The 72,089-nt window shown below is 32.8% G+C and overlaps 2 protein-coding genes and 1 pseudogene across 6 annotated transcripts; 1 reads left to right on the top strand and 2 right to left on the bottom strand.

Moving 5' to 3' along the window:
- Positions 1-16,944: 16,944 nt before the first annotated feature.
- Positions 16,945-26,416, bottom strand: LOC129888827 (beta-phellandrene synthase (neryl-diphosphate-cyclizing), chloroplastic-like). Of its 5 annotated transcripts, none has more exons than XM_055963860.1 (14): positions 26,298-26,416; positions 25,960-26,021; positions 24,469-24,757; positions 23,403-23,583; positions 22,535-22,749; positions 21,814-21,934; positions 21,634-21,731; positions 21,205-21,416; positions 20,809-20,918; positions 20,039-20,137; positions 19,500-19,715; positions 18,885-19,026; positions 18,100-18,348; positions 16,945-17,456 (listed from the first exon to the last, which is right to left on the bottom strand). In XM_055963860.1, exons 1-14 carry the CDS (start codon positions 26,344-26,346, stop codon positions 17,148-17,150), a joined length of 2,352 nt encoding a protein of 783 aa, XP_055819835.1. In that variant the 5' UTR covers positions 26,347-26,416; the 3' UTR covers positions 16,945-17,147. The 5 variants fall into 5 exon arrangements, with proteins under 5 accessions (XP_055819835.1, XP_055819836.1, XP_055819832.1 ...); XM_055963861.1 differs by having other exon boundaries at positions 25,960-26,018; XM_055963857.1 differs by having other exon boundaries at positions 26,147-26,387.
- Positions 26,417-35,154: 8,738 nt separating this feature from the next.
- Positions 35,155-44,443, top strand: LOC129890338 (premnaspirodiene oxygenase-like). Its single transcript, XM_055965902.1, has 3 exons — positions 35,155-36,053; positions 36,220-36,332; positions 43,851-44,443. Exons 1-3 carry the CDS (start codon positions 35,163-35,165, stop codon positions 44,374-44,376), a joined length of 1,530 nt encoding a protein of 509 aa, XP_055821877.1. The 5' UTR covers positions 35,155-35,162; the 3' UTR covers positions 44,377-44,443.
- Positions 44,444-47,682: 3,239 nt separating this feature from the next.
- On the bottom strand, positions 47,683-61,701 carry LOC129888826 (beta-phellandrene synthase (neryl-diphosphate-cyclizing), chloroplastic-like; annotated as a pseudogene).
- Between the last annotated feature and the right edge of the window lie 10,388 nt (positions 61,702-72,089).

Genomic DNA, 72,089 nt, shown 5'->3' with positions numbered 1-72,089 from the left:
CTCAAATCGTTACAAGAAGATACAATATATTTGGAACTAGTTACGCATAAAGAAGCACTTATCGCCTCTAGAACTCTTCATTTTGTTTTTGGGTGCAGTTCCAGAAGACAACATCAGAACTTTTGGATCCAATAAGAAAACCTAAAGATGAGCTTCAACTAGATTTAAATTTTAATAAAAAAAATACTAAAATCATATTTCACTAAATTGTCTTAGATATTTTGTAATTTTAAAGAATTATTAATTATAGGCAAAATGGTCCTAGCTAGCCCCCTAATCTGTGGATTTTTAAAAGAGAATCTGCCTTATTAAATATATATCCATATTATATATATTAATTTTACCTACTTTTAAATAATTAAGAGTTTTCTATCATATATTGATCAAGCATCACACCTTTTAATAATTTAGATCACATTTTTAAGGAGTGATTAAAGGCTTAAAATGTTATATTGAGATAACCTATTTTACTGGCAATATCATAAATTAAACTTTTTAAATAGAGTTATCTATAAATATTCGTTGAGTGACTTTCTAGTGTAATTTAATTTTTTTTATATTAACAATGTATATGACCTAAATGTTTTCCTTTTTTGAAAAAGCAATTATAGTCCTTTCACAATTTCAACAACTTTTGGATTTTTCTTTTTTGGAACTAATATTCTGTTTTGGATTTTTCTTTTTTGCCAATGGAGTTGGCCGTACGCGGCTCATCTAAAAGTGAGTCGTACCAAACCCATTGTTGGGTCGCGCTCATTTTTAGAGGAGTCGGATTGAGGGATGGATTTACGGTGAAAATATAGTGTTTATTAATTTGGTGATCGTAGCGAATATATTTCTCGTTAAGGAAGTGATGCATATGCGTAGTCTAACAAATTAAAGGGTGTAGATATATTTTTTTGTTTAACAAGTGATGCATATATATTTGTGTTGTTTGACAAATAATGCATATTTATCCTTTTCGATAATAAATTAACTAAAAAATAAATTAAAAATTAATTTTAAATTCTAAAAATGCCACTTGACTTAATTTTTTTTTAAACCCTCTTGATTCGACCTCACTAAAAAACCTTCAATACCGTGTCCTTAAGTCTAAGTCTTCATGATTTTTTTCATTTGGGTCAGGAGGGATAAAAAATGGGTGAGGTAATTTTTTAAAGTTATGGCATTTTTTAAGATTTAAAAATAAGTTTTAGGATTATTTTTTTAATTCATCAGTAAATATATGCCTGTTAACAAAAAAGATAAATTTGCATTTGTAATCATTTAACAACAACAACCCAGTGAAATCCCACAACATGGGGTCTGGGGAGGGTAGAATGTACGCAGACCTTACTACTACCAAGGTAGGACGGCTGTTTCCTGGAGACCCTCGGCTTAGTAAAAGCATAAATGCATAAAAAAATGTTAGATAAGAATAGAAAATTAAAAGCTTTATGAGAAAAACAACAAACAAATAACGAATAGATAATAAATAAATACAAATAAATAAATAAATACAAATAACAAATAACGATTAAATAAATAATGAAGGCGTCACAGGTAAAAAATTGAGTAATCAAAGCATAGAAACCAATAAATAATAACAGAAATAACAGAAATCAGAAGTCAAAGCGCAAGAGATCGTAATGCACTACTACGCCTATGAATAGAGAAAAATAACGAGACTATGAACTAGCCTTCTACCCTAATGTGGGTCCTCCACACCCTCCTATCTAAGGTCATGTCCTCCGTTAGCTGTAACTGTGTCATGTCCTGTCTAATCACCTCTCCCCAATATTTCTTCGGCCTACCCCTGCCTCTTCTATAACCATCCACGGCCAGCCTCTCACACCTCCGCACTGGGGCATCTGTGTCTCTCCTCTTCACATGTCCATACCATCTCAATCGCATTTCCCGCATCTTGTCTTCCACCGAGGCAACTCCTACCTTGTCCCGAATAGCCTCATTTCTAATCCTGTCGCTCCTGGTGTGCCCACACATCCATCTCAACATTCTCATCTCAGCAACTTTTATCTTTTGAATGTGAGAAGTCTTAACTGTCCAACACTCCGCCCCATACAACATAGCCGGTCTAACCACCACTTTGTAGAACTTGCCCTTAAGTTTTGGTGGCACATTCTTGTCACATAGCACTCCGGAAGCGAGCCTCCATTTCATCCACCCTACTCCAATACGATGTGTGACATCATCGTCAATCTCCCCGCAGTCTTGCATGATAGACCCAAGATACTTGCAACTACTCCTCTTTTGGATGGCCTGAGCACCAAGCCTAACTTCAACGCCAACCTCCTGAGGTGTCTCACTGAACTTGCACTCTAAGTACTCTGTCTTTGTCCTACTCAACTTAAACCCTTTAGACTCCAAGGTATGTCTCCAATCCTCCAGCTTAGCGTTAACTCCGCGGCGAGTCTCATCGATCAGGACTATATCATCCGCGAAAAGCATACACCATGGCACCGCACCTTGAATTTGTAGCGTCAATCCATCTATCACCAAGGCAAATAAAAAAGGACTAAGAGCTGATCCTTGATGCAACCCCATCACCACTGGGAAGTGCTGTGAGTCCCCTCCTACTGTCCTTACCCTGGTTTTGGCTCCCTCGTACATGTCCTTGATCACCCTAATGTATGTCATAGGTACACCTTTAGCCTCTAAACATGTCCATAGTATTTCTCTTGGGACTTTGTCATAAGCCTTTTCTAGGTCGATGAATACCATATGCAAGTCCCTCTTCCTCTCCCTATGCTGCTCCACGAGTCTGTTCATAAGATGGATGGCTTCTGTAGTTGAGCGTCCCGGCATAAATCCAAACTGGTTCTCTGAAATAGACACGTCTCTCCTCACCCTCATCTCTACCACTCTTTCCCATAGTTTCATAGTATGGCTTAGTAGCTTAATACCTCTATAGTTGTTGCAACTCTGGATATCCCCTTTGTTTTTGTAGAGAGGGATCATTATGCTCGACCTCCATTCTTCGGGCATCGTTGCCGTTTTAAAGATGACATTAAATAACCTAGTCAACCACTCCAAACCTACCGAGCTCGTGCTCTTCCAAAATTCCCCAGGAATCTCGTCAGGTCCGGTTACTCTTCCCCAGCGCATCCTACGAACGACACTCTTAACCTCCTCGACCTTAATACTCCTGCAATACCCAAAATCGCAATGCCTCCCTGTAATCATTTACAATTTATTAAATATAAATTTATAGAATGGTTCAATTTACATTAAATTTAAGATATATTAGTCCAAATAAATATTTTGGATTAATAAAATTGGTCAATTATTTAAGCCCAATAAGTGTGGATTTAATTAAAAACCTAAATCCATTGATTTGGGCTATAAAGATGACTCCACTTTGTTAAACCCAGTATCATCTCATCCTAGAGGCCCATTTTCATGCCACATGACAAAGTTATGTGGCAATCTAAGTCAAATTAAATAAGCTACTAGAATTATGCCATGTGCCAAAGTTAGGTGGCAATCCAAGTCAAATTAAATAAGTCACTAAAATCATGCCACATGTCAAAGTTAGGTGGCAATCCAAGTCAAATTAGATAAGCCACTAAAATCATGTCACCTGTCAAAGTTATGTGGCAATCTAAGTTAAACTAATGATGCCACTAGAACAATGCCACGTGTCTATGTGACATGTTCTGACCAATCAAATTAGAACTCTTCAACAAAGAAATCTGATTGGTCAGTTCAAACCAACCAATCAAATCACACCCTCATACCACTCCCCACAACTATAAATAGGGGTCCTCATTATTCTGAAAGGGGGGTTGGTTGGAAGAATAAGAAGCAAGAAGAGAGCGCATGGATCAAAGATCGCAAATTCTCTACAAAGCTACAAAGTTCAAGCAATCAAATTCAAGTTCAAATTCAAGAACGAAGAAAAATATCAAGAAGATCAAGATCAAGTTACTTGTTCATCTTTACTGTTCGTCATAACCATACAAGTGTTCGTGACGAATAATTCAAATCCAAATTCGAAGACGAAGATTCAAGATCAAGCTATTCAAGCCCTTCTTGACTCTAAATCAAATTCAAATTCAAGTTCAATGTGTTTCATATTATTTGAAGAATCAGAGGATTATCATAGAGATTGTAACTCTCACTACATTTTGAAATCAAATATTACACTTTGTTACTCCAATTTTCCGGTCTTGATTATTTATTTTTCTTGGCTCGAAAATTTATTGTTTATAAATTTTGGCATGCCCAGTGGGACCATCTCTACCTCTCATCTCTTCACATCGATCATCAAACTTCAAGAACACTTAAATGGCATCTAAGAAGTTTGACTCCAGGACTATTATTGCTAAGGCTACTGATTCCAAGTTTTCCTCTGAGGTGGAGCACATACTGGATGCTACTATGGGAAGTTTGGGACCCATCACTAGGAACTGAGCAAACTTGCTAGGACAACAAGCACTTCAAGTGCCGTCTGCATCAGTTCCTATTTTTGATCTTCCCTCTTCAAAGGGGGCAAGATTTTTTCCGAATGAATTGGAAGAAGGAGAGAATATAGCTGATATTGTTGAAAAGACGTTGGCTCAACTTAGTCCTTTTAACACGAAGAATTGCACTATTCAAGATAAAGATAATGTCTTGATCACTAGATCTGCCTCAGTCACTCCACGTAACTTGTTTCAGACAGATTTCAGTTTGAGGGAAAATCCATGCTTTGCTCCATCATCCATAACGGCCATCCAAGCGATGATGACTAACACCTCAACTATTGAAGAACAACTGGCGAGTTTGACAAAGGCAATTGAAGGTCTAACAAAATATATCCAAGATCAGGATAATCGAATTGTCAAGTTGACGGACAGAGTTGAGAATGTCGTGGAGGGGGACTCAAGTCATGCACCTGGAAAACGTCCGATGATACAAGAAAAGGGAGATTCAATTACAAAGCAAATAAATATGGGTGATGAGCTGCAAGTATCTGCTGAAGGAGGAATTTCTATTCATCAACTGAAGGACTTCATTATGGGAACTATCAAAGATAAGTATGACGTATCTTCAAAGTCATCATTCACGTATACAAATCCATACACTTCAAGAATCGATGTTTTGAAGGTGCCTGCAGGTTATCAACCTCCAAATTTCAACAATTTGATGGAAAGGGAAATCCAAAGCAACACATTGTCCATTTTTTTGAAACTTGCAATAACGCTGGAACATATGGAGATTATCTGGTCAAGAAATTTGTGCGCTCCTTACAAGTAAATGCCTTTGACTAGTATACGGATCTCGAGGTACGCTCTATTGATAGTTGGGAACAACTTGAGCATGAATTTCTTAATCGTTTCTATAGCACAAGGCGTACTGTGAGCATGGTTGAACAAACGGGTATATGCTCGGGAGCATAATTCACCTAAGAATTGGCCTAGTTTGATCCCTTCTAGAATGAGGTGAGAAAAAAACTTGTAGTTTTATGTGGAGATGTCCTAACATCAAGAACTCATACCATAGTTCACACTAGGGAGCGAGATGAAGAAAGTGTAGGATCATCAAATCACATCACAATTTGTGATGAAGAAAGTACTCCACTATATGCAAAAAATGATGATGGGTTTGTTGATATTCATGCACGCCATCATATATCTTTTAATGATGGTGATCCTCAAGAAGATGAGGATGCTGAAGATGCGCCACCTGAACTTGAGGAAGGGATAAAGAATACTGTTGATGCATTGAAGGAAGTAAATCTTGGGGTGGATGATGATATAAGGCCTACATATGTGAGTGCTTCGCTGGATGACGATGAAGAGAAGAAATATATTGAACTGCTTATGGAATTAGGGATGTATTTGCTTGGAGTTACAAATAGATGCCAGGGTTAGACCCTAAAGTTGCAGTTCATCGTCTTGCTATAAAATGAGGCACTCGTCCTGTTAAACAAGCGCAACGTCGCTTTAGACCTGAATTGGTTCCTTTGATCGAAACTGAAGTTAGCAAGCTCATTGAAGTAGGTTTCATTCTTGAAGACAAATATCCTATATGGATTTCAAGCATTGTACCTGTAAGAAAGAAGAATGGCCAAATACGAGTTTGTGTTGACTTTAGAGATCTTAATAATGCATGCCCTAAGGATAAATTTCCTCTTCCAATCCCTGAGCTTATGATTGATGCTATAACTGGATACGAGGCAATGTCCTTCATGGATGGTTCATCTAGATACAATCAAATTCGTATGGCACCAAGGGATGAAGAACTTACTGCATTTCGCTCTCCTAAAGGTATATATTGCTACAAAGTAATGCCTTTTGGTTTAAAAAATGCTGGAGCCACTTATGAACGAGCCATGCAGAATATTTTTGATGACATGCTTCATAAAAATGTTGAGTGTTATATCGATGACTTAGTAGTGAAATCAACGAAGAGTGATGACCACTTGAAAGATTTGAGAATGGTGTTTGAACGACTTCGAAGATACCAACTCAAAATGAATCCTTTAAAATGTGCCTTTGGAGTTACTTCGGGAAAGTTTCTTGGTTTTATTGTTCGACATCAAGGAATCGAGATTGATCAAGATAAGATAGATTTTATTTTGAAGATGCCTGAGCCAAAAAATATTCATGAGATGAAAAGCTTACAAGGAAAATTAGCATATCTTAGGAGGTTTATCTCAAATCTGTCTGGGAGATATCAACCATTTAGTCACCTTATGAAGAAAGACGTTCCTTTTGAATGGGACCAAGCTTGTACCAATGCTTTTGAGAACATAAAGTCTTATATGATGAAACCTTCAGTACTTGTAGCTCCTATACCTGGAAAACCATTGATTTTATACATTGCAGCACAAGAAAGGTCAGTAGGAGCACTTCTCGCACAAGAAAATGATGAAGGGAAAGAAAATACCATATATTACTTGAGTAGGATGATGACACAAAATGAGATCAAGTATTCACCTATTGAGAAGTTATGTCTGGCACTCGTATTCTCAATTCAGAAGATGAAGCATTACTTCCAGGCTCATATTGTACAACTTGTCTCTAAAGCGAATCCTATCAAGTTTGTCATGTCCAATCCTGTCTTAAGTGATAGGCTAGCAAAGTGGTACTTCCAGTTTCAACAATTTGAAATTGTGTATATATCTCAAAAGGCAGTAAAAAGACAAGTGCTAGCAGATTTCTTGGCCAATCATCCAATTCCGAATGATTGGGAGTTATCTGATAAATTACCTGATGAAGACGTAATGCTAGTAGAAATTCAGCCACCTTGGAAGATATATTTTTATGGTGCTGCACATCGTGAAGGAGCCGGTGCTGGAGTGGTATTTGTCACTTCCCATGGAGAAGTTTTGCCATACTCCTTCACTCTAACACAAAACTGCTCCAATAATGTTGCTGAATATCAAGCACTCTTACTTGGGCTTGAGATGTCCATTGATATGAAACAATTGCAACTATAAGTTTTGGGGGATTCCAAGTTGGTGATCAATCAAGTCTTAGGTAATTATGAAGTAAAGAAGCCTGAGTTAATCCCATATTGCAATTACGCTCAAAAGATGATAGGGTGGCTTGGAGAGGTGACTATTCAACATGTCCCAAGGAAGGAAAATAAAAAGGCTGATGCATTTGCAGCTTTAGCTTCTACATTAGTATCTCCTGATGAAATGCAAGTTGTGGTATGCCAAAGATGGATAACTCCACCTCTAAATGAGCATGAAGAAGAATTTCGACAAGTTATCGCCACTTTGGAAGCTGAAATTGACGATTGGCGACAACCAATAATAGATTATTTGTGTTATGGAATATTGCCATAAAACCTTCGAAGAAGAATAGAAATCCGACGATGAGCCACTCGTTTTCTTTATTATAAAAATACACTTTACAGGCGGTCGTTCGATGGAGTTCTCTTATGATGTTTGGAGGCAGATGAATCTACTCAAGCTATGCAAGAAGCGCATTCTGAAGTATGTGGAGCGCATCAGTCTGGACCAAAACTTAATTTTCACATAAATAGGATGGGATATTACTGGCAAACCATGGTGAAAGATTGCTTGGATTACGTCCGAAGATGTAAAGCTTGCCAATTCCATGTGAATTTTATACATCAACCCCCAGAAGTATTGCACCCAACTATTGCCTCATGGCCATTTGAAGTTTGGGGTTTGGATGTTGTTGGACCATTGCCTAAGTCCTCTGGTGGACATTTGTACATCCTGGCTGCAACTGACTACTTCTCAAAATGGGCAGAAGTTGTTTCTCTTAGAGAAGTAAAGAAAGAGAATGTTGCCAACTTCATTCGAGTTAATATTATCTACCATTTTGGTATTCCTCGATACATATTGATAGATAATGGCAAGCCATTTGATAATAAGTTAATAACGAAGATATGTGATCTTTTTGGCTTTAAGCAACGCAATTCCTCTATGTATTATGCGGCTTCTAATGGTCTCGCTGAAGCATTTAACAAGACACTCTGCAACTTGTTGAAAAAAGTTGTTTCCAAGTCTAAGAGAGATTAGCATGAAAGAATGGAAGAGGCTCTTTGGGCATATAGGACTACGTATCGCACGCCAACACAAGCGACTCCCTACTCTCTTGTTTATGGAGTTAAAGCAGTTCTTCCACTTGAACGTCAAATTCCGTCATTGCGCCTTGTCATTCAAGAAGGGCTCACTGATGAAGAAAATGCTCGGTTGCGCCTTGAAGAATTAGAGGCTCTTGATAAAAAAAGACTAGAGGCCCAACAAAGTTTGCAATGTTATCAAGCTCGTCTAGCTCGATCTTTTAATAAGAAGGTTCATCTTAGATGCTTCCAAGTGGGTGATCAAGTTCTTGTTGTAAGAAGGCCCATTATTACTTCTCGTCGGTCTGGAAGCAAGTTCTCCGCTAAATGGGATGGACCATATGTGGTACAAGAAGTATACTCAAGTGGCGCTTACAAACTGGTTGACTCAGAAGGATTGCGCATTGGCTTTATTAACGGAAAATTCATAAAGAGATACTATTCTTGAAGAAAAGAAACACATTCCTTAAGGTACGAGTATAAACTGCATGTTACTCCTGGCCCGCAAGAGTATAAACTGTGCATGGCACCCCATAAAAAATGTCTGCTAGGTTGAAAATCTCGAAAGAGGCGGCCTAGGCAAAGTTAAGACCAAAAAACAAAAAGAAAAAAAATAATCATTATTTCAGAACTACGTTATGACTTGATACTCTTCACTGAGGTACGTAGGCGCTTGGAATTACATTCTGAGTTCAGTCGTATGAGTATCCAAAGAACCCATAGTCTTTCGTGACCCTCTCCACCATAGTCCGTGAGTTACATCCTAATTTTAGTCTCATAAGTTCAAAAGAAATGGGGCACACTATTATTGGAGCATCACAGTGTTCTTGTATATTGTCATATATGACGTGTGAATTAAAGAGGGCCAATCAAGACAGAATTTGAATTGACTTCAAAGAAATATTTATACAAATCCATAAAGCTATTAGCTGTGATTATTGCACATGTTGTAGTTTGTTTTTTTGGGATTCTCTACACTAAGATACGAATATTTTCTTTTAATAAGATCATGCGAATGTGAATCTATTAGCTTTTCTGTATGTGAAATTCATTTTTGAAGTTTGCCTAGAACTATCCTGCAGGACTTGAACTATAAATTTTGGATATTTTAAGAAGTTTGGTTTCTGATAAATTAAGCCTCTCCTAGATTTGGTGCTCTCATACAATGATATATCTCTCGTACTATCGAAATACACAAGGTGATAAACAACGATGTTTAGGGGAAAGTCCACGTTTAATGTGAATTACATCAACGCATCAATATGAGCATATAACTCTTGAAGCTGAAGCGTAAAAGAAATACTTAAAGAAATGGGCAATATAATGCAATCAAAAGGATTTATGAAAGAGTGACAACTAATAAAAAAATGATAAAATATAGTTCACAATAAGCTAGCCTAAACGCAGCTTATAATTAGTTAAGTCTTGAAGAGAAATCTCTAAAACTCTCTTCTTCTCTTCCACATCATTTGAGGCATTCGCAGTAGCTAGAGAAACATCAGCACATTTGTTGTACTCTTGTTTAGCTACTGAGACTTTTGATTCGACATCTTCAACTACTTTCATGGCAGCATCTCGAAGGGCTTTTAACTCATTCACCTTCTTCCTCGCCTCCTTAAGAGATTGGCAGATGTCAGACAATTCTTCGGATTTCTCATTCTTTTCAATCAAGACAAGATCAAGGCGTCTCTTGGCATTTATATATGGCTCGGATTCTTCAATTTTCAAGGCTTTATCAGCTAGGGATGATCGTGCTTGGTCATAGGAGGTGGCAAGTACAAAGAGAGATCCCAATAAGTTCTTCAAAGGAGAAATATCCACCCCCATTTCATCTAAATCCTTAAGAATTACTCGGACCTCGTCCTCAAGAGAAGAAACACGTTCTGCAGTGAGATCGGCGAGCTTAGAACGAATCTTATTCCAAGCTCCTTCGACAAAATTCATTTGAAGTTCTAAGATGACTTGCTTTCCATCAAAAATGGACACGGACGTAGTCCTTTCATGTGGGACAAAAGTAGCCTCTCACCCTAATTTGGGTGACGAAATTGATTTTCTTGAAGTTGTCCCCTCTACAGATTCATTACTATCTTGTGGCTTGCTTTGACAAGAAGTCTCCAACATGCTAACATCGTTTGCCTGGAAAACAAAATATCATAGTTAGTAGAATCGTGTGGTATCATGGAATAAAAAAATAAATAATAATAATAAAAAAATCATTACCTCTTTAATAGCTGCCAAAGTCTCTGAAGAACTAGCATTGTTGTCGGAAATCTCTATCGGATGTGAACTACCATCGTTTGGCGTGTCACAAGGTAGTTTCAACTACTTCCAACAATGATCACTACGGGTGCTACTACTTTCATCTTGAGATGGCCGCTTGTGAGATGTCCGTTGAATTTGAGCTGAATATTTTTCTTTTTCAACTTTCTCAAGGGAAGATCCCTTGATCTGTTCTGAAACAACAACTTTAGACTTTAAAATAGTAGTTTGACTCATCATTAAGACCTCCTTGTCTTTCTTTTGAAGAACATTACTATCCAGACCAACAGTACTCACCAAGGACTGTATATAATTTTGAAGAAAATTTCCATGCACATTCTCCCACCAAGACTTGTAATTGAGCGAAAAGAATTTCTTCAAGTTGGACCCACTAGGAGAAAATGTTTCTCTTGCCCTAGATTTTGTCAGCACACAAATTCGTGCAAGTCTTAAGCCCTCGTCTAATGAAGCTTCACAAAAATCTTGATCTAATCGACCAAGAGCATCTTGAAAAAAGCCAAATTGACGACTGAATCTGTGGGGACTATAAGGCTCTACAATAAAGATATTTTCGTCCCTTAAAGTGAGATAGTTTGAGCGAAGGCTCATAAAGAAATTTGATTGAAATTCCTTTTCAGTGTCGTCGTTGCGGTAGTGGTGAGCATTAGGCCTTTTGATCAATGTTGCATCCCACGCAATGGTTCCCCCTCCATGTATACGCTTCATCGCATCCTCTTTATCAAAATACCTGGCAGCACCTTCGCCAGAAAAAGAGGCCATAAGAGGATCAGTCGGTCCACCTGTTAGTGGGTAATGAATTTTGAAGTAGTAGGCCAACCAACCATACACATAATGAATTGGAAAACAAGTTTGAACGAGATCAAGTCGTGAGCATTTTGAAATCGTATTTAGACCTTTGTAAATACTGGCTAAGATGGGAACTGCAAGACTAACTCTTCATCCACATGCTAAATGACAGGCGATTCTGAAGACGCCCGGACGAATAAAGCCATTCTCCTTCGTAGGAAGCACAAATACACACAACTAGCAAGATAAAAAAGCTGCCAAGTATATTTCATTTTTTTTGTGACTCTTGACTTCCATCTTGTGAAATAAAGCTTCTTCAGCAGGAGACCAATTAACAGATTCACCAATTAAGCCATTTGGGTTATGCGATGACTTAAGACGGGCAGACTTCTTTTCTCTTCTCGGTGGGGGTTGTCCATATTTCGTATCTTTCTTACACCAAAACTCTACCCATCTTTCCACAGAAACATTTGGGTCATGATTATGTTTTACTCGGATTCGATGAAAAGCATCAAATAAATGCTCACAAGAGTGAGGAAGGAACCTTTTACCCTTATCAAATATGCCTAAAAGTTCTACAATATTTGGCACGACTTCCTTGTAAAGACTTCCTGCTATGGGTAGACCACCAATCATGTGTAAGTCCCAAAGTGATATAGATAATTCTCCGACTGAAGTAAGCAGTGTATTTGTAACAGGACACCAAGCTTCACAGAAGGCTTGCAAGATGTTAGTGTTACGATCATAAGTAAAAAGTGAACCATACACAGCATCATATATTTTTGCATCCTTCAAAGTCTGGCGATTCCTGCTAAGGATATCTTTAGTCCACTCCCAATAGCCTGGAATATAGTGAAATTCTCCATCAAGTGTAAAAGTGTCATTCCATTGAGTCTCTCTATTAATGATTCATCACCCCAAGCATGGTAAAGAAGTTGTAATATTTTTGGTACGATGATTAGGAGTACAAAGTATCCACGTCTTAGGAGGGCGGTTGTTATATTCAAGAGTCCAATCCTCTAAACCAGGAAGTTCCCCCAAAGATGGCCATGGAGCAGCATATTGGCTAGCTAAGGGTGTACTTACAAGCAGTTTGGTCTCCACCTCACTGTCTTTATGATCTGATATCACAAGGTATCGTAACTCTGAAGAAGGAGAAGTTAAATCTCTAAAGTAAACCATGATTCAATCTGCAAAAAAAATAATAATAAAATAATAATTATATGTTTTGTTATCTCATAAATTAGTAATTCAATAATCATGGTCATGCATCTCGATAATGAACGACTATATTCTTTGAGCAAGACCTATGCCTAATCCAGATGGTGTAAAGTCTTTGCCACAAATCATGTAAAGTCTTTGTCTTAGACGGTGTAAAGTCTTTAGCTCGGACTATGGAACGCCTTTGACTCAGACGGTGTAAAGTCTTTGTCACAAATCATGTAAAGTCTTTGCCTTAGACGGTGTAAAGTCTTTAGCTCGGACTGTGGAATGCCTTTGACTCAGACGGTGTAAAGTCTTTGTCACAAATCATGTAAAGTCTTTACCTTAGATGGTGTAAAGTCTTTAGCTCGGACTATGGAATGCCTTTGACTTAGACGGTGTAAAGTCTTTGCCACAAATCATGTAAAGTCTTTGCCTTAGACGGTGTAAAGACTTTAGCTCAGACTATGGAATGACTTTGACTTAGACGGTGTAAATCCTTTGCCACAAATCATGTAAAGTCTTTGCCTTAGACGGTGTAAAGTCTTTAGCTCGGACTGTGGAATGCCTCTAACTCAGATGGTGTAAATTCTTTGCCACAAATCATGTAAAGTCTTTGCCTTAGACGGTGTAAAGTCTTTAGTTCGGACTATGGAATGCCTCTAACTCAGACGGTGTAAAGTCTTTGCCACAAATTATGTAAAGTCTTTGTCTTAGACGGTATAAAGTCTTTAGCTCGGACTATGGAACGCCTTTGACTCAGACGGTGTAAAGTCTTTGCCACAAATCATATAAAGTCTTTGCCTTAGACGGTGTAAAGTCTTTAGCTCGGACTGTGGAATGCCTCTGACTTAGACGGTGTAAAGTCTTTGTCACAAATCATAGAAAGTTTTTGCCTTAGACGGTGTAAAGTCTTTAGCTCAGACTGTGGAATGCCTTTGACTCAGACGGTGTAAAGTCTTGGCCACAAATTATGTAAAGTCTTTGCCTTAGACGGTGTAAAGTCTTTAGCTCGGACTATGGAATGCTTCTGACTCAGACGGTGTAAAGTCTTTGCCACAAATCATGTAAAGTCTTTGCCTTAGACGGTGTAAAGTCTTTAGCTCGGACTATGGAATGTCTTTTCTTTGCCACAAATCATGTAAAGTCTTTGCCTCAGACGGTGTAAAGTCTTTATCTTGGACTATGGAATGCCTCTGACTCAGACGGTGTAAAGTCTTTGCCACAAATCATGTAAATTATTTGTCTTAGACGGTGTAAAGTCTTTAGCTCGGACTATGAAATGTTTTTTCTTTGCCACAAATCATGTAAAGTCTTTGCCTCAGACGGTGTAAAGTCTTTAGCTTGGACTATGGAATGCCTCTGACTCAGACGGTGTAAAGTATTTGCCACAAATCATGTAAAGTCTTTGCCTTAGACGATGTAAAGTCTTTAGCTCGGACCATGAAATGCCTTTTCTTTGCCACAAATCATGTAAAGTCTTTGCCTCAGACGGTGTACAGTCTTTAGCTTGGACTATGGAATGTCTTTTCTTTGCCACAAATCATGTAAAGTCTTTGCCACAAAACATGTAAAGTCTTTGCCTTAGACGGTGTAAAGTCTTTAGCTTGGACTATGGAATGCCTTTGACTCAAACGGTGTAAAGTCTTTTCCACAAATCATGTAAAGTCTTTGTCTCAGATGGTGTAAAGTCTTTGACTTGGACCTATAAAATAAAAGTTTATTGTATATGAAGTAATATTTTCATTTGCAAATAAATAAATAAATAAATATATATATATATATATATATATATATATATATATAAAACGTACCTCGTGTATTGTTGAACTCAAAAGGATGTGCAAAAAGGAGTATCAAAATTATCAATACCAATGATGAAAATAAATAGAAGGGGAAAGTCTATTTATAAACAAGTAATGATGGTGAGGGAGTTCTTCTTCCAAAGTAATTATAATTATTTTTTGGGTAGGACTCTAGTAGAATGATACAAATTTATTCTCTCCAAATCCTAATTGGATGTAAAATTGTGAAAATTTGGGCTATCCATATTCTAAAAGGAGTGTGTCCTTTCGGAATTCTAATTGGATTTGGAAGACAGAATAAAGGGTAGGCATTTGCAAAAAAAACAAAAAAAAAGTGAAAAATAAATAAATAAATTATCTAGAACGATATTGAAGGAGTTTAAATCTAAATTTTGGATATGTTGTATAACTTTGTGTCTAAATTCAAAATAATCAAGCGGCTTGTGATTTTGAAGTTCCTACATGAAGATACAAAAGTTTTAATAAAATCACTCAAATCTGAAACCTCTAGCAAGGCAAAATCTAGAGCTAACTTTAAATTTTTTTTATCTAGAACGGTCATGAAAGTATTAAATTCTCAATTTGGGATATGTTGTAAATTGACAAGTCTAGTTTCTAGAAAATCACACCGTTCGTGATTCCTACGTATCTACAATAAGATATGAATTTTCTACGACAGACATGTCAAGATATGGAAAAGGCTGTTGAAAACAAAGAAAAGAGAAGAAGAAAGTACCACGGCGCTGATCGTCAAGCCACATTGCTACAAAACAATAAAGGTCAAACATCTATTTATAGAGGTATATTAGCATCTATTATAACTAGATTCAAACTTGAATTAGGCTTCTATAAAATTGACTCCTAAGTGGATTCTAATTAGTGGTGGAATCTTGCATGACAAGTAAACACCCTAAAAAAGTGCAAAAAACAAACGTGAAAAAAATGTGAAAATCATTTTTTTTCCTTCTCTTTCCTAATCCCCATTGGATATAACTAATTTGCCACATTCCTACTCCAACAATGATGAATGAGTGCATCAATATAGTATGAATTCACGGTACATCTCAAAATACATAGCATGCCATTATCCTACAAGTAATACTTCAAGCCTAGTCTTCAAAAGATAAAATATCTCGACAAGACTTGAAGTAAGGGGCATTTGTAATCATTTACAATTTATTAAATATAAATTTGTAGAATGGTTCAATTTATATTAAATTCAAGATATATTAGTCCAAATAAATATTTTGGATTAATAAAATTGGTCAATTATTTAAGCCCAATAAATGTGAATTTAATTAAAAACCTAATTCCATTGATTTGGGCTATAAAGATGACTCCACTTTCTTAAACCCAATATCATCACATCCTAGAGGCCTATTTTCATGCCACATGACAAAGTTATGTGGCAATCCAAATCAAATTAAATAAGTCACTAGAATTATGCCATGTGCCAAAGTTAGGTGGCAATCCAAGTCAAATTAAATAAGTCACTAAAATCATGCCACATGTCAAAGTTAGGTGGCAATCCAAGTCAAATTAGATAAGCCACTAAAATCATGTCACCTGTCAAAGTTATGTGACAATCTAAGTCAAACTAATGATGCCACTAAAACAATGCCACGTGTCTATGTGACATATTCTGACCAATCAAATTAGAACTCTTCAACAAAAAAATCTGATTGATCAGTTCAAACCAACTAATCAAATCACACCCTCATACCACTCCCCACAACTATAAATAGGGGTCCTCATTATTCTGAAAGAGGGGGGGATTTGGAAGAACAAGAAGCAAGAAGAGAGCTCATGGATCAAAGACCGCAAATTCTCTACAAAGCTACAAAGTTCAAGCAATCAAATTCAAGTTCAAGATCAAGAACGAAAAAGAATATCAAGAAGATCAAGATCAAGTTACTTGTTCATCTTTACTGTTCGTCATAACCATACAAGTGTTCGTGACGAATAATTCAAATCCAAATTCGAAGACGAAGATTCAAGATCAAGCTATTCAAGCCCTTGACTCTAAATCAAATTCAAATTCAAGTTCAACGTGTTTCATATTATTTGAAGAATCAGAGTATTATCATAGAGATTGTAACTCGCACTACATTTTGAAATCAAATATTACACTTTATTACTCCAATTTTCCGGTCTTGATTATTTATTTTTCTCGGCTCGAAAATTTATTGTTTACAGCATTATTTAATAAATGACGAGGATATATACACACCACTCTTTAGTGAGAGGTATATAAGCTATTAATCGCAAAGTTGAAGGGTATATTTTTCTCTGTAAATCCCAAACTTATAACAATTTTTTTTTTTAATTTCATAAACTTAAATGACAAAGAATTTCAATTTTATAAATCTTCAAAATTTTGATATATTCTACATATTTTTAGTTCAATATCAAAAGATTCAAAAGTCCTTTTTACTTTCTTAAATTTCGTAGGATTAAATAAAAATCAAACAAATAAATTAAAATGAAAAAAAGTATTTTATTTGAAATTACACAAAAAAAACACATAAATTAAAAATGGGGGGATTAATGATTGAGTGGTTTGTAAATGACTTCATCAATGTGATTCTTCATTTCCTCTGGAAAATGATATTCATCACCATGTGAATAAGTGAAATAAACCATTTTGCTTGTTCTCCAAAATATTTCTTTGCATAGTTGAGGCAATTGGCTTCCTTTTTTTTGAATTAAAACCATCTTCAACAATTCTCTTCTATTACTTTCCAAGATTTCCTTTATCTTCATTATAGCCTCTTCCTCAGAGATATTTGTTCTACTTGGACTTTGTGTCATTAGAATTGTGACTAAATTCATTGAACTTTCCCCTTGTTCTCTCTGTAGAAAATTAAAATGTGTTAGAGACAATCCACCAATATTAGTATATGTTACAATACATGGAGTATTAAAGACATGCATTATGTCTTTGTAATAATACTATAAATAATTTATTCAGAATTCAATAAAAAAAATATGATTTCAGAATCTATAAACTTAAAATTTCTGATCAGCATAGGTATGATCGACAAGTTGATTGTTTTGACATGAAGAAAATACTTAACATTGTGGGTGTGTTCGGTTCGAGGAAAATGACTTTCTTAGTGAAAAGATAAGTTTCAGAGGTGATATTTTACATTGATTGATCGTCTCTTTTTCCACCATCCAACGCATCTCATCTTTACCCCACCTCACCCCCTAACAGTCATCTCCACCACTGCACACCCCCTACTTCCCATTGGCCGGCCAACTCCGCCTGCCATAATATTTGTCTAGCTAATATACAAATATTTTTAAATAATATTATTTATTTAGTGCCAAAAATAAGAAATAAAAAAGAAATTCTTCCTTCATACCAAACACACCTATATATCCATGTGATAAAATTTTTTTTATATATAATCATATAGTGATGTTTATCCAATATGACATGAAGGTTATCTTGATGAGCCAAAAATAAAAACAAAAGTACAAGACTTGTTACCTTGTAAGTTTGTAAATCATTGAGGAGCCTCATGACTATGCCGGTACAATTGCATAAGCCATATATTTCATCACTTTCTAAAAGATCTTTGGAGATGTTTATTCCAAGATAATATTGTGTTGTGAGAGGAATCAATCTTGAACCAAATGTTATAGAAGTAACATACAAATACTCTTCTATGTTTGGCATTTTCTTGCTTGTCCACCACTCTAGTCTTTCAATCAACATGCACTTCATCACTTCAAGCCACTATTAAAATTCCGAAATAACGGACACGAAGTTTAAAAAAATTAATTGGAAGCAATTGAAATATTCTTTTTGTTTCAATTTGTTTATTTGAATTTGACTAGATACAAAGTTTTAAGAAAGTAAAATAAGATTTTTGAATTTTGTTATCTTAAATTAGTGATATGTTTACTATATGAAAATGTCATTTAATCTTGTGGTCTTAAATATGTTATGTGAAATGTTGAAACTAAAAAGGTTGTCAAATTAGAAAGAGACATTATTTTTTAAAACAATTTAAAAAGAAAGTAAGACAAACAAAAAGTAAAGAAGATTTATGAATATTGTGGTGTTAAATTAAATAGTATATATTAAATGTACCAAAACGTTCTTTAATCAAGCAGTTTTAAACGTGTTTCGTGGAATGTTGAAATAAAAGAATTGTCAAATTAGAACAAAGATAATCTTTTTAAATAGACTAAAAAGTACGACAAATAAATTGAAATAAAAAGAGTATAAAAGAATTTTAATGAGGAAAGTCAGAAAATAATTCCACCTACCAAATTAGTAAGGTGATCTTTGACAGATCTACCTTGCTTAATTTCAGCTATTGCTGCAAGCTCCTCTATTGATTTGTAAAAAACTGAAAAGAAAACTTTAACCCTCTCTGAATTGTAACCAACATTTGTGTAGTCATCCCACCTGTAAATAATTGAAAAACTTTAAGTGTTAAAATTAATTTTATAAATAAACAGTTACATGTTAATATAAAAATAATACTAAAATCATTAATAAGCATTTGATATGTTTGATTAGAAAATGTTGATGAACTATTCTTTTGTTAGAATAACTAAAATACCCTTAGAATTTTTGCCAAAAAAGAAAAGAAAAGAGGAACGATGAATACGAGTGAAGAGGAAGTTAGGAGTTTTGTTTGACGAAAAATATCTTGAGAATTTTTAAAATTATTAAGAATAAAATAGTAAAATAACTAGTTAATATAAAACTACTAATAAGTGAAAAATCATAAATTGAAAATGACCAATTTATGACTTTCGACTGATTTTAGCTTATAACCACTTGACTTATAGCTATTTTGGTGTTTACCAAACACGTAAATTAGCTAAAAATGCTTATAAATCTGTTTGACAAACTTACAAGCTCAGAGAAAGTACCTTTCTACTAATTCAATTATGTTGAGCAATTCATCTTTAGATGCAAAACGATCGAAAAAATCATCGACCACGGTGAGGAGCATGATGTATTTCGCGTACATGAGACGAGCATCGGAGAATTCAGGGTCGGAGACAACAGCAATGCCAATTAAGTAAGTAGTGTATATGTACTGTTCTGAAAGTCCCAGTTGATCTAGTCTGTAATCTTCGAACCACCTACACTCGTATATATGAAGGTGTTTGACTTTGCATAAAGTTTAAGAAAAATCATCTTCGTGATGGTAATTTCATTATCTAAGAAGGTTAGTGCCACAATGAAGATGGATAAATATGGGATCCCAAATCTCAGGATTTGCTTAAATAAAAAAGAGTTTCGAAATATATATGATTTCAAACAAGTCATAGGTATCTGTATGATTATAATTTTTTTTATTAAAAGTAAAATGAAAAATTTTAAGTTAAGTTGTCATTAAATATAAGAAAAAAATCATTTTTTTCTTAACGGACTAAAAGGAAAAAGTCTTAGTATATATATATACCTTTTGAGTTGATGAAGTTCTTCTCGGTGTTGAGCTTGGCATAAGTCAAAGTCGTGTATTGAAAATATTAACAAGTCTTTATTGTTAATGTAGGGTGACCTAATAGAGAGAAAGACTTAGATTAAAATTTGGAGTCGCATAATATATAAACGTATTTTTTTAATTGATTTCAACTAGTATTTATATCTTTTAATTTTGGGTGTACACAAATAAATATTTAAATTTGTAAAAAGTTAAACAAGTAAATATACGCGTCCTACATGACAATTCGTGTGAGATCATACTTTCGAACTGATTTATATTATGTCAGATAGAATATAATTTCGACCTTCATTGCAACTTGAGTAGAAATATTGTGATTGTTGCCTAGCCAACCTATTTTGATAGCCCTTATCATTGAAGAACTCTGTTTCAAAAACTTCAAACCTCATATGGGGGTGGGGTGGGGTGGGGGGGGGGGAGTTGTCCCCTAAATTTTGATTTAACTAGTCCAGTTGACACATCTAATCCCATATCTTATCCCAATATATTTATAAAGTGATCAGTGTTTTATAACATAAATGAATATATATATATATATATATATATATATGACATCAATTCATTAAATATATGACACATATTGTTACAAACATTATTATCACGAAATTATTAATTAATACTCCATATATTCTTACCTTAATTTATCACTTTACGACAATGGATTAATATATTTAAGCATAAATACAAACTAAAATGATTTTACAAATGATAGTGATAGATAATCATACCTATAAGCTGCTTTTGAGATTTTAAATTTGTTCTCTTTATATGACTTGATATACCTTTTATTTTCTGCTCGATCATATGTGGTATAAAACTTCCTCAAAGCAAGTTCCACCTGATATTTCCAAGATAAGTAATAGGAAAAAAAATAATTTGGTGTACAAAATACTCAGCGTTCACACATGATTCGGGAAAGTACTGTACCTCAACATCCCATTCTATTAGTGATATGCTCCTTTATATGAATGACATAACATGTTTAAGATTATAAGTTTCAAATGATATTTTTCGTATATTGTATATCTATACCTTTCGTTCATATAGATTATAGGATTCAAAAGTTATATTTACTTTTTCAAATTTTATGCGCGATATAAATTAAGATACACAAAATAAAATACCTCCTTCTTTGACATACTGTCGATGAAGTCATTGTTTAAGAGTTTTTGTTCCATAAAAGTTGTTGTCCAATTGCTTATTTTATCCAAAATGTGATCTTTCTCATGAATAGCCAATTGTGAAGCTTTGTGGAGCTCAAGAATTGCAACATGACTTGTAAATTTCCCAGTTGCTGCAAAGAAATGTTCTTCATTGGCAAATTCTGCTATTTCATCTGCAAATTAATTGATTTATTAGGTCAAACTACTTTGTCGTCGGAGTTTTTAGGGTTTGATTTTTCAGATATAGTAACTCAATTAATAATTATTATCGCAGAATATCACATTTCTTCTTGAATACCAATTTTTTCAACAAGAAAAGTGACTTTCTAAGATAATAATTATTAATTGAATGATCATCTATGATATCAACTCGAGTTTTTAGTAACAAACCTGAGGATACTTCATAGTTGTTCATCCTTAGAAGTCGAAACGCTGTGGCACAATGGGTAACGTTTGAGAAAATTTCTTCATTTTTTTGTTGCCAAAGCCTATAAATTATATAATCGATTATTATTGCCATAAGCTTAATAAATTGTAAAATATTATTGTGATTAGTTAGATTTAATTTACCTGTATGTATCATCTAGAACTTTCTTTATTTCTACTTTAAAATGACGATGTACTCCAAGACTTTGAATTGTATCAACAAAGCAAAGCAATGAATGTATCTTTGTTGGATATATAGTTGGAACTACGAGAACATAAAGGGCAAAAACATAAAAAAAAAAAAAAAAAAAGTTAGCAAAGCAAAGAATGAGACTATTAATTATATTAAACCATTAAAGTGAACATGAAAATTCTTTTTAAACCTCTCAAACATCACAAACGAAAGAGACATTTACTGATAATAGATTTTTCTTTTAATATTGTCGTAGAAAATTTAGAGTAATTGAGTTAATGTCATCGGCTCATCGCATTCAAAATTCACTAAAATTTTTAACGATATTTATACAAAGTGTTGATTATAAGAACTCATATTATATTATTACCTTTAATTATAATAAAATGATAATTATATTATTACTGCTAAATCTTTTATTTGTTTTAAGGGGGAAATAGTGATTTTAATCTTTGTATTAGCATAATTTCAATTTTAATTCATGTGTTATTTGACTATGCACATTTAACCTTCAATTATTTGAAGCGTGCGGTTTTGATCCTTGAAGCTAACGAAGTTAACTATTTAACATAATAAATATTTTAAAATATATAAAATAAAATAATTGAAGAATTAGAAATTCTAAATGCTTCAAGAATTATGTATATAAAAAAAATTAATCATGGTACATACCCCAATTTTTGTGTAGTTGCAAGATTGAATTTATGTATTCAAAGCATTTTTGATCATAGTGATGGTAAATCAATGCAGCTGCAGTAGTGGCTGGTGAATCAAATAGAGACCCATTTTGCCTTTGATGTAACATTATTTTCTTCCATTCACATAATTCACCAAGCCCTTCAGCCATATATTCAATACTTCCAACCGTAAAATCATTCTGTAACACTCTAGTAAATGTTCAGATATAGTTAGAAAATAACTGTATAAGGGTGTGTTTGGTACGAAGAAAAAAAATTAAAAAAATAAATGGAGTTTTTACTCTTTTTTTGGGGTATGCAATCAACTTTTTTTTAGTCGTTAAGGTATTTGGTTATAATTTAGACGAATGTTATGGAAAGTGGGGATGTGAGGTAGTGAGGATGGGGGCTACTGGGGTGAAGACGAGGCGTGTTGGAGAGTAGGTAGGACGTATTATTAGAAATAAAGGTTTTTCTCATAGCAAATCAATGAGAAACTTGTGTTCTAAAAAATATAACTTTCCCATCTCATTATCACCGAATCAACTAATGCATGGTGGGAAATCATTACTATTTATTTTTTTTTACTGATTCAATCAAAATATTTGTGAGAAAAACCACTGAATATTTTAGAGTAGGAGATTTCAATGGAAAAATAATATTGTTTTAGTAGTGATGCAACTAATCAATGTGAAATATCAATTATAGAACTTGTTTCCACTACTTTCATTAATTAAGAAAGTCATTTTTCTTATTTTTAAGAAATTTTTTTTATCTAGAAAAAATATATTCCAATTTTTTTGACCAATCGAACAATATGAAAAAAAATTTAAAAATAATTTTTAGTAATACAAAATATGTACCTTTTAATTGTTGAATCTCCTTTGTAATTCACCAAATTTACAAGGTCAAGATCCAAAGGCAAATTTAAGTTTAGTTTTTCTGCAGATTTGATCATACTGGGACATATAATTTCAAATCCTAGTGGTGAAATTTGATCCTTGGTATTTACTGCCCAACCATAAGTTTCAATGAAGCCAAGACCTGAAAAAACATGAATTCCTTAAGTAATGCAAATTATTTTAAATTTTTTAAAAAAATATACAGTCCAATATAATTTATTTTATTTGCATAATTATATTTTTTATTTATACCTATATAGTTAACTTTATTTTATAATAATATTTATACAGTAATATACAATATTACACACTTAAAACCGATTTAAATTGATTTAAAAATTGATCAAAGTAGCTTTTAAATTATGACAGGGAGGAAAGGAGACAAACTTCAACCATTCTTTTGCAGAACACGCACTTCAAAAAACATCACAATCGAGTATGTTTTTTTTTAATCAAAATAATTTTACATTACTTGCTTCAATCCATTTTACTTATCGTTCTTATTAAAATAAATAATTTAAGTAATTATTATTTTAAAACATAAATGTATACTTAATTAATTACTCCTTCTAAATCACTTTATTTGTCATATTTTTATTTACATACCCTTTAAGAAATCATATGTTTCGACTATCATATCTTTATTTATTATTTTTAATCATTTGAAATAATATTAATTTTTGTTCAATAAATATTTTCTCTTTAATTTTTTTTCAATATATAAATAATCAAAAATGGATTTTCAATTGAACATGAAAACGTGGCTAAATTAATCCTAGTTACTTGAATCTGCTCTGAATAATCCTTCTAATTTTTTCGGAGTTAATTTAAGCAATTATAATATTAGAGTATGTGTACGTACTCTTCACTTAGTTTTTCTACGTTTATTAGTCAATATTTATTACTTACAAGAATTAATTATTTAAAAACATAAAATGAAAAGAATGCAATCAATTTTGTCTTAATTTTATAATATGTATACTAGTAAAAAGTTTAGTGATGAATTAAACAAATAAAGTTCATTTACCTCTATGGACTTGCTTATCACCAACTTTCCATTTGCTTAGAGCAAGCAAACATGCTAGAGTGGATGAAAGGGAGTCCTTCACAAGCAATGGATGGCTAGGATTTAGTCCCCAAGATCCATCTTCTCTTTGACTTTCAATAATCCAATCCAAACATTGTGGAAAACATGGTTGTCTTAGTGAATGTCTTGAAGGGATCATAGCTACCCATGCTGTGTCATAAGAAGAAGGAGACAACTCTATTTTCCCCAAATTTTCCATTATTCTCTCCTTTGCTTCATCAAAACCATCCTATAATTAGCAAATTACAATATACCATCAGATCTCTATATAACAATTATCCTCTATAATAATATTTTAATGTAACAACTATGTGTTCTATGGAACCATAAGTAGGGCCTGAGGAGGATAGTATCTAGGGCTGTACAGGACAAACCGATAAACCGCACCAAACCGACAAACCGAACCAAACCGGAAAAAAAACCCGACTAGTGGTTTGGTTTGACTTGGTTTGGTGTTTGAAAAAAAAAACCGACAATTATATGATTGGTTTGGTTTTAACTAAAAAAAGTCAAACCGAACCAAACCAACCCGATTATAGATATACTACTTTTAAATTATGTTATACATAAAAATATTTATTAAAATGTAATTTATAAATATTTTTTAAAATTTTTTCATAATTTTTGTTTTCTTTCTTACATTTAGATTTGGACTTGAATAGCTCATCTAAATAATATACAAAAAAAACTTATCTTATAAAGTTATATTATAAAGTTAAAACTTCAAACAGTGTTGTGCCTCCATCTTATATGTTGATATTTTGTACTAGAACTCTTTTTAAGAAGCACTGCTCTGTGCTTTTTATTAGATACTATGAGAAACCCCAAAAAATCTGAAAAAACCCAAAAAACCCAAAAAAACCCGAAAAACCCGAGAAAAATTGATATCGAAAAACCCGATTTTTATTGGTTTGGTTTGGTTTATAGATTTAATAACACGACACAAATGGTTTGGTTTGGTTTGTAAAAAATCCGAACCAACCCGGTCCATGTACACCCCTAATAGTATCTATGTAGACTTTACTTCTAATTTAGGAGATAAAAAAGTTATTTCTAATAGATCCTATCAGTTAAAAAAAAAACAACGGGTGAAAAGAAGTCAAGACAAAATGCTAAAAAAAACATGACAAAGCATACCAAAAATAGAACATGCATTATAAAAAAATAATAAGATAGTTAAAGTGCAAGAAACACTAAATAGGAGTAACAAAAATGGAATAACTAGAAATAATACTAACTTTGTTACGGGTTTCATCATTCCAACCAAATAGCTTTGTCTTAAATCTAATATATGTGTTTAAAAAAATCACTAAATTAAGTATAAATATTAAATTTCAAACATAATAGATTATACAAGATGTGGTAGAATTTCGAATCAAAATTCATAAAATTAAAATCATGAATCTACTTCTGAAGGGCGTCTCAACATACCATTGATGAACTGGTATTGTGGCTGCATCTTACTCTACATGGTTTCTGGAAAATTGCATCTTCTTTCAACAAGGAGACAAAGAAAAAAGAAGAAAGGAAAACTAAGTTAATTAGGGCATGATGACACAAAAAATAATTAATTGACTGATGTAAATGTTGTTGCAATGATCAAAATTATGTGTCTCACTAAATGACATTGTTTTCTCATTTCCTAGTTTATGATGAGAAAGAGGTATAATTTTGCTTGTGTAGCCAACTATCATCATTGAGTGTGTGTTTAGTTTTGGGGGATGGAGGGGTAAAAAATGAAGAAATTCCTTTAGTTAGCTATCAACTACCATCCACATTTATGGAGACTTCTCTCATAATGGGCTGAAATTCAACCATGAAGTTGTGGGTAATTTGGGTTGGTCTTTAATTTTTATTTCTTCATGTAAATAATTTTCCAGTAAGGCATACATTTATATTTTTATATGATAATATTTATAAGTTTTGTCTCGCATCTTTAAAGAACTTAAATGAGTGATAGTTTAGATGTGTTTTAGTATAAAATTAAAAAAAGGAATAATTTGATGTGTTTTTGACACTTAACTCAATATATAGAAAATGTGTCAAAAAAATTATGTGGACGAAACTTCAAGGCTAGACGCGCCTAAGTTTTGAGGTATATTTTTCAAACTAATGAGTGATAATTTAAGTGTGTTTGTCACACTCCAATAGTTTAGGTATGAAACTAAAAAAAAAGGATAGTTTTGGGGTGTTTTTAACCCTTAACTCAATAAAAAAATATGTTAGCCAAAAAAAAAACGTGGTCGAAAATTCAAGGGTAGACGTGCCTAAGTTTTGAGGTGTGCTTCTCAAACTAATGAGTGATAGTTTATGTGTGTTTCTCACACTCTAATAGTTTAAGTATGAAATTAAAAAAATAAAAATGAGATAGTTTAAGTGTATTTTTGACATTTAACTCAATAAACAATGTGTCCGCAAAAAATAAAAGCTATGTGGAGGAAACGTTTGGGTCAAATGCGTTTGAGTGTGCGTGTATACAAATATTTGGTCCAATCAACATTAAGGTGCGATTCTCAAATTAATAAGTAATAACTTATGTGTGATTTCTCACACTCCCAACAATTTAGCTAGGTATAAAACTTTTAAAAAATAGATAATTTTGATACATTTTTAACATTGAACTCTAACTAGAAGATATTTTAAACCCTTTTCCACTTACTAATTTATCGACTTTCACACATATCTCTACCTTCATATACCTTATTCTGCATTACTAAAGGAAGAAAATAAAACAAGTTGGTCCTAATCATTGCACAATATCTTAGCCCAACTTAGAACATATATATAAGATACGAAAAATTACATCCTTTAAAAAATAAATAAGTGAACTATTTACTTATTTTTTTTATTTGATACGTGAAAAAATAATATTATTTTAAAAATATATTTATATATAATCTAAGATAAATATTATAAAAGGGTGGAAATGAAGGTATTTGTGATACTTATTTTTCTTAATTTCATTAGAAAAATTATTTTTCTTTTTTTTAAGAAACTTATTTTTGAGAAAATATTTTTCAAAATTTTTATCTAATTAAAAATAAAAATATTGAAAATATTCTTCTCAATCTTCACAAAACACACAAAAACATGAGGAATATTATTTAATTATCGACTTTTGATACATCCACCCAAAAAAATAACAAGTTTTTGCCAATTATTCCAGCGTATCCTATTTCAAAGCAGAAAAAGTATATGAGCAATCCAAAAGGGGGAAATTATTTTAATTATTCTCTCATTCACGTGGAGACCCTACCTAATCAAGAAACTAGTTATTTATTTCATCTATTTTAATTTATTTGTTTATAAAGATGCTTATCGATTCTAGGTGTATTTCGGCATCTAGTGCCCATGATGACTAGCATTTTCCAGATATATAAAGAGTAAAAAATTCAGGTTTAGAGATATTTGACATTTTAAGAAAATAAAATTCTTATTTTTTTGTTACCTTTTTAAAATAGCTCAAAGTGATGGAGACTCGTGTTGATAATGTGTTATAAAATAAACTAAACTTAGCAAACTAAGAGAAATAGTAATAGTGAGAGAAAGAGAGAGAGCTAAGAAAATTTTATTGTTCATTTAATAGTACAATACTGATGGCTATTTATAATCAGTACAAAGAAGAAAAGCGTAAAAACAAATTGAAAAATAAAGTTGAGAGACAAATGAGTGAAAGGAAAAAGTAGAAGAAAAAAGTGGAAGGAAAAAATGGACATAACATCCACTGCCTAAAAATTTTGCTATTTCTTAATGTGTAGCTGTGACAGACACCCAACAATCCCATTACCCATCAGGAGAATCAATCAACATGAAAAGAATAGCAAACATCACCAATAATTATCATTAATTGGTCAAGCCTTCAAATCATCATCACATAATCCCAGTGATCCAATAATCACTATATTATTACCTTTCAATTATTGCCCAATTTATTACTCAATAATTGTTCACATAAGTCATACACCACTCCAAAAATCTCTATTCCAAAGGTTAAAAATATCAAATAATTTGAAATGACCATTTTTTTTCTTTTCTTTCTTTCAAAGCACCTAATGCTTTGTGAATTAGATATAATCTCTAGGGGAACTAGAACAGTTGCATGTAAGAAATATTCTATTAGTTCGATTTTACTTGTCTACTTTAGACTTTACACGCCCTTCAAGAAATAATGTTAGTACAAAAATTTATAATAATATCTATATTAATTGATATTTAGTATTTAGGTCCTGAAAAGTAATTTGGAGAAAAAATAATTAATGCTAAGGACAAAGTATGGAAAAAAAAATTTGTCTTGATAAGTTAAAAATAAAAATCTATTTTTGAAATAGTGGGCAATAAAATGCCATCTCAAAATACTCTAAAATCTAGTTGGATTTTTGCTTTTTATAGTAAATATATGATCATTTTATTTCACTGTATAGTATGTGTTGATACAATTTTAGACTGAATAAATACATGTGATACAAACTAGCAACAAATTTTGAACAATAGCTATGAATGGTAATTAGACCATAAATTGTACTGTTTTATGAAAATTCTAATTGAATTAACTAAATAAATTATAAATATTCGTGAATATTGAACATATGTTTATATTTTTCTAAGCAATGAATACATAATTTAGTTATTATTACAAAAATTAATTTTATGACTTTAGTATTATAAATATTAGCTATTGGTGTAATATATACACCAACACTAGCTAATTTAATAATATTACTATTACAAGTTTTATATGTACATATATAACTTAAATATTAAAAAAAAATTAATTTATTTTTTAAAATTTCGTATCTAATTAGATTAAGACACTTAAATTGTAAAGAAAGAAATATGTTACTAGCGATACCAAAGGAAAAACATGTAGGATTATTTTGTAAGGAACTAAGATGATTAAGAAGCAAATCGCTAAAATAGATAGAATAAGGTATAATTCACACACACAAAAAAAACGTGTCGTCCCGCCCCCACCCACCCACCCACCCCACGTCCCTTCAATCCCATTTCATGAATTATCTTGTACATTGTTCTTGCCAAGATATTGGTGTATATAAATTAGAAGATTTTGTAAAATAAACAAGATTTAGCAACATAAAGCGGAGAGAGTATGAGAGAACAAAGGGAGAGAAGATAGTCGTCCTTTCCTATATTTTTTCTGCATTCTGATTGCCATATGTTCTGCATTCTGATTGCCATAAGATGACAATTTATATAGGCAAATGTCAAGTGGTTGCCCATTTGCAGTGGGCCCCACGTGATTAAAATACTTACTAATGGATACACCACCTTACTAGTGGACACACCACCATAGGCTTTCTAACACTCCCCCTTGGATGTCCACGTGTAATGTGTCTACATAAAAACACTTTACAAGAAATAATATACTAAGTTATTCTGATGTTGTGCCTCGTTAAAACCTTACTAGGAAAAAACCCAGTGGAAAAAGCCTAATGAAGGAAAAAGAGTACACAGATCTGGTAATACGCCTTGATTGCTGCCTCATTAAAAACCTTGCCAGGAAAACCCAGTGGGACAAAACCGTGGTTAAGGAAAAAAGAGTGCAGGGCGTATTTTACTCCCCCTGATGAAAACTTCATTTGATATTTTGGGGACGACGCATTCCAACCTTATACCTTAGTTTTTCAAAAGTTGAGGTTGGTAATGCCTTTGTGAATAAATCTGCAAGATTATCACTTGAACGAACTTGTTGTACATCAATTTCACCATTCTTCTGAAGATCGTGTGTGAAAAATAATTTTGGTGAAATATGTTTCGTTCTGTCTCCTTTTATGAAGCCACCTTTCAATTGAGCTATGCACGCGGTATTGTCTTCGAATATAACTGTGGGTACTTTAACATCATTTTCCAGACCGCATCTTTCTTTGATAAACTGTATCATCGATCTCAACCACACACATTCTCTACTTGCTTCGTGAATTGCTATTATTTCAGCATGATTTGAAGAAGTAGCAACAATTGACTGTTTTGTAGATCGCCATGATATAGCAGTCCCTCCGTGTGTAAACAGATAACCTGTTTGAGATCGAGCTTTATGTGGATCTGATAAATAACCTGCATCTGCATAACCAATAAGGTCTGCGCAACCTTTGTTAGTATAAAACAAACCTATATCAATAGTACCCTTCAGGTATCGCAAAATATGTTTGATACCATTCCAATGCCTTCGCGTTGGGGATGAACTATACCTTGCTAGCAAATTGACAGAAAATGTTATATCAGGCCTAGTTGCGTTAGCAAGGTACATAAGTGCGCCAATAGCACTGAGATATGGTACTTCAGGACCAAGAATTTCTTCATCCTCTTCTAGAGGTCGAAACTGATCCTTTTCCACTTCAAGTGATCGAACAACCATTGGAGTACTTAATGGATGTGCATTGTCCATGTAAAATCTTTTTAAGATTTTCTCAGTGTAGGCAGATTGATGGACAAAAACTCCGTCTGCTAAATGTTCAATTTGCAGACCTAGATAAAGTTTTGTCTTTCTAAGGTCTTTCATTTCAAATTCTTTCTTTAGATATTCAATTGCCTTTTGGACCTCTTCAGGGGTTCCAATGAGATTTATGTTATCAACATAAACGGCGAGTATAACAAACTCTGATTTCATTTTCTTAATAAAAACACATGGACAAATGACATCATTTATAGAGCCTTCATTTATCAAATACTCACTAAGGCGATTATACCATATACGCCCTGATTATTTTAAACCATATAATGATCTTTGCATTTTTATTGAGTACATTTCCCAAGACTTTTTACATGCTTCAGGCAATTTTAATCCATCTGGAATTTTCATGTAAATTTCATTATCAAGTGAACCATAAAGGTAAGCTGTAACTACATCCATTAGATATATTTTAAGATTTTTATGTACAGCTAAACTGATGAGATATCGAAAATTTATTCCATCCATAACTGGTGAATATGTTTCTTCATAGTTGACTCCGAGTCTTTGAGAGAATCCTTGTGCAACAAGGCGTGCCTTATATCTTACAATTTCATTTCTCTCATTTCGTTTTCTAACAAAAACCCATTTATAGCCAACTGGTTTTACACCTTTAGGTGTTTGGACTACAGATCCAAAAACCTCACGTTTAGCAAGTAAGTCTAATTCTGATTGAATTGCCTTTTGCCATTCTGGCCAATCACATCTACGTCGACATTCTTCGACGGATTTAGGCTCAAGACTTTCACTATCTTGCATGAGGTTAAGTGCAACATTATATGCAAAAACATTATCAACCGTGATTTTAGATCGATCTAATTTTATCTCATCACCGAAAGAACTTATTGAAAGTTCTTCATTCACTTGAGTCTCGGGTTCACTGATTTCTTCAGGAATATCAGGATTACTCAAATCTTGACCTTCTTCAGAAGGTTCTATTGTAGTATCATCTTTATTGTTTCTCACGCTTCTCTTTCTAGGATTTTTATCCTTTGAACCCAACGGTCTACCACGCTTCTGGCGTGTTTGGGATTCAGAAGCTATGATACTTGTAGATGGTCCTTTTGGGACATCAATCCGGATAGGTACATTCACTATAGGGATATGTGACTTAGTTATCCGTTTTAAATCAGTAAATGCATCTGGCATTTGATTTGCTATTTTCTGCAAGTGGATGATCTTCTAGACCTCTTGTTCACATGTGCGGGTACGTGGATCAAAATGTGATAGTGATGAAACTTTCCACGCAATTTCTTTTTCTTTTTCGAGTTCTTTTTTCTCTCCCCCTAATGGCAGGAAAATTGTTTCATCAAACCGACAATCTGCAAATCGAGCAGTGAATAAATCTCCAGTCAACGGTTTAAGGTATCGAATTATGGAGGGTGAGTCAAACCCAACATATATGCCCAACCTTCGTTGAGGGCCCATTTTTGTACGTTGTGGTGGTGCTACAGGCATGTATACCGCACAACCAAAAATTCTTAAATGAGCTATATTTGGTTCATGACCAAATACTAATTGTGACGGAGAGTATTTATTATAATGTGTCGGTCTGAGACGTACAAGTGCTGTTTCATGTAAGATAGTATGACCCTAAACAGTAATTGGCAATTTTGTTTTCATTAGTAAAGGTCTTGCTATCAATTGTAGGCGCTTTATAAATGACTTTGCAATGCCATCTTAAGTATGAACATGAGCAACAAGATGTTCAATTTTTATCCCAATTGATAAGCAATAATCATTAAAAGCTTGGGATGTAAATTCTCCAACATTATCAAGGCGAATGGCCTTAATTGGATAATCTGGGAATTGTGCCCTTAATCTTATTATTTGTGCTAACAACTTCGCAAATGCCAGGTTGCGCGATGATAATAAGCACACATGAGACCATCTAGATAATGCATCTATTAGGACCATAAAATATCTAAACAATCCATTAGGTGGATGAATAGGTCCACAAATATCTCCATGTAAACGCTCTAAAAAGCCAGGAGATTCGATGCCAACCTTCAGGATCGATGGTCTGGCAATTAATTTGCCTTGATAACAAGCAGCACATGAAAATTCATCATTTGTAAGAATCTTCTGGTTTTTTAACGGATGTCCAGTTGAATTTTCAAGAATTCGTCTCATCATTATTGATCCAGGATGACCTATTCGATCATGCTATAGCACAAATATGTTTGGATCAGTAAACTTCTGGTTTACGATCATATTTGCTTCAATTGCACTATTTTTTGCATAATATAGGCCAGATGACAGAGTTGGTAATTTTTCCAAAATATATTTCTGGCCTGAGACACTTTTGGTTATACCAAGATATTCAATATTCATTTCATTTAATGTCTCAACATGATATCCATTTCTACGGATATCTTTAAAACTTAACAAGTTTCTTGGGGATTTAGAAGAAAATAATGCATCTTCTATAACAATTTTTGTTCCCTTAGGCAGAATTATAGTAGCTCTTCCGGAGCCTTCTATCATTTTTGAATTACCAGAAATTGTAGTAACATTAGCTTTTCTTCTAAGTAAATTGGAAAAATATTTCTCGTCTTTAAATATAGCATGGGTTGTTCCACTATCAATTACACAAATATCCTCGTGATTTATCATTGATCCAAACAAGATTTGAGGTATTTCCATATTTTCTTCACAAAGAAAGAAAGTAAATATTATAATTAATACATAATTTATTATACAAAATTTTATTTTATTACATGGATCTAGAAAAATACAAACATAATATTTAATACATACAACAACAAAGAGAATTGTTTAAATATTATCGGGCTTATCAACATTCATATTTACTTCTGGAAAATTAAAGAAATCAGCTACATCCAGATGCATGGGCTCAATATTATCCTCAGAGATAAAATTTGTCTCTGGATTATTTTCTGTCCTCTTTAATGATGTCTGATATAGCTGAACCAGACGTTTTGACGACCGGCAAATCCGCGACCAGTGCCCCACACCTCCACATCTATGACATATTGTTTCTGAATTATTCTTCGGTAAAGCTTCTGGCTTTTTACCCTGCCTTTTATATTGCTGGTTATTTCTTGGTGCCAGCCGAGCATCATGATTAAAATTTCTTTTTTGACTACGACCACGACCACGACCATGACTGGGGCCATGGCCTCTTTCTCGTTGGTTAGAATTTGCCTGATTCACTTCAGGGAGTGACAAAGAACCAACGGGCCAACTATCATGATTTTTCATTAATAATTCATTATGGCGTTCAGCAATAAGTAAGTGAGATAATAATTCAGAATATTTTGTAAAGCCTTTTCACGATATTGCTGCTGCAGGAGCATATTCGCGGGGTGGAAATATGGAGTATGTTTTTTCAAGTTTATCTTGTTCCGTGATTTCATCTCCGCATAAAGTTAACTGAGCTATAATTCGAAATAAAGCAGAATTATATTCAGTTATATTTTTAAAGTCCATTTGTCTCAGATTTAACCAGTCATGACTGCTTGTGGAAGCATGACCAACTTCAGGTGGTCATACCTTTCTTTTAAATTTTTCCACAATTTCAAGGGATCTTTTAATGTAAGATATTGTAATTTAAGACCCTCGTCAAGATGGTGGTGGAGGAAAATCATAGCTTTTGCACGGTCTTGACTAGATGCCTGGTTTTCATCTTTAATCGTGTCTGCCAGACCCATTGATTCTAAATGAATTTCGGTATCTAGTGCCATGAGGAGTAGTCTTTTCTAGAAATATCAAGAGCAGTAAATTCAATTTTTGAAATATTTGCCATTTTATGAAAATAAATTTAAATAAAATTCTTACCACTTTTTGTTACCTTGAAACAATAGCCGGAGCCTCGTGCTGATAATGTTTTGTAAAATAAACAAGATTTAGCAACATAAAGCGGAGAGAGTATGAGAGAACAAAGGGAAAGAAGACAGTTGTCCTTTCCTATATTTTTTCTGCATTCTGATTGCCATATGTTCTGCATTCTGATTGCCATAAGATGGCAATTTATATAGGCAAATGTCAAGTGGTTGCCCATTTGCAGTGGGCCCCACGTGATTAAAATACTTACTAATGGATACACTACCTTACTAGTGGACACACCACCATAGGCTTTCTAACAGAAGAGACATTGTTAAATTAAAGTAGCCTCTCTTTTATTTATTTAGTCAATTAACACATTATGGAAGACTACTTCTTCATTGTCATCATATTTCTCATTTTTCTACATTTACTTCTTGCATTCGTTAAAACGCATAAAAAAGCGAAAAAATTACCTCCGGGTCCATGGAAACTCCCGATCATCGGAAACTTACATCAGCTCGGAATCTCCCAACCTTACATCACACTCAAGGGATTATCGGAGAAATATGGACCGTTGATGCACGTAAAACTCGGTGAACGTCCAACCATTGTCATATCTTCATATAAAATACTTAAAGAATTGATGAAAACAAGTGACGCCGCGCTTTCTCATAGGCTGGACCTCCTTGTCTCGAAGACCATGGCATACAATTGTGGAGACATTGATTTTGCTCCCTACGGTGATTATTGGAAACAAATGCGTAAAATTTGCTTGTCAGAGCTCCTTAGCACGAAAAGAATTCACTCGAATTATCCCCTTATGGAGGAGGAGATTTCGCTTTTAATGAAATCTATTAGGGAGTCATCGATTGAAGGTACCTTAATTAATGTGTACAAGTATCTTAACTCCCTCACTTGTGCTATTATTTGTAAGGCTACCGTTGGAACGACTTGTAACAATTTGGATTCATTGATGTCTGCGATAAGAAAAATAACACCGCTCGTGGTACTTTTTAATATGTCGGATTTGTTCCCTTCCATCGAGTTTCTCGATAAATTTTTTCCAGGATCTAATCAAAAGTTACTAAAAATGCATCATGAATTCATTGATTGCCTTCTAGAAGATATTGTCCACGAACACGAAGAAAGCATACGAAAAAATAATGTTGATGGGGAAGATCTTTTGCACCTTCTTCTAAGGCTCAGAGAGAAGGAGAGCCACAATTTTCAAATCCCTATAACAAGAGATAACATCAAAGCTACAGTCTTGGTAAGTATACATAATGCATATTTTCTTCCTATGTGTTACTCCATCCATCTCAACTTATGTGACTTCGTTTGAATTTCTACAATAAAAATAAAGTTTTTCTTAAAATAATTCTCTTTTAAAAAGATCATCGACTGATAGTTATATGACCATTTATGAAATTTATTAGGATATGTTTTTCGGTGGGACGGATACGACATCAATTTTAGTGGAATGGGCCATGGCCGAATTATTAAAGAATCCAATAATGTTGAAAAAAGCCCAATTTGAAGTCAGAGAGACTTTAATGCAAGAAGTCAAAAAAGGGGGCAGCCGAAAGTAGCCTCCCTTTTTACATTTTCAATTGCCAGTTTTTTCCTCATTTTTTTTACGCGTTTTTGGCTGTTATAAATAGAGGACACTCTGCCCTCATTTAGATCATCCAAAAATCCAGAAAGAGAGAGTAAGAATATAAAGAGAGTTATACACCAAGATAAATATTTTAGTCTTGAGTGTCCTCTTTAGTAGTTCTTCCTTTTACAAGAGAGAAGTGTTAATTGTTGTTTTCTCCTTGTATTTGAGAGTTGTGTACTCCATATTAAATAGTGACATCTTTCTACCCCGTAGTTTTTCCCTTCTATCATTTAGAGGGGTTTCCACGTAAAATTCTCGTGTCCAATTTATTTTCAATATTTTCATCATATCAAACTTTAGTTGTGGTGCTTTCTCACCCCAACAGTGGTATCAGAGCCATCGGTTATTCTGTCTATTTTATGCGAAGGTACTATTTGTGAATAATAACTTTTCGTGAATAGTAAAATTCGGTGAATAGTACTATTCACGTGAATAGTAAATTTCGGTGACGGTACAGTTTGTCATGATTGTTCGTAAAAATATTTAGAAACGATCTAGAAGAGTGTAAAGCAAATAACAATGTCCAGTACAAAAAAGTTTAATGTTGAGAAATTCAATGGGACTAATTTCTCATTGTGGAAAATGAAAATAAAAGCAATACTGAGAAAAGATAATTGCTTAGCTGCAATTGAAGGCAGACCCACAGACTTTATTGATGACAGCAAGTGGAACGACATAGACAACAATGCAGTTGCTGATCTACACTTGACACTAGCTAATCAAGTGTTGTCTAGTGTGGTGGAAAAGCGGACGGCGAAGGAAATATGGAATACTCTTACGGGGTTGTATGAGGCCAAGTCTTTACATAATAAAATCTTCTTTAAAAGAAGATTGTATACTCTTCGAATGATAGAGTCCATATCAGTTACTGAACACATCAATACTTTGAATACTCTGTTTTCGCAACTTACAACAATGAGTTGCAAAATAGAGGGGACTGAACGTGCGGAGCTTCTACTTCAAAGTCTGCCTGACTCGTATGATCAACTCATCATCAACCTGACGAACAATACAGACAGTCTAGTTTTCGATGAAATTGCAGCAGTTGTCTTGGAAGAAGAAAATCGGCTCAAAAATAAGGAAGACAAACAAGCAAGTTTGCAGCAAGCTGAAGCCTTGATGATGGTGAGAGGAAGACCAACGGAACGTGGCCCTAGTGGGAGTCACAATCATGGCAGATCTCAATCAAGAAGTAAGAAGAATATCAAGTGCTACAACTGTGGCAAGAAAGGGCACTTCAAGAAAGATTGTCGATTCAAGAAGAAGAGTGAAAACCTTGAGCCATCAAATGCTCAAGGGAATGTTGCATGTACCTCGGATGATAGCGATATTTTATGTAGTGAGGTAATATCAAATAATGAAGGCAGAAAATATTTCGCTGATGTCTGGATCATGGACACAGGAGCAACATGGCACATGACTTCTAGGAGAGAATGGTTCCATCAATATAATCCTATCTTAGGAGGGTCTGTGTTCATGGGAAACGATCATGCTTTGGATGTTATGTTATGCCCCAGGAGGGTACCCTAGATGTAAACGGCACCCGAAGGCCATTTCTAACCTCCGAGCTAACCACCTGGTTCAGTCACACATTCATTCAATCACATTCTCTTAGCGGAAACTCAATTAAAGAAATACTATTCATATATAGGGGCCGAAGGCCAAACATTTACAAACCCAACAAGGCAATAAAATAAGACTCCTCAAAACAACAGTTCGACCTCCCCACACTCCAGTCTATGAAGCCTCTATCAAAGTCTAAGAGGTGACAATGACAAGTCCATGGCTACCAACAATCAAAGTAAAGGAAATGTCAACAAAACTGTACATGAAGGCTCAACATCCTCCGGAAACTAAGAGGATTCACCAACTAGCTGAGGGTGTAGGTAGATCTTCAGGGGAACGCCGGTTGATGATCTCTAGTACCTGTCTCTGCATCATGAAATGATGCAGGTCAAATGGCATCAGTACATGGAATGTACGAGTATGTAAAATGGCTGGATACAACGAACATCACGAAAGAATTAATTAACTCGGAAGCTCAACTCAAGAGGAATAATAACTCAATCAAATGTCCTAAGTCTAAACAAGAATATGATTTAGACGGGACCAATCACATACAATTCAACTCAATCTGACTCAGAGTACTATCAAGACCTATTTGGGAGTTTCTCTTAATCAACAATCATCACTTATGAGCCAGTGAAGGTACAATAAAATGACGTTGTTGCCGCGCCCGTTCATACCTTGCCAGGGTATGAACGAATCAAACACTCATGGATCCAATCCAACCAAGTCCTATAATGTTAGGACAAACTCTCGGGGAAGCATCCGACTTAATGGTTCAATCCTCCCTACGTTTGGCAACACAGGTATTGGGTTTGAGTATGGACTATACTCTTGCCCAATTCGGTGCTCGATACTCCTCCCAAGACTCAATGCTCATAAAACTCCATCCAATCAACTCAATCAACTCATATCGACAAGTCTCGTTACAACCTTGTCATCTCGTCAACTCTATCACAATCACATCTTCCTTAATCGTACTATCCGATCAATCTTAAGCATAGCATTCAAAGAAATTTAAATGCACATATGTAACATCATCTAGATAAAATCAATCATTTCTTTCATCCATTTGAGAAATCTTTTGAGGCTTATCACAATTTCAAGACTTTAAATTGACATTTCATATTGAGCAACATTCTCAAGAAAATAACATCTTTTATCATGATCTACATAGTAAGAAGATAAATAGAACATATTTCACAACTCATTTCTTCATCACTCATACTCAACTAAGGGCTCATTTTGGAACCTCTTAGCTCAATAACATTGACACATATAAAATCAACTAGATAGGGGACCAAGTTCCTACAAACACAAACAATACCAAGAAACTCTATTCTCATGAACATCTAACCTCAAAGCAAGAGTAGGGCACATGGGTGAATTCAACCCATGTTTTAGATAGCCTTACATACCTTAGTGAAGACTTGGAGAAAACCTTGTGGTTGGGTCTTCAATGGAGGACTCAAATCTTGAAGCTCTTGGACTCTTTTTTGTTGGAAATGGAGAAGAAGAAGAAAAGAGAGAGAAGCTAGGGCTTTTTAGAGAGAGGGTGAGGCTGCAAAATGTGTTCCCAAAAGACCAAGGGTAACATATATATAATTTGGGTAAGTTCCCAAATTACCCCTCCTCAAAAGTTCTGAAAATAAGCTAAAAATGCACCTGGCGTGATAGTGGTGCGTCGCGCCATTGCAGCGCCAGACTGAATACGCCTAAAACCTGCACACCTCGTAGTGGCGCGCCGCGCTAGAGACTAAACTATTGAGGCATGTTTCTGGTGCGATAGTGGCGCATCGCGCCCTTACAGCGCCAAGGCCATATTTTCTGGGTTCTGGAAATTTGGCCTGAAAAACCCTGCACAACTTTTAGTAGCGCATCGCGCCAAGGACCAAACTACTGAGGCATGTATATGGAGCGATAGTGGCGCGTCGCGCCCTTACAGCGCCAAGGCCATTTCCCCAGCAGTTGCAACCCAGGCCAGAAATGAAATTCCTGCCGTGCTAGTTTATCTTAGGGTCATCATATCTTTTGACTCCGAACTCCAAAATTTACGTTCTTGGTGGCATTGGAAAGAAGACTCAATGAACTTTGATTTGATGGCTCATGGGCCACCCAGATTATCATCTTTCAAAGATAGGGTCGTTAGAAGTCGACCCCTTATGTGAACTCCTACCCAAACTTAGCCACGATGAATCTTTTAGATTTAATTTAATCCTAGGGGTCCTTCATGACCCTGCCTCACCTCTAACGCTGCTCGAATTCTCAAAGACTCATTTCGACTCATGCATACGCTCCTCAATACTCGAGTTCGACCCTACCCGTATACAATAAGGGTTTGAATTCTAGGGGAAAATTTTGAGGGGTGTTACATGATATTGGTATTGGGTCCATCAAAATAAAGATGTATGATGGCACGGTTTACACCATCCAGGAGGTACGACATGTAAAAGACTTGAAAAAGAATCTATTGTCTTTAGGACAACTAGATGATAATGGATTTTCGTATAAGACTTATGGTGAAGTCATGAGAATATCCAAAAGAGCGCTTGTAGTGATGAAAGCAGAAAAACTTGCTGCAAATCTATATGTGCTTAAAAGTGAAACACACCAAGAAGGAGAAGCATCAACCACGTCAGCAAGTTCATTTGAAGAATCAACGATGATGTGGCATCATAAACTTGGCCATTTGTCGGAACGAGGTTTGAAGATTCTTGCTGAGCAAAAACTTTTTCCAGGGCTCAAAAAGGTTTCACTATCCTTTTGTGAGCATTGTGTTACCAGTAAGCAAAATAGACTGAAGTTTAGCAGTTCCTCTGCTAAAAGCAAGGAAATACTAGATCTAGTTCACTCTGATGTCTGGCAAGCACCGATGGAGTCTCTAGGAGGAGCAAAATATTTCATGTCATTTATCGACAATTACTCCAGGAGAAGTTGGGTGTATCCAATCAAGAGGAAGGTAGATGTTTTTTCAGTTTTCAAAGAATTTAAAGCACGGGTGGAACTTGAATCTGAGAAAAAGATCAAGTATTTGAGGACAGATAATGGAGGAGAATACACTGATGATGAATTTAATAACTTCTGTAAACAAAAAAGTATTAAACGACAGTTCACGGTGGCATATACTCCACAATAAAATGGAGTAGCAGAGCGGATGAACAGAACCTTGTTGGAACGGACAAGAGCTATGTTGGCAACTATAGGGTTGGAAAAACCATTCTGGGCTGAAGCAGTCAAAACCACCTGTTATATGATCAATCGGTCACCATCAACCGCAATTGATCTGAAAACGCCAATAGAGATGTGGACAGGAAAACCAGCTGATTATTCTCGCTTACATATATTCAGAAGTCCTGCTTATGTTATGTACAACACCCAAGAAAAATCAAAGTTGGATCCAAAATCTTGGGAATGCATTTTCTTAGGGTATGCTGATGGAGTCAAGGGGTATCGCTTGTGGGATCCCACAGCCCGCAAGGTGGTAATCAACAGGGATGTTGTATTTATTGAAAACAAGATACAAGCAAAAGAAGGTAGCACTTCAAAAGAAAAATCAGAGACTACTACAGTTGAAGTTGAAGAAATAGAAGAAGTTTTAGTTTCTTCTGAAGCAGCACCAGAGCACGAAGAACAAGAGCAAACTGAGATCAAAACTCCAGAAGTTCGACGGTCAACTAGGAAGAGAAGAGAACCAGCTTGGCACTCAGATTATTCTATGGAGAGTAATATAGCATACTGTCTACTAACAGAAAATGGGGAGCCTTCAACTTTTCACGAGGCTATGAAAGGCCAAGAATCATCTCTGTGGGTGGCAGTAATGCAAGAAGAAATTGAAGCTCTCCATAAAAATAAAACATGGGATCTTGTTCAATTACCACAAGGAAGGAAGGCCATTGGAAACAAATGGGTCTACAAGATCAAACGCAATGGTAATGATCAAGTAGAGAAATATCGTGCAAGATTGGTGGTGAAAGGATTCACTCAGAAAGAAGGTATCGACTTCAATGAGATATTTTCTCCAGTGGTTCGACTCACAACAATTCAAGTGGTCCTGGCGATGTGTGCTACATTTGACTTGTACTTGGAGCAATTAGATGTCAAAACTGCATTTCTTCATGGAGAACTTGAAGAAGAAATTTATATGCTCCAACCAGAAGGTTTTGAAGAACAGGGAAAAGAGAACTTGGTTTGCAGGTTGAACAAATCTCTATACGGTCTCAAACAGGCACCGAGATGTTGGTATAAGAGATTTAATTCCTTCATTATAAGCCTTGGATACAACAGATATAGTTCAGATCCTTGTGTTTATTACAAGAGATTTGGTGATGACGATTTTGTTATTTTGCTGTTGTATGTTGATGACATGTTGGTAGCAGGCCCCAATAAAGATCATCTCACAAATTTAAAGGCACAGTTGGCTAGGGAGTTTGAAATAAAGGATTTAGGACCAGCAAACAAGATTCTAGGGATGCAAATTCACCAAGACAGAAATAATAGGAAGATTTGGCTTTCTCAAAAGAACTACTTGAAGAAAATCTTGAGACGCTTCAATATGCAAGACTATAAGTCAATTTCTACCTCACTTCCTATTAATTTCAAGTTATCCTCAAGTATGAGTCCTAGCAATGAAGCAGAGAGGATGGAGATATCTCGAGTACCGTATGTATCAGCAGTGGGAAGTTTAATATTTGTCAAGGTATGTACAAGACCGGATATTGCATAAGCAGTGAGAGTGGTTAGTCGATACATGGCTAATCCTGGTAGAGAGCATTGGAATACTGTTAAGAGGATCCTGAGATATATCAAGGGTACCTCAGATGTTACAATGTGTTATGGAGGATCAGACTTTATTGTTAAAGGTTATGTTGATTTAGATTATGCAGGTGATCTTGATAAAAGCAAGTCCACCACAGATTATGTGTTTACTCTTGGTGGAGAAGCTGTAAGCTGGGTTTCAAAACTGCAATCTATCGTGGCTACATCTACGATAGAAGCAGAATATGTAGCAGCTACATAAGCTAGTAAAGAGGTAATATGGATGCAGATGTTACTGGAGGAACTCGGGCACAAACAAGAAAAGGTTGCTCTATTTTGTGACAGTCAAAGCGCTTTGCATCTTGCAAAGAATCCTGCATTTCATTCAAGGACAAAGCACATACGAGTTCAGTATTACTTTGTTCATGAGAAGGTGGAAGAAGGCAGTGTGGATATTCAGAAAATTCACACTAATGACAACCTGACAGATATGTTTACAAAGCCGATCAACAGTAACAAGTTCATATGGTGTCGATCTCATATTGGCCTAGCAGAAACGTAACATTGCAGTAATTGGGTAGAAAGGATGGTGTGAAGACTTAATTGATTCTCAATTAAATCTTCAAGTGAGAGAATGCAAGAAGTCAAAAAAAGGGGGCACCCGAAAGTAGCCTCCCTTTTTACATTTTCAATTGCCAGTTTTTTCCTCATTTTCCTTACGCGTTTTTCATTCTTTTTACGCATTTTTGGCTGTTATAAATAGAGGGCACTCTGCCCTCATTTAGATCATCCAAAAATCCAGAAAGAGAGAGTAAGAATACAAAGAGAGTTATACACCAAGATAAATATTTTAGTCTTGAGTGTCCTCTTTAGTAGTTGTTCCTTTTACAAGAGAGAAGTGTTAATTGTTGTTTTCTCCTTGTATTTGAGAGCTGTGTACTCCATATTAAATAGTGAGATCCTTCTATCCCGTGGTTTTACCCTTCTATCATTTAGAGGGGTTTCCACGTAAAATTCTCGTGTCCAATTTATTTTCAATATTTTCATCATATCAAACTTTAGTTGTGGTGCTTCCTCACCCCAACATTTAAAAGGGAAAAAAAGTGTTGATCATAATGATGTACAAAATTTGAAATACTTGAAATTGGTTGTTAAAGAAACTCTAAGACTTCATCCTCCTGGTCCCTTAGCCGCACCAAGAGAATCAACCGAGGAAATCGCGATAAACGGGTACATTATTCCTAATAAAACAATAGTCTTAATGAATTTGTACGCAATGGGAAGAGACCCTGAATATTGGCGCAATCCAAATAAATTCAGGCCTGATCGATTCAACAATTATGTCGATAAGGACGTTGATGATGTGAAAATGATCAAAGGATCATCAAGTGTTCCTATGGAGTTCTTGGGATTTGGATTTGGAAAAAGAGTTTGTCCAGGAATGTTATTTGCTACAGCAAGTAGTGAGCTTACATTGGCTAGATTTCTCTACCATTTTGATTGGAAACTTCCTAATGGTATGAATCCAGAAGATTTAGATATGACTGAAAGTTTTGGTGCTGCTGCTACTAGGAAAAACACCTTGTACTTGGTTGCTACACCCTATGACTAACAAATTTCCTAATGCCATCAATCTATGTGATATCTTTCGAATTTTGAGAGTCAAATTATTTTTATCAGGTATTGTTTTAATTGATAATACGTAATAAGTTGTACGTAGTTTTATCCTACAGTGAGGATCGTGTATGCATGTAATTTCTTTGTTTTATGTAACTTGCGTTTAATTTGTTGTCTATAGTTATTATTTGCTCTTTTTCAATCTATGTCATTTTTGAGAGTCAAAATTTTAAATTATTTTATTTTGGCCAAAAGAACGATTATCCTGATTGTGGGTGCGATCTTTATTCTTGCATATATTAGCAAAAAATTGGTGTTACGAGCACTACAAGAAAATATGGAATTAACTATCAAATATATCGATAATACCTAGCTAATTCAACGCTAAAAAGCTTTCTAGCTAATTAAATTTTCTTATAATCTTTCTTTAATCCATTGCTAAATGGGAATAACATAAAATTTTTGCTATTTAGATACGAAATTTTGTCCTTCATTAATTTCTTTTTTTTTTAATAGTGAAGAGAGGGATTTACCCTAACCTTTGTTCATATGAGAATAAAAAGTCCATCCTTATAAACAATATGACCAACAGTTAACAGTAAACCTCTCTAAATTAATATTGTTGGGACTATTAAATATTATTATTTATACAGATATTATTTAATCGATAAATTAATATTTATTAATTTAAAGAGTATTTTTGAGATTTAATAAAAGTTAATTTTGATTACATTAAAATTATTGTATCTTACTAATTTATGCATTATATTTGTTGAATTAATATAATAAATAAATTCATATACATAAAGTACAATGTATGATTTATTAAAATATTTTTTTACATTAATTCATTATAATATCCATCATTTATTCATTGTAATTAATAAATCAATGTAATGTTCATTATTTCTTAATAATGAAATATTATTCATTGTATTTTTTTTATAAAAACATTCAATGTATGTTGGTGAGAGAATAAGTAATGTTGATGATGAAGTTGAAAAAGTGTCACGACCCAAATCAGGTCGTGAATGACACCTACACTAACCCTTTGGTGGGAGAACCAATACTATACCCCAAACAAACATCCTAACATAGAAATAGGCATTGAAAGATGTGGAAACATACTTTTAATGATAGTTTTAAACTGAGTTCCCATAAACTCAGAAAATTAATCATACAAAATAAAAAATGTGGAAGTTAACCCCTAGAGCATGAAAGTCAATGTACCAAAACTCTACTAAAGGTCTAGAGTAAGGGGATGCAACCCCGAAAATAATAATATAAAATAAAGTTTGAAAATAGTCTAAGTCCGAAGAAAAAGGACTAAGACTGAGAAGAATTCACGGTAGCCTGAAAGAGCTGGCTCACCCTTGAATCCTTCAATCAACGTTCTCTTAACTGAGTAACTGCCTGAAGATGTCATGTACTCAACAAAGAAAGAACAAGTGTAGTATCAATAAACACAACAACAATTTACTACTAGGATCATGCGGCCAGTCCAGTAAGTGAAATATATACAAGCAACCACAACATAGTCAAACAAGCATATACAGAAACACATTACCAATTATCATTTCATGAATAATATACCGTTTCACAGTGTTCATTTCAAATACAACAGTCAAAAATGGTCCTCTCAAATCGTTACAAGAAGATACAATATATTTGAAACTAGTTACGCATAAAGAAACACTTATCGCCTCTAGAACTCTTCATTTTGTTTTTTGGTGCAGTTCCAGAAGACAACAGCAGAACTTTTGGATCCAATAAGAAAACATAAAGATGCGCTTCAACTAGATTTAAATTTTAACAAAAAAATACTAAAATCATATGTCACTAAATTGTCTTAGATATTTTATAATTTTAAAGAATTATTAATTATAGGCAAAATGGTCCTAGCTAGCCCCCTAATCTGTGGATTTTTAAAAGAGAATCTGCGTTATTAAACATATACCCATATCATATATATTAATTTTACCTACTTTTAAATAGTTAAGAGTTTTCTATCATATATTGATCAAGCATCACGCCTTTTAATAATTTAGATCACATTTTTAAGGTGTGATTAAAGGCTTAAAATGTTATATTGAGATAACCTATTTTACTGGCAATATCATAAATTAAACTTTTTAAATAGAGTTATCTATAAATATTCGTTGAGTGACTTTCTAGTGTAATTTTTTTTTTTTATATTAACAATGTATATGACCTAAATGTTTTCCTTTTTTGAAAAAGCAATTATAGTCCTTTCACAATTTCAACAACTTTTGGATTTTTCTTTTTTTGAACTAATATTCTGTTTTGGATTTTTCTTTTTTGCCAACGGAGTTGGCCCTACGCGGCTCATCTAAAAGTAAGTCGTACCAAACCCATTGTTGGGTCGCGCTCATTTTTAGAGGAGTCGAGGGATGAATTTACGGTGAAAATACAGCATTTGTTAATTTGATGATTATAGCGAATATATTTTTCGTTAAGGAAGTGATGCATATATATATGCGTCGTCTAACAAATTAAAGGGTGTAGATATATTTTTTTTGTTTAACAAGTGATGCATATATACTTGTGTTGTTTGACAAATAATGCATATTTATCCTTTTCAATAATAAATTAACTAAAAAAAGATTAAAAATTGATTTTTAATTCTAAAAATGCCACTTAGACTTAATTTTTTTTAAACCCTCTTGATTCGACCCCACTAAAAAACCTTCAATACCGCTTTTATTCATTCATCACCCTGTTTTGCTGATGATAAATTGCTGATGATAAGTGTCCTTAAGTCTAAGTCTTCATGATTTTTTTCATTTGGGTCAGGAGGGGTAAAAAATGGGTGAGGTAATTTTTTAAAGTTGTGGCATTTTTAAAAATTTAAAAACAAGTTTTAGGATTATTTTTTTAATTCATCAGTAAATATATGCCTATTAACGAAAAAGATAAATTTGCATTATTTAATAAATGACGAGGATATACACACACCACTTTTTAGTGAGGGATATATAAGCTATTAATTGCAAAGTTGAAGGGTATATTTTTCTCTATAAATCCCAAAATTATAACAATTTTTTTTTAATTTCATAAACTTAAATGACAAAGAATTTCAATTTTCTAAATCTTCAGACTTTTGATATATTCTACATATTTTTAGTTCAATATCAAAAGATTCAAAAGTCATTTTTACTTTCTTAAATTTCATAGGATTAAATAAAAATCAGACAAATAAATTAAAATAAAAAAAAGTATTTTATTTGAAATTACACACAAAAGAAAAGAAAAATAAAACACATAAATTAAAAATGGGGGATTAATGATTGAGTGGTTTGTACATGACTTCATCAATGTGATTCTTCATTTCCTCTGGAAAACGATATTCATCACCATGTGAATAAGTGAAATAAACCATTTTGCTTGTTCTCCAAAATATTTCTTTGCATAGTTGAGGCAATTGGCTTCCTTTTTTTTGAATTAAAACCATCTTCAACAACTCTCTTCTATTACTTTCCAAGATTTCCTTTATCTTCATTATAGCCTCTTCCTCAGAGATATTTGTTCTACTTGGGCTTTGTGTCATTAGTATTGTGACTAAATTCATCGAGCTTTCCCCTTGTTCTCTCTGTGGAAAATTAAAATGTGTTAGAGACAATCCACCAATATTAGTATATGTTACAATACAAGGAGTATTAAAGACATGCATTATGTCTTTGTAATAATACTATAAATAATTTATTCAGAATTCAATAAAAAAAATATGATTTCAGAATCTACAAACTTAATCAGCATAGGTATCACTACAAGAAACATGACTTATTGTGGCGACATTTAGTAGCGACTCTAAGTGTTGCAACAAAAGTTACATATTCAATGGCAACAACTGAAGTCGCTATAATATAAAAATATTTAGTGACAAGTAATCTTAGGTCGCCTCTAAAAGGCGTCACTAATACTCAATTCTCAATTCCCGCTAGCACCAAACAATTTGGCTCCAAATGTTCAGTGGCGACTTGTAAATAATTGCTGGTAAATGTTTACACAGGCGACTTGGTCGCCACTATTGCTCTAAATTTTCAGTGGCAACTTGTAATTAATGCTACTGAATGTTTAATTTAATTTTAAGATAAAAGAAAATGATTCAATTAAAACAATAGCAGTGTATCCTGTTTCTTCCATTTTCTTTATTTCTCCATCTCTCTACAAACTTTTCTCCCTTCTCTCTTAAATTAAATCTTCTTAGAAGCCACCTTTAGATTATTTCGAGGGTTTCAATTTCTCTACAATCAGAAATATATTGATCAAGGTTTCAGCTGTATCGCCTCTAACAAGTGAGTTGGTCAAATTTAAGAAATCAAAAGCCCTAATTTAAAATTGTGACTCCATCAGGTGTATTTTTTTTACCTAATTCTTTTCAGTGTTAGTTTTTTCCATTCACCTTCCACTCCTTCAAACCACTCAAAAATATATACAAGTCGAGTAGAAGGAGGAAGGAAGAGAGTTCAATTCTTGTAAATCATTGCGGGGGTTTAAAGTTGTTCTAAGTTTCGATGATTTGAAGTTGTTCGATGTTTTTGAAGGTATAACTCATGTTTATTCTATTTTTTTAATATATTTTATTAATTCTCGGTCTTGAGTGTCGTCTATGAGTTTACTCCCTCTAAGTAAGCTGAAAGTTTCCTTTTGAAATTTTAGATCTTTTGATGTTGTTATTGTGATTCCATATTCATAGTACATTGGGTATCTTGAATTTATTGATTTATGCAGAGAAAAAATGCTTCTTTCTTGTAAAAATTACCAATTTTTAGTTTTGAAGATGATGTATTATATTGATTTTCAATTATTGAGTAATAAGAAAGTTATTGAAGTATTTAATTTGCAGAATATGGGCATTTTTTCTTGAAAGAGATGGGTAAAACTAATTTTTTGTTGCTTTATTAACTTATGAGCACCAACTTTGATTGGTGGTGTGTTTTTGTGTCCATTTTATTTGCAATAAGGTGCTAATTAGCACTCTAGATTTTACATTTGGTGAGTTTGGTAACTTTTTCCGTAAGGAAAATAATGACTGGTGTTTTGTTGTTTTTATTTTGTTGATTAGTGTAATGCTTTAACCATTGAACTAAAAATTTAGTTCATTTCACCCTATTGATAACAAAAGCTAGCAAAATTGTAGGATTAGGAAGTATTGATCGTTTTTGCTTAGCTCTAGGAAGTATTTACTGGCTAGCAACCTTTACTCAGTTATGATTAATCAATTCACTAAGCTATGCAAATCTTACATTATCACATTATAATTATTTTTATTGGCCGTGTTATCCTAATTTGAATTAGTTTGCACAACTTATATAAACCAAAAGAATCAAGAAAATACCGACTTACCAAATTGTAATTTTCATTTAAGGATGTATGGAGAAATAATTTCTATATTTTACTAGTATTTCTGCTTTCAATTATTATTCTACTCTCAGTTGGTAGATTTTCTTTATAATATCTCAATGTTGATCACTGGATTATATAAAATCTGATGTGTGAAACTGTTAACATTCAGTTTTGCTATTGTTTTACTTATTGTAAATATACCTGATTTAGGGATATAAATTTATGTCATCTTGCAATTTAATAATTGGGATCCCACACCGTTCTTGTTTAATATCAAGAAGGATCCTTTAGAACAATGAATACTTGTTATTTATAATCTATTCAGTTTTAATACTTTAAGACTAAATTTTCAAAATGATCTAACTTTGATATACAAAGTCCTCTGACTTTTAGCCTTAATTATTCACCCCATGTGCATGTAAAGTCCTCTTTTGTTCTAAATCTTCTTGCATCTGTTCCCTAGACCATGAGAATGCAATTCTTCTTTGTCTTCACTTGGTACTAAATTACTAATTTTAGAGTTAAAGATTGATAATTAGTGGCATACTAACAAGCTACTTCATGATAGAAATAACTTTGCACTTTGATTTTCCTGATCATACTTGCGTGCAAAGTTAAGCTTAGAGCCCTATGAAATAATAATGTTCAAAGAATTGGATCTTTTTAGACTCCTTATATCTGAAGTACTTACAGCTATGCAATATGAAAGCTTAGATTAAAAGGAAGTTGCCCAAGCTTTTAATCATTAATTCAACTATTTCTAGAATGGTGCTTAACCCCAAATAACCCATTTCTTGTGTCCATATCGGCATAGAAGGATTCTCACAAACCATCATTATCTCAACAATATCGGTCTTAACCTTCAACATTATGCCCTTGCTCTCCAAATCCCACTGCATCTTCTCAGATACTGTACAACCAAGCAACCTGCATAAGCTAGCAAACAAAGGTACAGGCTGCTGTAACTTGTACTTTGGAATTGTTCCTTGTGTGCTGTAGATTGATGGACTTGTTGATGAATGATGTTGTTGTTGGATGTTGTATGTTGGATGGTTTAAGAGTTGCAGCTGCTTAACTACCTGCCACATCCTGTACCTACACCAAAAGAAGCCAAGGCAAGCACATATACTAGGTACAATATACCAACAAGAGGTTGCATTGCAGCAACCTGCACCTCAGTTTGCTGGCTCCATTGTTGCAGTTCTGCATCATACTTGCATCTCCCAGGCAAGGTCCAGGTTTTCAAGTATTGTATCATGCCACTACTGTACCATGATTCACATTTAAAAGGCCTTCCAATTGATGGTTGATATGCTGCAGGTTTGTATGTACCTGCATAGCCAAGAGAGAAAAGAAAAAGAAAGAAAACATTACTATAGTGTTTTGAGTCTTCTTTTATGTTTTAGAAAAGGGTGTTGCTGTTGTCTTTGTTTTCAGCAAAATTTTGTATGATTTTGTTACGGTAAATATTTTTTATTATGCTAAACTGGAAGGCTAAACTAAAAAAAAGATGTTGTTGTGTTCTTGTAAAATTTCTTTTAACAGTTAATTGGAGTTGAGCAATTAACAACTTGACAAGCTTTGTGGCATATGACATTGTAGCTTATGTAAAGAAAAAGAAAATCCTTTGAGTATTGGAAGATGATCACATAAATCAGTAGCGGAGATTATCAGATAAACTATTTTTGGAAAATTCAATAGTCTCGAGTGTGGAAATATTGATAATTGATAGTGGTATAGAACCTGTGAGCTGATTAGTTTCTGCCCCATATTTCTGCAGGTTATGAAGCTGAAGATGAGGATGACTGCTGTAAGGTGTATTGTATTGTAGATGTGTACATGGTTGTGTAGTTGAGGTATTTGTTGTTGGATGTTGCAGCTATGCAGTAAACTTAGATGTTGATGTAGTAATCCACTCCATTGCACCATGCTAAATCAACCTGCAGGTTCTAGATGTATGCTGCAATTCCACAACAAAGTCATCAAGTGTTGCAGCACTTTAATGTACCTGCACAATGAAAGCAAACAAGAGAGGAATTCCAAGTGCTGGATCAAGTGTTTCAGGTCTGCAATGTACCTGCACAGCAGAAACAAAGAAGAAATACCTACTCTAGTCCTTATCTCAAATGATAAGTTTTTTAGTCTAGAAAAGCTATAAACGAGGGAGACTATCCCCTTTATAAAGGTCCTAACTATTAAATCTTCAAAGTAGATATAGCTATGAAATAAAGACATCCAAATTGAAGAAGAAGAAGTTAGAACACTAAAATTGTAAGAAGAGTTCAAGGAGGTTGTTTGATCCTCTTTAGTTTTCTTCTTTCAAAACTTGCCATCCCTAGCTTGTCCAACTTGATGTAGCCCTTAGTTTCTTATGGTAGTTGCTGAAAATTATAGAAATGTTGTGTATGTTCAAGCATATGACTGCATTTGGACAATCTATCTGCAGGGAAGTTTGCTTCTCAGAATACATATTTGCATTGGAAGAACGTGAACAAATGACTCCTGATTTAAAAAAGAATATGAAAGAAGATTTGCAGAAAAAATTGGAAGAGGAGCGTGAACACATGAAAGGCGAGGTAGACAAGATATTCCAAGACCAAATGGCTGCTATTTTGACTAGAATGCAACAGGTACTCTTGCTCCGTTGGAATATAATAAATTGTTACCTTAGTGTAGAAAATAGTTACATTGAAAATTGGACTAGTTATTAGATAAATACAACAACTGAAATGTTTTCTGGAAAGTTTTCTATGGCTTTAGAGATGCCGAATCCAACTGAAGTGTTGGTTTTGCTGGATTCCTCTTCATTAATATCTATGGCTATTGTACTGATCTGTGTCCCCAATTGAGTTTGCTCGACCACATCATCGTCAAACTTGGTATAGGAATTGTCTCATCCCCTGAAAACAACCTTGAAGTACCAATTTCATTCGAGTCATTTGATTGGATTATGCGAATAAGAAATTGATTGTGTGTTTTTCTATTTTCAGGGACAAGGTTATGCAATGAGGCCCAATCAAGAGGTAGTTTGAAGGCGTGCAATGGAAGTTTTTGCTTTTCGATCATATATATATGTATATGCATACACATAATTTTTTCTTGTTATCATATGTATATAGATACAATGATAACCGAAGTACTAGCTAATATGTACGTACTCGGAAATGCTTTTGTTCTAATTTTTTGAAATACTATTAGATATTTTTAATATCTATATACTAATTTTAGAGAATTTGATTTTAAAACACTAAATATTGTTCTTTAGAAACGAGATGAATATTACCTTTTGCAATGACATAAAAGCTGCCACTGATATTTAGTGGATTTTGCGGCAGAAGAAGTCGCTGTTAATTAATTAAGTATAGCAGCGATATAAAAGTTGATGCTAATAGTTTATACTTTTTTGCAGTGATAGGAGACGCTACTAATTAATATCAATTTTTATTAGCGACATAAAATTTGCCACAATTAGCTAATATGTTTTTGTGGCAACTATGTCTCCACTAAAGGTCATATTTTAGGAGCGACATAAAAGTTGCCACAGTTAGATAATAAGTTTTTGTGGCAACTATGTCGCCACTAAAGGTCGTATTTTAGGAGTGACATAAAAGTTGCCACAGTTAGCTTATAAGTTTTTGTGGCGACTATGTCGCCACTAAAGGACATATTTTAGGAGCGACTTTCCAAATATTTGTGTTGTAAATTATTATTTTTTTGTGGCATATTTGTTTATATATTGTGACGAATTATGTCGCCACAGATGACTTTTTATTGTGGCAACATTATTTAATCATCACAAATAACCTTTAGTTATGGAACTACTACGAATGGAGCAATTATCGCTGCTATATACCTTTAGCAGCGACTGTGGAGCATTTTGTAGCGACATATGGCGCCACAATAAGTCTTATTTCTTATAGTGTATGATCGACAAGTTGATTGTTTTGACATGAAGAGAATATTTAACATTGTGGGTGTGTTCGGTTCGAGGAAAATGACTTTCTTAGTGAAAATATAAGTTTCAGAGGTGATATTTTACATTGATTGATCGTCTCTTTTTCCACCATCCAACGCATCTCATCTTTACCCCACCCCACCCCCTAACAGTCATCCCCACCACTGCACACCCCCTACTTCCCATTGGCCGGCCAACTCCGCCTGCCATAATATTTGTCTAGCTGATATACAAATATTTTTAAATAATATTATTTATTTAGTGCCAAAAATAAGAAATAAAAAAGAAATTCTTCCTTCATACCAAACACACCTATATATCCATGTGATCATTTTTTTAATATATAATCATATAGTGATGTTTATCCAATATGACATGAAGGTTATCTTGATGAGCCAAAAATAAAAACAAAAGTACAAGACTTGTTACCTTGTAAGTTTGTAAATCATTGAGGAGCCTCATGACTATGCCGGTACAATTGCATAAGCCATATATTTCATCACTTTCTAAAAGATCCTTGGAGATGTTTATTCCAAGATAATATTGTGTTGTGAGAGGAATCAATCTTGAACCAAATGTTATAGAAGTAACATACAAATACTCTTCCATGTTTGGCATTTTCTTGCTTGTCCACCACTCTAGTCTTTCAATCAACATGCACTTCATCACTTCAAGCCACTATTAAAATTCCGAAATAACGGACACGAAGTTTAAAAAAATTAATTGGAAGCAATTGAAATATTCTTTTTGTTTCAATTTGTTTATTTGAATTTGACTAGATACAAAGTTTTAAGAAAGTAAAATAAGATTTTTGAATTTTGTTATCTTAAATTAGTGATATGTTTACTATATGAAAATGTCATTTAATCTTGTAGTCTTAAAAATGTTATGTGAAATGTTGAAACTAAAAAGGTTGTCAAATTAGAAAGAGACATTATTTTTTTAAACAATTTAAAAAGAAAGTAAGACAAACAAAAAGTAAAGAAGATTTATGAATATTGTGGTGTTAAATTAAATAGTATATATTAAATATACCAAAACGTTCTTTAATCAAACAGTTTTAAACGTGTTTCGTGGAATGTTGAAATAAAAGAATTGTCAAATTAGAACAAAGACAATCTTTTTAAATAGACTAAAAAGTACGACAAATAAATTGAAATAAAAAGAGTATAAAAGAATTTTAATGAGGAAAGTCAGAAAATAATTCCACCTACCAAATTAGTAAGGTGATCTTTGACAGATCTACCTTGCTTAATTTCAGCTATTGCTGCAAGCTCCTCTATTGATTTGTAAAAAACTGAAAAGAAAACTCTAACCCTCTCTGAATTGTAACCAACATTTGTGTAGTCATCCCACCTGTAAATAATTGAAAAACATTAAGTGTTAAAATTAATTTTATAAATAAACAGTTACATGTTAATATAAAAATAATACTAAAATCATTAATAAGCATTTGATATGTTTGATTAGAAAATGTTGATGAGCTATTCTTTTGTTAGAATAACTAAAATATCCTTAGAAATTTTGCCAAAAAAAGAAAAGAAAAGAGGAACGATGAATACGAGTGAAGAGGAAGTTAGGAGTTTTGTTTGACGAAAAATATCTTGAGAATTTTTTAAAATTATTAAGGATAAAATAGTAAAATAACTAGTTAATATAAAATACTAATAAGTGAAAAATCATAAATTGAGAATGACCAATTTATGACTTTCGACTGATTTTAGCTTATAACCACTTGACTTATAGCTATTTTGGTGTTTACCAAACGCGTAAATTAGCTAAAAATGCTTATAAATCTGTTTGACAAACTTACAAGCTCAGAGAAAGTACCTTTCTACTAATTCAATTATGTTGAGCAATTCATCTTTAGATGCAAAACCATCGAAAAGATCATCGACCACGGTCAGGAGCATGACGTATTTCGCGTACATGAGACGAGCATCGGAAAATTCAGGGTCGGAGACAACAGCAATGCCAATTAAGTAAGTAGTGTATATGTACTATTCTGAAAGTCCCAGTTGATCTAGTCTGTAATCTTCGAACCACCTACACTCGTATATATGAAGGTGTTTGACTTTGCATAAAGTTTAAGAAAAATCTATCTTCGTGATGGTAATTTCATTATCTAAGAAGGTTAGTGCCACAATGAAGATGGATAAATATGGGATCCCAAATCTCAGGATTTGCTTAAATAAAAAAGAGTTTTGAAATATATATGATTTCAAACAAGTCATAGGTATCTGTATGATTATAATTTTTTTTTATTAAAAGTAAAATGAAAAATTTTAAGTTAAGTTGTCATTAAATATAAGAAAAAAGTCATTTTTTTCTTAACGGACTAAAAGGAAAAAGTGTTAGTATATATATATACCTTTTGAGTTGATGAAGTTCTTCTCGGTGTTGAGCTTGGCATAAGTCAAAGTCGTGTATTGAAAATATTAACAAGTCTTTATTGTTAATGTAGCGTGACCTAATAGAGAGAAAGACTTAGATTAAAATTTGGAGTCGCATAATATATAAACGTGTTTTTTTACTTGATTTCAACTAGTATTTATATCTTTTAATTTTGAGTGTACACAAGTAAACATTTAAATTTGTAAAAAGTTAAACAAGTAAACATACGCGTCCTACATCACAATTCGTATGAGATCATACTTTCGAACTTATTTGTATTATGTCAAATAGGATATAATTTTGACCTTCATTGCAACTTGAGTAGAAATATTGTGATTGTTGCCTAGCCAACGTAATTTTGATAGCCCTTATCATTATTGAAGAACTCTGTTTCAAAAACTTCAAACCTCATATGGTGTAACTAGTCCAGTTGACACATCTAATCTCATATCTTATCCCAATATATTTATAAAGTGATCAGTGTTTTATAACATAACTGAATATATGTATGACATCAATTCATTAAATATATGACACATATTGTTACAAACATTATCATCACGAAATTATTAATTAATACTCCATATATTCTTACCTTAATTTATCACTTTACGACAATGGATTAATATAATTAAGCATAAATACAAACTAAAATGATTTTACAAATGATAGTGATAGATAATCATACCTATAAGCTGCTTTTGAGATTTTAAATTTGTTCTTTTTATATGACTTGATATACCTTTTATTTTCTGCTCGATCATATGTGGTATAAAACTTCCTCAAAGCAAGTTCCACCTGATATTTCCAAGACAAGTAATAGGAAAAATAATAATTTGGTGTACAAAATACTCAGCGTTCACACATGATTCGGGAAAGTACTGTACCTCAACATCCCATTCTATTAGTGATATGCTCCTTTATATGAATGACATAACATGTTTAAGATTATAAGTTTCAAATGATATTTTTCGTATATTGTATATCTATACCTTTCGTTCATATAGATTATAGGATTCAAAAGTTATATTTACTTTTTCAAATTTTATGCGCGATATAAATTAAGATACACAAAATAAAATACCTCCTTCTTTGACATACTATCGATGAAGTCATTGTTTAAGAGTTTTTGTTCCATAAAAGTTGTTGTCCAATTGCTTATTTTATCCAAAATGTGATCTTTCTCATGAATAGCCAATTGTGAAGCTTTGTGGAGCTCAAGAATTGCAACATGACTTGTAAATTTCCCAGTTGTTGCAAAGAAATGTTCTTCATTGGCAAATTCTGCTATTTCATCTGCAAATTAATTGATTCATTAGGTCAAACTACTTTGTCGTCGGAGTTTTTAGGGTTTGATTTTTCAGATATGGTAACTCAATTAATAATTATTATCACATAATATCACATTTCTTCTTGAATACCAATTTTTTCAACAAAAAAAGTGACTTTCTAAAATAATAATTATTAATTAAATGATCATCTAAGATATCAACTCGAGTTTTTAGTAACAAACCTGAGGATACTTCATAGTTGTTCATCCTTAGAAGTCGAAACGCTGTGGCACAATGGGTAACGTTTGAGAAAATTTCTTCATTTTTTTGTTGCCAAAGCCTATAAATTATATAATCGATTATTATTGCCATAAGCTTAATAAATTGTAAAATATTATTGTGATTAGTTAGATTTAATTTACCTGTATGTATCATCTAGAACTTTCTTTATTTCTACTTTAAAATGACGATGTACTCCAAGACTTTGAATTGTATCAACAAAGCAAAGCAATGAATGCATCTTTGTTGGATATATAGTGGGAACTATGAGAACATAAAGGGCAAAAACATAAAAAAAATAATCAAAAAGTTAGCAAAGCAAAGAATGAGACTATTAATTATATTAAACCATTAAAGTGAACATGAAAATTCTTTTTAAACCACTCAAACATCACACAACGAAAGAGACATTTACTGATAATAGATTTTTTTTTAATATTGCCGTAGAAAATTTAGAGTAATTGAGTTAATGTCATCGCATTCAAAATTCACTAAAATCTTTAACAACATTTATACAGAGTGATGATTATAAGAACTCATATTACATTATTACCTCTAATTATAATAAAACGACAATTATATTTAATGCTAAATCTTTTATTTGTTTTAAGGGAAAATAGGGATTTTAATCTCTGTATTATTGCATAATTTCAATTTTAGTCCTTATGTTATTTGACTATGCACATTTAACCTTCAATTATTTGAAGCGTGTGGTTTTGATCCTTGAAGCTGATAAAAGTTAACTATTTAACATAATGAGTATTTTAAAATATATAAAATAAAATAATTGAAGGATTAGAAATTCTAAATGCTTCAAGAATTATGTATATAAAAAAAAAAATCATGGTACATACCCCAATTTTTGTGTAGTTGCAAGATTGAATTTATGTATTCAAAGCATTTTTGATCATATTGATGGTAAATCAATGCAGCTGCAGTAGTGGCTGGTGAATCAAATAGAGACCCATTTTGCCTTTGATGTAACATTATTTTCTTCCATTCACATAATTCACCAAGCCCTTCAGCCATATATTCAATACTTCCAACAGTAAAATCATTCTGTAACACTCTAGAAAATGTTCAGATATAGTTAGAAAATAGCTGTATAAGGGTGTGTTCGGTACGAAGAAAAAAATTAAAAAATAAATGGAGTTTTTACTTTTTTTTTGTTCGGTATGCAATTAATTTTTTTTTAATTGTTAAGGTATTTGGTTATAATTTAGACGAATGTTATGGAAAGTGGGGATGTGGGGTAGTGAGGATGGGGGCTAATGGGGTGAAGACGAGATGTGTTGAAGAGTACGTAGGACGCATTATTAGAAATAAAGATTTTTCTCATAGCAAATCAATGAGAAACTTGTGTTATAAAAAATATAACTTTCCCACCTCATTATCACCGAATCAACTAATGCATGGTGGGAAATCATTACTATTTTTTCTTTTTTTACTGATTCAATCAAAATATTTGTGAGAATAACCACTGAATATTTTTGAGTAGGAGATTTCAATGGAAAAATAATATTGTTTTAGTAGTGATGCAATTAATCAATGTGAAATATCAATTATAGAACTTGTTTTCACTACTTTCATTAATCAAGAAAGTCATTTTTCTTATTTTCAAGAAATTTATTTATCTAGAAAAAATATATTCCAATTTTTTTGACCAATCGAACAATATGAAAAAATTTTAAAAAATAATTTTTAGTAATACAAAATATGTACCTTTTAATTGTTGAATCTCTTTTGCAATTCACCAAATTTACAAGGTCAAGATCCAAAGGCAAATTTAAGTTTAGTTTTTCTGCAGATTTGATCATATAATTTCAAATCCTAGTGGTGAAATTTGATCCTTGGTATTTACTGCCCAACCATAAGTTTCAATGAAGCCCAGACCTGAAAAAACATGAATTCCTTAAGTAATGCAAATTATTTTGAATTTTTTAAAAAAATATACAGTCCAATATAATTTATTTTATTCGCATAATTATATTTTTTATTTATACCTATATAGTTAACTTTATTTTATAATAATATTTATACAGTAATATACAATATTACACACTTAAAACCGATTTGAATTGATTTAAAAATTGATCAAAGTAGCTTTTAAATTATGACAGGGAGGAAAGGAGACAAACTTCAACCATTCTTTTGCAGAACACGCACTTCAAAAAACATCACAATCGAGTATATTGTTTTTTAATCAAAATAATTTTACATTGCTTGCTTCAATCCATTTTACTTATCGTTCTTATTAAAATAAATAATTTAAGTAATTATTATTTTAAAACATAAATGTATACTTAATTAATTACTCCTTCTAAATCACTTTATTTGTCATATTTTTATTTACATAGCCTTTAAGAAATCATATGTTTCAACTATCATATTTTTATTTATTATTTTTAATCATTTGAAATAATATTAATTTCTGTTTAATAAATATTTTCTCTTTAATTTTTCTTCAATATATAAATAATCAAAAATGGATGTTCAATTGAATATGAAAACGTGGCTAAATTAATCCTAGTTACTTGAATCTGCTCCGAATAATCCTTCTAATTTTCTCGGAGTTAATTTAAGCAATTATAATATTAGAGTATGTGTACGTGCTCTTCACTTAGTTTTTCTACATTTATTAGTCAATATTTATTACTTACAAGAATAATTATTTAAAAACATAAAATGAAAAGAATGCAATCAATTTTGTCTTAATTTTATAATTTGTATACTAGTAAAAAGTTTAGTAATGAATTAAACAAATAAAGTTCATTTACCTCTATGGACTTGCTTATCCCCAACTTTCCATTTGCTTAGAGCAAGCAAACATGCTAGAGTGGATGAAAGGGAGTCCTTCACAAGCAATGGATGGCTAGGATTTAGTCCCCAAGATCCATCTTCTCTTTGACTTTCAATAATCCAATCCAAACATTGTGGAAAACATGGTTGTCTTAGTGAATGTCTTGAAGGGATCATAGCTACCCATGCTGTGTCATAAGAAGAAGGAGATAACTCTATTTTCCCAAAATTTTCCCTTATTCTCTCCTTTGCTTCATCAAAACCATCCTATAATTAGCAAATTACATACCATCAGATCTATTTATAACAATTATTCTATATAATAATATTTCAATGTAACAACTATGTGTTCTATGGAACCATAAGTAGGATCTGGGGAGGATAGTATCTACGCAGACTTATCTCTAATTTCGGAGATAAAAAAGTTGTTTCCGATAGATCCTATCAATTAAAAAAAATGAAAAGAAAACAACGGGTGAAAAGAAGTCAAGACAAAATGCTAAAGAAAACATGACAAAGCATACCAAAAATGGAACAGTCATTATAACAAAATAATAAGATAGTTAAAGTGCAAGAAACACTAAATAGGAGTAACAAAAATGGAATAACTAGAAATAATACTAACTTTGTTATGGGTTTCATCATTCCAACCAAATTGCTTTGTCTTAAATCTAATACATGTGTTTAAAAAAATCACTAAATTAAGTATAAATAATAAATTTTGAACATAATAGATTATAAAAGATGTGGTAGAATTTCGAATCAAAATTCATAAAATTAAAATCATGAATCTACTTCTGAAGGGCGTCTCAACATACCATTGATGAACTGGTATTGTGGCTGCATCTTACTCTACATGGTTTCTGGAAAATTGCATCTTCTTTCAACAAGGAGACAAAGAAAAAAGAAGAAAGGAAAACTAAGTTAATTAGGGCATGATGACACAAAAAATAATTAATTGACTGATGTAAATGTTGTTGCAATGATCAAAATTATGTGTCTCACTAAATGACATTGTTTTCTCATTTCCTACTTTATGATGAGAAAGAAGTATAATTTTGCTTGTGTAGCCAACTATCATCATTGAGTGTGTGTTTAGTTTTGGGGGATGGAGGGGTAAAAAATGAAGAAATTCCTTTAGTTAGCTATCAACTACCATCCACATTTATGGAGACTTCTCTCATAATGGACTGAAATTCAACCATGAAGTTGTGGGTAATTTGGGTTGGTCTTTAATTTTTATTTCTTCATGTAAATAATTGTCCAATACATTTATATTTTTATATGATAATATTTATAAGTTTTGTCTCGCATCTTTAAAGAATTTAAATGAATGATAGTTTAGATGTGTTTCAGTATGAAATTAAAAAAAGAAATAATTTGATGTGTTTTTGACACTAACTCAATATATAGAAAATGTGTCAAAAAAATTATGTGGACGAAACTTCAAGGATAGACGCGCCTAAGTTTTGAGGTGTATTTCTCAAACTAATGAGTAATAATTTAAGTGTGTTTATCACACTTCCAATAGTTTAGGTATGAAACTAAAAAAAAGATAGTTTTGGGGTGTTTTTAACCCTTAACTCAATAAAAAAATATGTTAGCCAAAAAAAAAAACATGTGGTCGAAAATTCAAGGCTAGACGTGCCTAAGTTTTGAGGTGTGTTTCTCAAACTAGTGAGTGATAGTTTATGTGTGTTTCTCACACTCCAATAGTTTAAGTATGAAACTAAAAAAAATAAAAATGAGATAGTTTAAGTGTATTTTTGACATTTAACTCAATAAAACAATGTGTACGCAAAAAATAAAAGCTATGTAGAGGAAACGTTTGGGTCAAACGCGTTTGAGTGTGCGTGTATACAAATATTTGGTTCAATCAACATTAAGGTGCGTTTCTCAAATTAATAAGTAATAATTTAGGTGTGATTTCTCACACTCCCAATAATTTAGCTAGGTATAAAACTTTAAAAAAATAGATAATTTTGATACATTTTTAACATTGAACTCTAACTAAAAGATATTTTAAACCCTTTTCCACTTACTAAATTATCGACTTTCGACACATATCTCTACCTTCATATACCTTATTCTGCTTTACTAAAGGAAGAAAATATCCCAACTTAGAACATATATATAAGATACGAAAAATTACATGCTTTAAAAAATAAATAAGTGAACTATTTACTTATTTTTTTAATTTGATACGTGAAAAAATAATATTATTTAAAAAATATATTTATATATAATCTAAGATAAATATTATAAAAGGATGGAAATGAAGGTATTTGTGATACTTATTTTTCTTAATTTCATTAAAAAAATTAGTTTTCTTTTTTTTCAAGAAACTTATTTTTGAGAAAATATTTTTCAAAATTTTAATCCAATTAAAAATAAAAATATTGAAAATATTCTTCTCAATCTTCACAAAACACACAAAAACATGAGGAATATTATTTAATTATCGACTTTTGATACATCCACCCAAAAGATAACAAGTTGTTGCCAATTATTCCAGCGTATCCTATTTCAAAGCAGAAAAAGTATATGAGCAATTATTGTACAAATCTTAGAAGAACAATCCAAAAGAGGGAAATTATTTTGATTATTCTTTCATTCACGTGGAGACCCTACCTAATCAAGAAACTAGTTATTTATTCCATCTATTTTAATTTATTTGTTTATAAAGATGCTTTTTAATAGAATTAATTTAATATTATTGATTGAACCTCATGCTCAAAAAAAATTGAATAGTATACTTGATTGAATGTTGAGCTACGTTTGAATCGATTCGGCCTGAAGGGGGCTGGGTAGAGAGGTACTGGGGAGGAGGTTACCCTGTGTCTCGGCCCATGGGGGCGCCAACCGGGTTAATTATTAATTTTTTTATATATTTTATAATATTAATATAGCCAAATTTAATTTAAAATTTTAAATCATGAGTCAAATAGACAAAAAAAATAAAATAACCAGCAATCGAAATAAAACTAGTTGTAAATGACTGAAACTTTAAATGGTTATAATTTTGCACTTGTTCATCATATTTTTATGTATAATACAAAATTCAAACATGTTGAGTACAAAATTGCTTCATGATTTGTTTGACAACACAAATAATTTAGAGAAGTGAATAAAATACTTCATGGAACTATAATATACAATTTAGATGATCCGATCAAAAAACAAGAAAATGATAGAGACGAATGCATACAAGTTTTATATCAGACTTTAGGGTTATTATCATTCAAATATTAATTAGGTAGTATTATGTGATATTAATTAAATACTTTTAAAAAAAATAGTTGAATAGTGGCATCAAAATAGTGTATTTGTGCACTTCGGCCTTTATATTTAGACAATTTTATTTTTAAAACGAAAACAAAGTTTAAATAGTGGCCTCAAAAAAATCATATTTGTGCAAATCTATGAGGCCCAGACTATTTTGTGTGTTCAAAACTTCCCAAACATGAAACATCTTATACTTTGGCCCATTATAACTATAAGAGGAACTTTCAAAAATAGCAATAACTTAAAATATAATTAGGTTTTTTAGTTACAGTTTGCCTAATTACGTTCTTTAGCTATAGTTCCAATTATTATTCCAATTTTCGTTTGCATATCTCACTCCATTATATAATTGGGTTTTTCCGTTTGTAAATCTCATTGCATTATATAAAATGAGCTTCAAAAAGATTATATATACAAATATAAATTTCTTTACAGATTTATATATGAGTCCCTAAATTCATTTTGTATACAAATACAGATCTTAAGAGATTTGTATATCAACCCTCACAGATTTGTATATGAGCCCCAAAATATACAAATACAAAAGAAAATACACATTTGCTTTAGGGATTTGTATATAAGCTCCTAAATTCGCTTTCAAATTTGTATGTGAATCCCCATATTTGAATAATAACAAATTTCATAAAATTGTACCCGCGATTCATAATTATGTGAAACTATATTTATATTAAATAAGAAAAAAATACCTTAATACACAACTTATTTTACCATATTCTCTAAAATTCCCTACCATTTGAAAAGATTACAAAAATTCCAATCTCTCCTACTCTCGGATACATCACTTTACACGATGTATCGATCGGAGACATACTTTACGTGATATATCGGAATGTCGGATACATCACTTTACGTAATGTATCAGTCGGATACATCACTTTACGTGATGTATTAGGATATTTTGGAATGTATCCGGATTCCATCAAATTTAAGAAATTTTTATAATTTGGAAAAGAGTAGGAGTAGGATGTAATTAACTCTTAACATTATGAAATTTGTGTAATCCTTTCATTAAATAATACACTAGTAATATTTGTCAATTCGCATAATTTTTCCTAACTATAAACCTAATCAACTCAAATCTCTAAAAGTGAAACATGAAATTAGGCTCAATGATCTTGAAAATTGGCGAGTTTGATATTTTTACTTATCATATGGGCAAACCTTTAAAATTTTGACTCCCGTTTATCATAGGCAAACTTTTGAAGTCAAATTAAAGTTAAAATTTGTTGAATTTGAATCTTATCTATGAATCAAGCGGGGATCAAATAGTTGTAGACTTTTCTAGTCTCATGAAAAATAAGACTATATTATTAAAAACATGAGCCTAATTCCATTTTGTGGTTGTAAGGTTGTCTTTTTTCTTGTAATGTATGTATCACCTTTTTAAGCTAGTACGGACCTCCAAATTATGTGGTATTCTAAGGAAATTTTTAAAAGCTATCTTAGATTTTTGGTTGCACTATAGTTAGACTTGATGACTATATTAAAACGTGTATGTCTTTGGTTTTCACACATGATTGGTTTGACAAAATTTATGGCCTTACTTAAAATATATAGGAAATTATAAGCATAGTTAAAAAATTAAAATAAAAAAATTTATCTTAGACAATTAGTTAAGTTATTTAACTATTTCTCTGTTATATATTAGTTGATCACTTTTCATTTTGCATGATGCTTAAAAATTAAGAAATCATAAATAAGAAGATAATTTTACTAATTTACCTCTTAAAAAACTTCTTGGGAACATTACAAACAAATGTGAACACTTTCAAAAAGAATTAATTGTAAGGGTAATATAGAAAAAAATTAATTAATGATTTTTTGATTTAGTAAGGTGGACAACTAATGTGGGACAACTACTTTTAGTATAATTATCAACTAATATGGGACATATGGAGTACTTTTTGCCACAAAAAGTTATCTTTATCCATATTAAGAAAACCTAAGAAAAAAAGATTATTTTTTTAAATATATATCTGTCACGCCTCGAGAGGATACCCTAGACATGGCCGAAACTCGAAGAGCATCACTGACCCTAAACGAACCACTTGGTCTGATCACTCATTCAATCACTCAGCGGAAGATTCGACTCAAAAGATAATTAACTCAAGTGGAAATTTAGAAACATCATCATCAATAAATAAATAATAGATTAAAAATACTCAAAGTTTAATGTAACTCAACAACGTAAACTAAATAATGAAATTATGGTTTAAAAACAGACTCTGAAAGAATCTTTCTACTCAACTCTACTGTCTATAAAGCCTCTAATTGACACATAAGAGAGTGCCGAGACAAATCTACGGTTACCTCAAAGAACTACTAAATAATAAAGGAATAACTAGAAAGAAAGGAGCTCCTCCAAATGCAAAAAGGTCTCACCAAAATTGGATAAATAGATCCCCCAACGATGTGCCTGTTGATGATCTTCAATATCTGTGTCTGCATCATAAAATGATGCACACCACATGTCATCAGTACATGAAATGTACGAATATGTAAAATAGCTGGAAAGGAACACAATCAACAATACTCAACCTCATGCAACTCAACTCAAGGGACTCACTCTAAAATAACTCAGCTTAATAAAACATGAAGTAAAATAATACAATGCTTTAAATGATATGCAATAAGAGATGCAACTCAATATTTATAAAAATATAATATTTTTCTTTTGGGGAGTTTCTCAAGTCGACAACCACCACTTATGAGCTAGTGATGATACAATGCTTAAGAACTATCGATGTGCATCTGTCCAATACCTTGCCAGGGTAAAGGATGCTCAAACTCAATGGATCCAAAATACTCAAAGTCCATAGTTTTGGGACTTAGAAAGGCATAGCCTTTATCCTACTCTGGCTACGTAGTTTGTAGGCTCACCCCATATCAGTGCTCAATACTACTCCCAAAATAGTGTAATATGTCAAGTGAGAAAATACTCAAAATACATCATTTAGTCTCGTTTGGACTTAGCTTAAAACTCAACTCATCTCAACTCGAAGAATGCATTTAAAATAAAAGTATAATTTAACTTCTTAACTCAATCTCAAAATAGATGTTTTAATGCAACAATATACAACTAACTCATTTATACTCAAATTACTCATGCTCAAAATAATAATTAAGAAACTTCTCAAACTCAACTCATGCTCAAACTCTTTCTCAATCAAATATGAAAATATTCACTCTTTAAACTCAAAATAGTGCATAAAATAATTAATGCAAAATGTTCACAAATCATTCTTTAAAAAAACTCCATCAATGTCATAAAAGATAAATGAAATATCAATTAGGCTTCATGTGAATGCAAACACGAATCCATACTCTCAACAAGACTCAACTCAAGAAACTCATCAAGAAATATTGTAGTATATACAAAAACACAATGGAATTTATATGCAAAACTCAATAGGGATTATAATTGATGCAAGAACTCAAGAAACTAGGGCTAACACTCAACTCAACTATTTAACGATATAATTTAGATGTAGGGCGCATGGATGAACTCGACCCAACGTTATTATTAGTCTTACATACCTGGAAATTGAAGCAACAATTTAGACTTGAAGGAATGGCTTGAAAACCTTGAACCCTAGCTTTCTTTCTTCTCTTCAATTCTTTTCTCTCAATGTTCTAAGTGTTTATGAGGAAAAATACCCTTATGGTACTAATAAGGGATGAATTTTAGTTCTAAAATTGCTTAGTGTAAGTTTCGAAAAGATGGTAAAAGGTCCGGAATGCCCTTTATTAGGAAAAGTCTGAAAAATGGGGTTGGTCGCACTGCTGATGTGCCTCCCTAGGCCCCAAACTGTTGCGGCTTATTTCGGGCACACTGGTGGCGCGCCGCCCCAGGCGCCAAACTACCGCAATACTAGTCTCCGATAAAATGGTCATAATATTTTACTCCAATCTCAGAATGAGGCAAACTTGGTGGCGTTGGAAAGATGACTCAATGACCTTTTATTTAATAGATCATGGGCCACCTAACTCTTAATATTCTGAAAGTTGTAGTCATTTGAAGTTGACCCTTATATGATCTTATATGAAAAGTTAATCGGTAAAGGATCTTTGAAATCGAGTTAGTACTAGAGGTTCCTTAGGAACCTAATTCACTTCTAATACACTTCAAATACTTAGGAATTGATCCTAAAACATAAATACAATTAGAAGTCGTAGGGTTCGGGCTTATACGAATAAGAAAAATAGCTCGGGTATTAGCTTATATTTTTTTTGGATTATAACAATATCTCCCCCTTAGGATTATTCGTCCTTGATTGATGACCAAGCTAGGAAATTGCACAAGGCATGAGCGCAAATCAAGAACTAAGATAGTCAAACAACCAATCCATCATTACTCGGACTCAAGAATACTCATCATATAGTTAAACTCGGAATGAACATCAACTCTAAGATAGGAAAAAAGAATATTACCATCAATATCATCATTGGAAGGCACGAATGCAAAGCAAGAACTCAAAGACTCAAGCTCGTGAATAACTCACTCAATCACTTAAACTCAAGAAGATACTATCTCAGATATAGGAATATGAACATTACCTTCAATATCGACACTAAAGAAAAAATGAGAGAAGGGCTATAATCTCCAACGTTTTCATTGAAATTTCTCATAACTTTGAGAAAGAGGTTTATGAGCCTGATATAAGAGTATGACCACTATGAATTAAGTGACATAACTGATAGCTTTCAACTTAAGTACTATTCTTTCTACATACAACTCTTTCTCTGTTGCAACTCATGACTCCCACAAGGATACATATGACTACCTTCACCAAGGCCTAGGACTCCAATTCTAACTGCATGCTCTTATTATGTTAATTCCTAAAGCTAAGTCACAGGGTACTACACATAGTATAATTATGCTAATCTAGACCACAAGCTTCATGTTCTATACCTTTATAGAGAACCTCATCTCAAGAGTATTACTCCTTTCCATTACCTTCAACAGACCTCGAGTCCAAATCAAGAAACATCTAATGCATCGCGCATTCATCCACATGCCATCAATATCACATTCAAGCCTAGTTCTATAAATATTCCAATACACTTACTTGAAACCCTCAACAAGAAATCATCAATATCCTACTGCAATAACTCACATAATGACCACCACACATGCAAGCGTATCATTCTAACTACTTTATGGATTCTTTGAAGTTAACATCTCTTAAGAATTATCATTTCAATCTTAACATCTCTACACCCACAATTGCATTAAATTCTACCAAATGTACATTAAAATACTTTTACCTATCTATTTCACATTACAAGATTCTATCTCGCTCTTCCTCCACGTCTATAGCACCAAATAGAATAAGCACACCATAACTATCACCATAAGGAGCACCTACTCTCCCCCATATGCCACTATTCATCTACTATCATCAATATCGCTATCAAGATTGAAAATAAAGGATCACTGGAAGGGCTTAGAGCGATAGATCATAAGCACGATTCATTCAAAAGAAATCTGATATGAGAATATTCATGACGTAACATGATCCCACTAGAATTTGAAGGCCTATCATAGGTTTATGAAACTGAGCATACTCCGAAACATGAAAGCACATATCATATCCCATATAATATATGGCTGGAAATTCGTTCAAAGAATAAGATCGGGATCGCTTAAGGAAGTTACCACTTCTCACTTTAGGAAATGAGCATAAAGTACATGGGTCTGGGCCATGAACATGGCTCTCATACATAGGGCAGGTGTAGGGTATCACCTCGACTGCAGTATAGGGAATGTAAGAGATGGAAACACATTGATGTCTCATCCTGGTCAACTCAACTCATCACTTCTTAAAACTCAAAACCCACTTTGGTTCATTACCTCGTCATCTTCCCCTTAGCTCAAAGGTCACTACTCTGAGCCTACGGACTGATTCTCTATACTTAGCTATAAGCACACTGCTTCACATAGCAGAGTATCACTATTCATAAGAACACTTAAACTCTCCGGTTATACTATACCCGAAGACACGAAACTACTACTGGGGCCTCATTCTAAGATACTTTCCTTAACGTCTTTCTATATTTTAGGCATCTTTCTATACTTGTTACTCTTATTGGCATTCACATCCACTTTCTCTAACTTCTATGATCTAACTTCTTTTCTTTAGCCTGCTAATCATCTTCTAGGTTCACATATTCCTACCTTAGTTGAAGGGGACTTGAACTATAACAGGAGACTCATCATTATCTATATACAACTTCCTTCGATCCAATTCTTATGGATACTAAATTACAAGAAAAGCTCACATCTAGCCTTCTCCACATTAGCATCTGAAGGATACTAACTAGTCACCCAAAGAAACTCATAAAATTAGAGCCCCATACAACTTTATACTATCTCAGATACACATCTTAAGCCTCTTCTTACCAAATGACTTAGCCTCAATCCACTATTTACATCTAAGGGTCACATACCCTCCATTCATAAAACACACTCCTCGCAAGTTAATGTCTTAATCTCTTACATACGCCATGTCAAGCCTACTAAATCAAATCTTTTAAAGCTGGAACTATCACACTCACAATGCTATCCCCTCTTTCTTCAAGCCTACTAAATCAAATCTTTTAAAGCTAGCACTATCACACTCATAATGATATCCCCTCTTTCTTCTCACCACTCATCTCAAATTCAAGCTTAGGGTCAAGTACTAACACGAACATCACACATTACTCGCATACTATACCAACTTATAACTACTAGGTGAAATTAAGAAACACTTTCCATCTAAGACCTCATGACAAGTAATCAATAATCGTCTCACCGTTTGTGTAAATAAAATTTATCACCTCGTCTCCTTTCATAATTTAAGTACTATTTACCCGTTCATTACACTTCATTGCCTAGTTATATTTATATCCCTCTAAATAACATAGAGCTCTCTCTTCAAAATCATAAGCGTAGCTTAGATCTATCATCTCATGACTATTCCTCCATTCCATTCAACACTTATACGGGGTCTTTACTAACACAAAGACACCTCAACATAAAACTCCTCTCATGGTTCGAGTGTACTCTAACTCATTGTTGACACCCAATTTTGATCATCCACAATGCAAATTAGCTATCGAGTTTCTTTGAATTCGAACATTTTGAAATAATTAGTTTTTATAAATATATATATATATATATATATATATTCATATTATTCTTAACTATTTTTATCTTTATATAAATTTTAGTATAATATACATATTTCTATATAAATATATCCTTGATTACTATTTATGTGATTATTCGAAAATTATCTCAAAAGATTTTATTTTTTACTAAATACAATTTTAGTTAGGTTAGTTTAATTATGGTTTGTATTTTTAGAATTTTTAGTTTTTTCTAAAAAAAAAAAAACTAAAAACTAAAAACTAAAAATGCACTTCTCCCACATCGAAAATACATGGAAAATTTGGGGTTTTTGGAGCCTATATAAAGGCTCATATTCTCATTAGGAAGAGGAGGAGGTGGGAGGTTTTTTTAGCCACCCCAAAGTTAGAAATTTTCTTAACTTGGCTAGGATTTTGGACTCTTGTCCCCAGCCTAAAAGTTATGAAAATTTCTAGCTTTCAATCTATATTTTTCTTCAAGGAAAATAGGAGATTGAAGTCAAAATTTAGGCTAAGAACAATGTTCTTATAACGTCGAACCCACGAAGGTTCGGAGTCTAAATTTTTAATCTTTTTTTTTTTTGTAGATTGGAGTTTCATCAAGCTCTTGGGTGGTGGTGAAGTTGTCTTCCGCTCATCGTCTTCAGTCTTGTTGCCCGGAAAGAGGTAAAATATTTCTCAGCTTTATTTTATTTAATTATTTCATATTTTATATTTAGTTGATTTGTAGTCTTATTTTTTTTAGTTAGTATGTATATAAGAATAATTAGATTAATGATATAAATTTGTTATAGTTAGCATGTGTTAGGATTAATTAGCTAGAATATATTAGTATTATTTCATGAAAGCACTTAGTTTTATTCATTATTTTTCCAAGTAGTTTGACACTATTATTATTATTATTATTATTACTGTTGTTGTTGTTGTTGTTCTTATTGTTGTTGTTGTTGTTCTTATTATTGTTGTTGTTGTTCTTCTTCTTCTTCTTCTTATTATTATTATTATTATTATTATTATTATTATTAGTAGTAGTAGTAGTAGTAGTAGTAGTATTAGTATTATTATTGTTGTTGTTGTTGTTGTTGTTATTATCATTGTTCTTATTATTGTTGTTGTTGTTCTTGTTATTATTATTGTTATTCTTATTATTGTTGTTGTTCTTCTTGTTATTATTATTGTTATTCTTATTATTGTTGTTCTTAT

This window comes from Solanum dulcamara, chromosome 5 (assembly GCF_947179165.1).
Source record: "Solanum dulcamara chromosome 5, daSolDulc1.2, whole genome shotgun sequence".
NCBI classification, from domain to species: domain Eukaryota; kingdom Viridiplantae; phylum Streptophyta; class Magnoliopsida; order Solanales; family Solanaceae; genus Solanum; species Solanum dulcamara.
The sequence above is the reverse complement of the archived record's forward strand: the minus strand, read 5'-3'. Positions and strand labels throughout refer to the sequence as shown.

Excerpts from the sequence above, each read along its gene's own strand:
- LOC129888827 (XM_055963857.1), bottom strand. The coding sequence starts at position 26,225 with ATGATGATAGTTGGCTACACAAGCAAAATTATACCTCTTTCTCATCAT. Across the intron at positions 21,935-22,534 it reads GCAACTACACAAAAATTGGG|TTCCAACTATATATCCAACA; the intron begins GTATGTACCATG and ends ATGTTCTCGTAG. Across the intron at positions 17,457-18,099 it reads ATGATTTACAAACTTACAAG|AGAGAACAAGGGGAAAGTTC; the intron begins GTAACAAGTCTT and ends AATTTTCTACAG.
- LOC129890338 (XM_055965902.1), top strand. The coding sequence starts at position 35,163 with ATGGAAGACTACTTCTTCATTGTCATCATATTTCTCATTTTTCTACAT. Across the intron at positions 36,054-36,219 it reads ACATCAAAGCTACAGTCTTG|GATATGTTTTTCGGTGGGAC; the intron begins GTAAGTATACAT and ends GAAATTTATTAG. Across the intron at positions 36,333-43,850 it reads CAATTTGAAGTCAGAGAGAC|TTTAAAAGGGAAAAAAAGTG; the intron begins TTTAATGCAAGA and ends CTCACCCCAACA.